This window comes from Thalia democratica, chromosome 3 (genome assembly GCF_965202585.1).
Source record: "Thalia democratica chromosome 3, ktThaDemo2.hap1.1, whole genome shotgun sequence".
Lineage (NCBI taxonomy): Eukaryota > Metazoa > Chordata > Thaliacea > Salpida > Salpidae > Thalia > Thalia democratica.
In genome coordinates this window covers 57,064,756-57,136,844 of record NC_139167.1, presented here as the reverse complement: position 1 = coordinate 57,136,844, position 72,089 = coordinate 57,064,756, and the positions used below count along the sequence as shown (strand labels likewise).

The 72,089-nt window shown below is 26.8% G+C and overlaps 2 protein-coding genes across 2 annotated transcripts; both read left to right on the top strand.

The window, feature by feature from the left end:
* Positions 1-35,823: 35,823 nt before the first annotated feature.
* Positions 35,824-46,921, top strand: LOC145831712 (sphingosine kinase 1-like). The gene is made up of 12 exons (XM_082939027.1): positions 35,824-35,867; positions 35,937-36,097; positions 36,265-36,379; positions 37,001-37,107; positions 37,504-37,662; positions 38,545-38,639; positions 39,353-39,471; positions 42,214-42,408; positions 42,982-43,105; positions 43,683-43,744; positions 45,980-46,184; positions 46,564-46,921. Exons 1-12 carry the CDS (start codon positions 35,857-35,859, stop codon positions 46,777-46,779), a joined length of 1,569 nt encoding a protein of 522 aa, XP_082795153.1. The 5' UTR covers positions 35,824-35,856; the 3' UTR covers positions 46,780-46,921.
* Positions 46,922-62,353: 15,432 nt separating this feature from the next.
* On the top strand, positions 62,354-71,250 carry LOC145831413 (uncharacterized). Its single transcript, XM_082938668.1, has 6 exons — positions 62,354-64,182; positions 64,418-64,623; positions 66,442-66,652; positions 69,223-69,349; positions 70,127-70,247; positions 70,898-71,250. The coding sequence occupies exons 1-6, from the start codon at positions 62,359-62,361 to the stop codon at positions 70,968-70,970; spliced, it is 2,562 nt and encodes an 853-aa protein (XP_082794794.1). The 5' UTR covers positions 62,354-62,358; the 3' UTR covers positions 70,971-71,250.
* The last annotated feature ends 839 nt before the right edge of the window (positions 71,251-72,089 follow it).

Below are 72,089 nucleotides of genomic sequence, written 5' to 3'. Positions count from 1 at the left end.
CAAAAAAGTTACGAATCTACAAAAATTTAAACATATAAAATGACACGTGCTAACGTCCTAGCGGGAACACAGATACCTCTAATATTATTGAATTTAATCTAAAACTCTGCAGTTATGTTAATACATTAAAAATGGAATGTTGAAGTACGAGTGATAAGTGTATACAATGCAATTTATTTTGCTCCACACCCCTATGACTCTTTATGTGTTGCCACTTGTGTAAACCCAGAAAACATTTATTAAAAATAAGTATAAAAAAATCACAATTTAACTCAAAAATATTCATATTCATTAAATCAAACATTTAACGTAGTCAATAGTATCAACAAGTTATGCAAATTTTTGTAACATCAAATTGTATGATTTTGGTTTTTAAAGCTAAAGCTTCCATTAGGACAGTGGTTCCCAACCTTTTTGATGCCCCGCACCCCTAAAGTCTCTTGATTTGATTTCGCACCCCTAACACTATATGCTATAATTATTTATTAGTAATTTGACTATAAAATCATTTATTTCTTCAATCAATAATTTTTATTTTAATATTTATCATAGTGTACTAAATTAACAAAAATATAATACATAACAAACTATATTCGAACAAGTTTTATCTTTTTTTTATAAGGTAGAAAACATCTCTAGAACTCACTCTTCCCTCTGCAACGATAAACGTTTTCTGAACTCAAGCAAGTGAGTTTGGAGCTCATCACTTGTAATTGTACCTGCTTATTTTTAAACTAACCTAAAAATTAAATTACTTTTCAATTAAACGAAAAAAAACAAATCTATCTTTCTAAAAAAGATTTTTTTTTTCAATTAACATTAACAAAAAACTAAACCAATCTTATATATCTAATAAAAAAATTATAAATGACATGTCGTTATACTCACATGGTATTTAACAAATTATTAAAATTCTATTCATGCAATATTATTTTGAAAAGATTAAGAACTTAATTTTAAATCTACTCTAAAGTTAATGACTTTTTTGTTTCTGTTTATTGCACAAAACTTTCTGAAAACGTGGTATTGTGTTGCTGATGGCAATTCGTATGTCTGCCTGTGCATTCAAGCGGTTTCTTGGTTTAGTTTTTATTGGCAAAAGATTACTAAATCCAGACTCACACAAGTAAGTCGTCGCGAATGGAATAAGAGTACTAAGTGCTTTTTCACCAAGTTTTGGAAACATATTCATTGAACAACACCAATATTGTTCAAGAGTTTTGCTTTTAAACTGCATTTTAAGAAAACGGTTCATGCATAATTCAATAAGTTCATCTTTTAACGATTCATCATTAGACATGTGATTCAAATTAAAAGAATATGGATTTATTATCTTTTCTTCAGAAATTTCCAGTTCTCCTTTTTTAAAATATCCGTCAAATGACTTGGATAGTATTTCCAAATGGTTCATAATTTCTGCACGCACACTTGGTACTAAACACTCATCTTCATCATTCACTTCTTCGAGTAATGGAAGTTTGATAAATTGCCTCTTTGAACTCGTCGACACCAGAGATTTAACTTTTTTTAAATAAAATTAATTTATTCAGAAAATTAGCGCTAACTTCTTTTTATAACAAAATGTACTTTTTAATTTTATAAACTTTATCAGAGAGTGAAAATCTCCTTATTTATCGTACAAAAATTAAAAGCCATCTCGCACCCCCTGGAATACTGCCTCGCACCCCCAAGGGGTGCGAGCACCCCTGGTTGGGAACCCCTGCATTAGGATCAATTTTGCATGCAGATTTTTGTCAAATTAGAAGCTTTAACGCGCTAAATGTTACAATTTGGATGTATTTAATTCGTTTAATCTTTACGACACTAAAAACGCTAGAGAATACATACATGTCGAAATTAACTCTCAGGAGTGCATAACTAAGTTAAAATGAATACTTAAAGCTAAGAAAGCAGAGTCTTTTTAAGCTAAGATAAAAGCAAGTTTTTTCGCATATAAGTATACGTTTCTGTAGATTTACAGAAACGTACCAAGCCACGTGCCTGGTACATTGTATGTTTATTACATTCTGTTTATGAGAAATGAAAATCATTTCACTTAAATTTAGAGTTTTCATATATATTACTTATTAAGAAGGGAAAAAAATTTCACTCTTTATTTTTTCAAAAACAAAACCTTAAGTCTTTGAACAATGTCTCTAATGTTTAATAGTCACAGGTGCAATGGTCAACTTTAAAATAGTATATAACTATATTTTTATACTTGTGTAGTTTCAGTAGTACATAAGCCTTTATAGACAACTGTTATTGAACACTTTACTAGGTAAACTAAAAGTCAAACTAATAATAAATTACTCAAACTAACTTTGAAACTTTTTTATTTGTTGCCTTTATACTAGGGTTTACCTGTAGCTCAAATCATCCCTACACAAAACTGTTCGGCGCTATATTAGTTGCAAAACTACTCCTAGATGCTAAGAGTTACTATGGTAGTTCAGCAATGAAGCGTATAAACTTTGGCTTGTTTTAAGTTAGTAATTTTACGCTCGATTAAACAAAGCAGTGCTTTTTAACATGTTAGCCTAGATCTTCATTCCGGTATAGTACTAAAATGTACCAAAAGCTACAATACACAATTTTCTGCTCTTTTCTTAAAAAGATTAAAATTTTATTTCCTATCGAAGTCGCACTAACACTATAACCAAACTTCATATCATAAGGACTTTTTTAGGGAACTTCGCCATAAACTCCGCAAACGTTTCCATTTCAAACCACGTAAAGCTTGTCCTTGGTAAGCCTACCAACTACTACCTTAGTTTATTTTATTTTAATGAGGCTAGTTTATTTTAACAAACAATTTTTGTACACCTAAAAATATTGAATTTTTACCATTTTGTAGACTTGCGTATATGAGAGACAAAAAGAATAAAATCTAAAGTTGTATTATGCTAACTTGTTGGTCATAGACACAATCCATAAAATTTCTATTTGCTTACTATAGCAGTAGAGGCTTATATGAATTTTTTGAAAACGTTTATTTCTTTTGGTATCTTTTATAGACTTTTTTAATTAAAAGCTAATAAAAGTAGTAACTAAATTCATTAATGGTAAAGAGTAGGTAAAATAGTATCATGATATGTCAGTACACCAATATTAAGGGTGCATTTCTACGGCCAAACCATATCCGCATATCAGCTTTGTGTTTACTCATAAAGTAAGAAAAATATTAATTATAAATCCGTTTTATTTTGTGGAAATGTTTCCATAAATCAAAGAGTATTGTTGAATTGATTGTATTAAAAATATTTTTATGAAAAACACTTTCAATATATATATAAAGATAATTTTGTTTTGTTAAACTTTAAACTTAATATCTTACTAAAACACAAAACATATTAGTGTACAAACTTAAATGCAAAATATATTTATGAGATGTTTTCATGGATAATATGTTTTTTTTTTTGCAGGAGTTTTTGCGAAATAAAATTGAACAAGAGTTGGAACTTATTCGTTCATTGGTAGCACAGCGAAAAAAAGTTGTGGAAAGTAAAAAAAGACGGAGTTATTTTCTGGAAAAACACAGAATAAGAAAATTCAGGCACTTCACAGCCAACGAGTCGAACGTTGGTGGAAAATGCGCGATATGCTTGAGTGGTTTTGAAGTTGGTAACCAACTGGTTGAGCTGAACTGTGATGGAAAACATTTGCTTTGCAAAGTTTGCACTGATAAATGGTTTTCCGAACACAACAAATGTCCCAAATGCTAGCACTTGTTTTCAAATCTCTACAATGATCCTTTATTTTTCTAGTTAAAGATAACTTGCACATAATGTTCTGAACAAGACGTTAAACTTTTGAACGCTTGTTTTTTTGTCGTTCAATAAACAATTAAAAAGAATATTCATATGTCGTTTATCATGTTATAAGCTTTTTCTTGTAAGATCTTTGACACCAGTATGATTTATTCAGAGGTGTATGGTAATCAACAGTTTATTAATTATTCACAAAAAGTAAGTTCAAAAATTTTTATCATTAAAGTTTATAAATAATTAATTTTAAGTTTGCTAGAGAGCAAACTGCTGCCTATCTAATACATCCGTTGTTACACATCTTATTAGTACGTAACCATATTTTTAAGTAAATTACTGTGGCAGGCTTAAGTCTCTATCCTTTAAATTTAAACTGTGCAGGGTTTTTTTTTGCGAATCTGATCGGAACCTTGTAAAAGACGGTGACTTCTGATGAGGCTTATTAGCAGATTATTAATTTTCTTAACGTAAAGCTTGTTAGCAAACTAGCGGTATAGATTTCTTATTTCATAACACTTTATCACTTGCACTGAATTATAATTTTTCAATTTTTCTTACGAAAGTTTGATGGCTAAGCATTATTAAAATAAACGAAGCAAATAAAGGATAAAAAAAAGTGAATGTTTTTTGTTCCGGTCAAAAATATTGATATTTTAGTTTTCTTGATATATAATAATTTTATTTAAAACATTAAATACAATATTTTTAAAGTCGAATTTTTCTCCTAACATCAGTATAACCTAGGACACTAAAAGATCGTTTAATTAAACCATTTCCGACGAAATATTCATGAGAAATTTCTCAGTTTGGAGCCTACTCGTTAATATTAATATGTAAAATAAGATAAAATATAGAGTTTAAATATATTATTTACCTGATAGCATAATTGTAAATCTGTACAAAATTCAATAACCAAAGAGATTTAAGTAAATTATATCTGTTTTATAAACTTTTTTTTTTGACTTGTTAATTTGTATAAACATTTATACACTGCATTTTGATACTAACAAGCTATTTAATACATTTTTTATGCTTTTTTTCATTACATTTACAGTAAATAATTCTCGAAAAATCTGTAAAGTTTACGGCTAAAGCAATACGCTTGCTAGACAATAAATACGAGCGTTAAGTTTGCTCGATTAGCATTTTTTGCAATTTTTAAAAAATGTTCAAAATTTGTTTTCCTTCTTTTTAAATTAACTAGGATTTTTTTTATTCTAGAGAACGCTCCTTTGACTTTAATCAAAAAAAAATCCATTGGATTGTGATTTAAATTTTTAAAAGGGGCCCCTTAAAAAATAATGTTTTTTTTGGAATTTTTACTTTAACGGATGTTATAGCCAGAAAAAATATTTTGTTTTTAATTTTCTTACCTTGCTTTATTCTAAAAGGTAATTTTTTTCAAATTTTTAATATATTAGCTACATATATAATTACGCCCGATTGTAAACTTCAAAGACCTTTAATTTTCTAAGGGTCACTGAAGCAAAAAAAAAAAGTAGACTTGTTTTAATACACAAAATTATGAATATTTGAAATGGTCCACGGTTTTTTATTATTTAAACTGTTTTTATGTGAGACATGACCCATGAAATTATTACTAAAATTATCATTATTTGAACATGAAATCCCTGATATTTCTTTTATGAGGAATTTCATGTTCAAAAATGAAAATTTTAGTAAAAGACAGGAGTCGGCAGTCTTTTAAAATTCGTGGACCAGTTTTGTTTAGAAAAAGCTGCTAGCGAGCCGCAATATATAGAAAAAAATCTTCGCGGATCGCAGTTTTTCTAAAATATTTTTATTAATCAACACAAAAACACTATTCTAAACAAAAATTGTGTAAAACAAGCAACAAAAGAGCACTGGTAAAGAGTGATCAGTAAATTAAAAGCCTAAATGTAAGTTTTTACCAAAAAAAACTTTTCTTTTTATTATTCAAAAAAGCTATATTTTTAGCCGTTTAGTACCTCGCTGGCCGCAGTTTGCCGACCCATATTTTAAGATAATATTGTAACAAACAAACCGCAGAGCTGCTCTGACGAACAGAACATTTTTATTAGTAAAACATAGTGTTGTATTAAGATATATACACATATATATCATATATATGGAAAATGATATGGTTTGATAAACTAAACCACTTTCCACAGAGCCCAGTTCAAGGATAATTCAAATTTTTACAGTATTACAAACAGTTTTATTGCTTGTATGAAAAGTATGTACTGCTTTTTTATTATATCAAGTAATTGCAATAAACAATATATATGTACTATACTATATTGTTATAATGCTCGATTCTTTTAAAACACTACATAGAAAAAATACTGAGTTTTTAATAAATAAAATAAAAACTAGTTTAGTCCGAATAACCTACCATAAAATTAGCTAAATGTTTACAGTTATAATTTTTGCAGCAAATATATAAAAAGTTTAAATCTTATCTTTACTTAATCTTACTTATACATAGATTAAATGTTTCAATTATATGCATTAAGCATGAAATTATAAAAATCGACGTTGTTGAAACTTAGAATTAATTAATAGAAATTTCTAAAATCTGTCATTAAAGCTTGTACAAGTATGATTGATTATTAAGTTTCTAAATTCTAAGCAAAAGCTTGTTAAAATAAAGCTAAATTCCTATATTAACCTTATGCTCGTAAAATAGCTTGTTTAAATTTGTTTAACCTTGTGAACTCGTACTTTCTTTTGTGTTTAAACAATATTCAAAGAGCTTAATCGTAAGGGTGAAAGTATTAAAAAGCCTTTTCATATCAAATATTTACTTGTTTTTGTAAATCATTCTGACAACAATTAAATTTTGCGACAATTGAAAATATGTTTAAAGCTTTTAATTGTATGAGTTAGGAAACATTTATTTGCATAATACAGTATATATATAAATTTTCTAAAATTACTACACAATGATTGCTTAACAAAAACGTGTAAACAAAACAAGTTTTTCAAAAAAAAAGTATTTAAGTTTAGTAACCGTTAAAATCAATGTTCAAAAATCATGTCTTGTTTTATTTAATGAATTTTTCAATTAACATTTTAATTATAAAGCTTGAAATTTCTAGCGATATATTTTAGATCTTTAAAGCAGTACGTTTTCAGATTTTTCTCTTATCGTTGTAAAAATATGCTAATAAAAATGTTATTTATAGTTCCAGTTAGCATAAAAAGTGTTAAATAAAATAAATGTTTTACTAATAATTATTTCTTATAAGATAAAAAAAAGCATACTGTTAAAAAAATTAAGCTCGTACAAATTAAAAGAACTAATCTAATAAAAGTCTTTGTTTAAAAAAGACTAACTACATCAAAAAATTTTTTAGTTTTTTTGAAGTCTAACTATAATTAAAAATTTTTATAACTGCCTATATTTACATTTTTAGATGTTATTTTGTTGTTAAGTTTAAAAATGATTTTTGTTTTCTTCATTGTTTGTAGTCTAGCAACTCAAAGCGATTCGGTATATTGGCTTCAGAATTTCGAGCCCATTGAAAGTAGGTTTTAGTACTTTTTTGTTTATTTTCAGTTTAGCAATTACAGAAAGAAAACAAACAGTTCGTACTAGAGTAGAGATTTAAAATTGAATAAATGAAATTTTATTTATAAACATTCAATTTTTTTATTGTTTACAAAAAAACTAGCTCTAAATTGATCCTATTTTATAACTGCTTTAAAACTAATGTAGCTTATAAATATATAAATATTTCGAGTTCGCGACCATTCAAGTTAGGACAATTCAAATTCCAAAACTTCAAATTAAAAAAAATGTTTGAATAGTAGCAACTAAAAAAGTAATGCACATATGTAAACAACAAAAACATTTAATTGTGATTTAATTAATAATAATTTATTTAATAATATTTTTTTTTTAAGTTTAAAGAATTTTTTAACACATGGCTTAAAAAAGTTTTAAAACAGTATTTTTAAGTAGTTTTTAAGTATCTCCAAAAATATCTGTAACTTTGAAAAAAAGAAACAAAACTTTTAATAACACTTACATACATTTTTATTATTTTTTCAAAATTATACTACTTTTTAAGATGTGGTCTCTTAGATATTTTATTAAGTACTTGAGTTATCAAAATTTGAATAGTCCGACTTTGAATTGTCGTATACCCTACTACTTCATAATTATTTAAAAAACAGTTGTACTATTTTTAAGAATTGGAAAACTACGAACCGACGGGAAGCTGCAGAGCAGGCGAGCACGAATGCAGGAACTCATACGGTCGTAAAATTTGCGTGAACGAAAAAATAAAAAATGTCGCTTGTGCTCAGTATTCGAAACTGCTGTGCGAAGATGGCCAGTTCTTCAGCAACAACACGTTTCTACTTTGTTTATATAAGTCAAGTTATAAATAACTGTCTTTGACATAACATTTTTTTAAGCTGCGATCTTACGCTGCCCACAAAGCAACTAAAAAGTTCCACGGAATTTCTTATTGCTCAGCGAAACTTTGTACAGCTGTTTTAAACTACGAAGGCATCACTTAACCCCCAGCGATCGGCAGCCTTTAATATGTCGCGAGTCGATTTTCCTTACTAAGTTGCTCGCGAACTGGAGCTAATTAGATCAACTTTAGAACTCAAAAAAAATACTATTTAAGTTAAAAATTTGATAAAATCTTCAAACTGTTATTTACGGGGGGAATGCCTAGAGATTGTGGACACATTAGTGGCCATGCTAAATTGTGGGGAAGGTTTTCTATTTGGTAGCTTTGCTACATCTAGACTAGAAGGGGGTTTATAGTTAGGATCCATGTTAGTTATAATTGAGACTAAGATAATTTAATTTGATAAATAGATTCAATGCAAGGTAAAGAATTTAATAAGCTTTAAATTCATTAAACAAATACAAATCTACAAAGTTGGCAAACTAGTCAATAATAAAAAATTGTTTAAATAAGTATCAGTTCTAACAAGATTGTAAAAGTTAGCAAATAAGTCAAGCATAAAAAACCTCGCAATGTAATAGTATAAGCCCCTTAGAGTTATAGTACAAATGTTTTATATAAGTATATATAGAGTTTGTGTTCAAACAAGTAACAAATCCAAATCAAATAAGCTGTAAGTGGACTAATACCAACACTCAAATTTAAATATAGGATTTGTGTCCAAACAAGTAACAAATCCAAATCAAATAAGCTGTAAGTGGACTGATACAAACTTTCAAATCCAAATATAAAACTCTGACTTAACAACACAGAAGTGGCTGCAAAACCAGTAATAATTTTTTTTATTGCATTAGCAATCCAGTTTTTATGCATAGTAATAAGTGATTTGCCAATTATCAATGTGCTGATTATGATTGGCTGTACAATTTCATTTTGATGTATCGAAACAAAACATTTAGTAATAGTAATTTCAAACTAATAAGCTGAGAATCTAATTGTAAGCTTCAACAACAAATAAAATATTTATTAGTTTTTAAAAAAGTATGTATTTTAGCTGAAAGTACATCGCAGGCCGTAGTTTACCCACCCTGCCTTAATACAATAACGTAATTTTACTTGTAAAGTTTATCATACATTTAGTGGTATTTTATCAAAATAAATTATTATGGTTTTTTATTTAACCGCTAAAGTAATAACTTCTATTTTGTAAAAAAAAACAAAAAAAAAACAGTTTTGTTTTACCACAACAAAAACTTCCTGTATAGAAAATTAAAAAAAGTATCTAATAGTTTTCATTTTTGTTTAACAAAATTTAAAGTCTAGTGGTTTAAGTAGTTTAAAGTAGATAAACAGGATGAGCCATTTGCTCTCGGGAAAATTCAAAAAACATTAATTAGCAAAAAGTAAAATAACACAAACGACTTTTGTTTTTAAATATTGCATAAATAAAACTAAGTATAGATTAAAACTATTTGTCTTATGAGTAATATATTTCCTTTTTGATAAGGCGTATGACTCTTTCTCCAAAATTATCTGCCAAGTAGCATTTTAACTCATTCTCTTAAAAGAGAAATATTTAAAACATTAACACATAGACAAAAATCAACACTTGTCTTTAATATAAACAACACCAAATTACAACCAATTCACTAGGTTAAAATAGGGCGAGGCAAGAACAGCAAAAATAATAACTTTAACAAAAACTAAAGCTAGTTTAAAACGTCATATATCTTATTGTTTTAGATAATACCTGACAAAAAGGTTTATAACACTTTATTTCAGATGCTACAAATGCGTAATATTATTTCAGTCTAAAGCTACGTATAACTCAAATTTGAAAAATGATGAGAATGATATAATAAAAGTATTTTCCACTTCTTCTACTTATACTGCAACAACTTGTAACGATGCTATAGTAAGTTTATTAACAACTTGATAATTTTTAACAAATTGCTACACTTTTTGTTTCTTAAAATAGTATAGTAACAAAGAATATAAAATTAAATAGTTTAAAAAGATTGTACACCAAAGGATACTTAACCTAAATGCAAAAATTTTGTAAAATTAGCACCAAAAGTTTTATTAAATTCAGTTAAAACTATTTAGGAAAAATTACAGCCATCGAGAAAAACATGTGACCTTGAGTATGAGTTCCAATGTAAGATCGCTTATTACGACTGCATACCAAGAAGTTTTGTTAACGACGGAAAAAAAGATTGCGTTGACGGGACAGACGAAAATGTGGTGGATTTTGAGTGCTTCGAATATGAACTTGGCTGCTTTTACAACACGACAACAGGCAGCAAGAAAACGGTCAACAGAAGATGCGTTTCAGCCGAAATGTTTAGAGATGGAAAAAGTGATTGCAACTCTAATTGGGATGAGGAAATCATCATAAAAGACTGCAACCACAAAAACTTGTTTTTATGTTTGGACCAAAGCAGGTGTATACCAAGGAATCTACTCTGTGACGGTTATAACAATTGTATTGACCGATCTGACGAAATAGAGGGTTGCAACTTCGTTCCTGATTTTTTTCGAAGTTATGAACATAAGTTATTGTTTTTACAAAATTGGTCTTACTTGTTGCAAAGTTATACTAACACTAGTTTTTTAAGAAAGACCAGTGTAAATTATAAAACGAAGACAAAAAGAATAGCCCAAGAATTAATTTTTGGTCTGAAATGTAACTCGTACGAAAGATTCAATATACTTCAATATCAAACAGTACCTCAGCCTAGTAGCTTGTCAGAAAAGGTTCACTGCAAAAATCAAGAAGACAAGTGTTATAACGAGCTCGGAGAGCTAAATTGCTTTAGATGTTTTGACGGCACAATAATTCTCAAAAGCCAGGTTTGCGATGGCACAATTGACTGTCAGGATTTGTCTGACGAATGTACTTGCGAAAGCTCCCAGGTAAAACCTTTGTGTGATATATTTTACAACAAAAATACTTCCAAAACCAACACGTTCGATTTTAGTGTTATTTGCAATTTTCAGGAAGATTTTCTTGAAGGTGTTGACGAAAAGTATTGTGAATCAAAACTTTTGTTTATTTACCAGAACAGTTTTTTTGCAAACAGTGCACGTAAGTGTGCAACGGGTGGAACAGCATTTAGCCGTAGAATGTATGTGCCGCCAGGTCATAGTAAAATACATTTAATTCTTGCAAAATATTTTCCAAAACACTTTCCAAAGTTTCAACCCAAAATGCTAAGTGGCTTATCAGGCGGTATCGGAACCTGCAATTGGGATTTCGAGTGTCCTTATAGGGAGGATGAATGCTCACAGGAATGTTTTAAACAGAATGACCCGCTAAATAGACAGCCAGACTTGTATCAGTTTGTAAGTTGTTTTAGTTTTCTTTTTGAAAATTCAAGTGTGTTTTTTATCAATGGAGAATACTTCCTACGTTTCAACAACTCAGTAATGCAGCCTGTTGACTCTTCTACAGACGAACCTAGTCAAACAGTTAATGAAAACAATGATGGTAAAATTTTTGTTAACATTCAACTAAAAAACATAAGCTTCGTTTTTGATGGTAAAAATGTATATGAAACATGTGCAGACAACCTTTTAGATTGTCCTTGGTATTTTCGATGTGAAAATAATAAGTATGATCTAATAAACATTGGCAAAGTATGTGATTTCAGTTTTGATTGTACTGATCAGTCAGATGAAAGGTACTGTTCAGAAAAAACTCATTTTAACTGCTCTTCAGGATACCCTGTTTCAATTGATAGAAAGAAAGTGAATGACAACATTTTAGATTGTTCTGACCGTTCAGACGAATGTAAAGAGAGTTCTATTAGTTCAGTGAAAGAAATGATAAAGAACTCGTATCTAAGAAAGTTCGTTTGGGTTACCTTCATGGGAATAATAATTTTTAATACAGTAGTGATCATAAAAAATATCAAAAAAATAAAAAATCATGATAAGAAGCATTCGAACGAGTATTATAACTTGGTTTTTATTCTAAACCTGTCTTTTTCAGACATAATTTTTGGATTTGTGTTATCAGTTATAGCTTTTAAGTCAACAAAGTTTTCAGGAGATTATTGTTTCCAAGATTTTAACTGGCGTACAAGTTCTATATGTGATGTTATTGGCGTTTTAACGTTGTTTTCATCACAAACTTCACTAAACATATTAGTCTTGATAACGGGATTTCGACTTTATAGTTTTTATCACCCATTTAAATTGCTACAAATAAAAAGTCACAAAATATATACTCTTTTATTGATGTGCTGGTTGTTTTCATTAGCTATATCAATTATACCTGTCGCTTTAAAAAATGAATTTACACAAACCATGGTTATATCAAAAAATATATTTTTGAACAACCGAAATAACGATAGAATAATAAGTCCTGATAAGGCATACAAGCTTGCTATGAACATTCAAAATGTTTGGTCTGCTTCCAAGCCAAATAGCATACCGGAAGACAAAAGCATTTACAAAGTTAGAGATTTAAAAGACTGGTTTTTTAACTCAGAAGATATTAGAACCACTTACCCGGACACCAGTATCGACGTCAGGTCAAGCTTTGGCTTTTACAGCTCCTCCGCAGTGTGCCTGCCAGATTTCTACTCCAAGTCTACTGTTGCTTCGAGGTTTTCGTTCGCTTTGATCTGCTTTAATCTAGTTCTCATTACGTTTATATCGGCCGGGTACTTTTGTATACTTTACAAAGTTAAGTCCTCAAAGTTGAGCAAAAGATCTGAAAAACAATGTAAAAAGGAAAAAAGGATGCTGTTCAGAATATTTCTGATAGTTGCAACCGATATACTTTGCTGGTTACCAGTTATTACATTTACTTTTTTGGTGTTTTTTGGGTATCCTTTACCTGATATTGTACACTCTTTGACTTCAATTGTTCTTTTACCCATAAATAGTTTGTTAAATCCGATTTTATATTCTAGACTCGATGCTACTGTGATAAAAACGGTAAAAAGTTCTGTCTTTATTTTTTTAAAATATATGAGAAAAAACTGTAAAAGCAAAAGTAAAAATTAGATCTAGCGCATTTATGTATTTTTAAGTTTTCTATATGCTTGTTATTGTAAAAACTTTTTTCTTAAATGTCAATGTTAGAGCCCTCATTATACGCATAACTTTACTTTGTTTTTCATAGCTTTACAACTATCTTTTAGTAAGCTTTTTATTAAATATACCTTTTTTATGAACCTTTGTAAAATATATATACCTTTGTTGTTTTATTTGCAATGTTTTTGATATTTGGAATAAACTACTTTTGCTAGTTATAAACCACTAAAATATTACCTGTTTTTCACTTTCTTTAAAGATAAACTAGTATATGTATCACTTATTTTAACACAACAAGCATCAATAAAGTTTTGTTTTTGGTTCAAAATTTATCTAAAAAACTTGTACATATAATTAAATGTAACAATTTAATAAATATTTCTACTATTAGAAAATTTTTAGTAAATAAAAAGCTAAAACTGTCGTTAAACTAACGAAAAAAAGATATCTATCTGGTTTTAAATAAAACAACGAAAATAAACATATTATTTTAGTTTATAACTAAAACCCTGTAAGTTTTGTATCAAAACAATTTGCAAAAAAAATGTTATAAATGTCCTTTAAACAAATTTTGTTTTGATTTATAGTACAAAACATTAGTTTTAACGATTTTATAAATTTACCTATAAGTACGTTTTAAAGCTTATAAGTTTTATAATTTTTATGACCTTTTACTTTGCTAAACTATACTTAGAGAAAAAAGTCAAGTAATAAAAAAAATACTAACTACCTAATTTACACTGTTAAGCTAAATCAAAATATTTATATCTAAGTTACTAAGCTACCGGTTTTTAGATTTTTATCAAACTAAAAGAGCACATTTTTCTTTTTCTAGTATTGATTTTTAATTGATAAAACTCAAATAAACCGCTGTTTATGATATACAGGAGAAAGCATAAATATTTAGTATAATCATTATAAAATATTTCTTTTTTACTTTTAAAGTAGTTAAACATTAGAAAATTTAATTCAGTTTTTAATACTTAGTTTTGAGTTAACTGCGCTACTTTTTATTTTCCACAAATTTTTAAAGTAGAGACACAAGAGCACTGTTTATTTATTATTAAACAGTATATTTTTTTATTAAAAGTTGTGGCTCTTAAAGTGATTAAATTTTTTTTACAATTTTTGTGGTTTATTTTGCCCGATTTGTTTAAAATTCCATTAAGTTAAATTAAAAAGCTAGGGTGATGCTTTCATAGATACTTTTGTTAGTTTAAAAGCTATAGTAATCAACTTAACACTCGTTTTATTAACATTACATATAAAAATATAATTCTAAAATATATATAGCATACTAACGTATCTAAAAGTATCAGCAATATTTTTGTTTGTTAGGAAGTTACATAATTTGAAGTATGTAATAACATTATTAAAACATTAGGTTATTACAAAGCCAGTGGTGGTAAAGATGGCATATAACTTAAATTTTTGAAAAATAAATTGTAGCTCCAGTAAGTAGTAAACTAATCAATCAAGCATTTTATGAAGGTAAGAATCAAAATTGCATTTATTTAGCACAAGTTATATTTTTCCAGACAGTAACTATAGATAATAATATGAATGTAAGTTTTACTGATATTTAACCATTTAAGTATCTATGTTTGTTTTATTTAAAACATTATATGTTTATAAAGTTAAATAAACTCCTAACTTCTGTAAAACCTGAAAGATTTAAAAACCCTTATATTAAACATACATTTTACTCAACAGTTTAAAAAATTGTAAAGCTGGAAAATTTAATAATTAGACTTTGTTTAAACTTAAGCCTTGCAGTATTTTCAATCTTTCTCATAAGTTGGCCTTTTTTATTCTTTTTCTAAACAGTATAACCTCAATAACGTGTTTAACTTTGGCACAAACTAATTTACTGTTTAAAAACAAATATTTAACAATCTCTAAATAAACAAAATAAATACTCACAAAACTAATTAATCAAACAATATACAAGTTAACTTAAGAAGCAATCAGTATAAAACTAATCAAATTAATCATATAAACTAAAAAAAACTAACAGTTCCTTACATAAAAAAGGTTTCAGAAAAATTTAGCAGAAATATAACAAAATCGTTGGAAACAATTGGTAATGATATAAAAGCAGCCTTCAGAACAGCTGAAGTTGGAAACTATTTCTCATTGAAAGATCAGATCGATATATTTTACAGGATTTGCATCGTTTACAAGTTTCAATGTCCAGGTGACCTGGTTACCCAATATATTGGAGAAACAGAGCGAAAACTGTTAGTCAGAGTTAAAGTAGACAAGAGGCCTTCAAATAGTACGGTATTTTCACATATTGAACAATGTACATTTTATTAAAATTCAGTATGTTTTTAATTGTTTTGCTGTAATTGAATTTTGTAAAAATTGAAGTATTTTATTAGCAGTAGAAGCAATTATGATTAAGGAAATTAAACTAAAACTTAATCATCAACTAGAATTACACTTAACGTTTTTAAATAGTTTAATTTTTTTCTATCTATCTTTTTTAATTTTTTTGATTAGTTCGATTAATTTGATAAGTTTTATATTGATTTTTCTTAAGTTTACTCGTATTTTATGTGATTAATTATTTTAGTGAGCATTTATTATGTTTTGAAAAGGAAATTAGTTAAATTTTGAAATCGCTGCTCAATAAAATTGTTTAATGGAAAAAAGTTTAGTTATTATCAATAAAAACTAAATTAGGTAAACATCTTTCTTTACATTCTGTGCATATAAACTATTTTCACTTGCATAAAAAGATTATCTATATAGATTCTAGAAATTGAAAATGATATTATTGCTGCTGACAATGTATTTTCAGATTCGCAGTTCCCATTTTTTATGTTAATACGAGAAACTCTTTTTTAAAACTTAATTCAGTTCTAAGTTTTTTATGAAAACAGATAAGTTTTAAACTAATCGGTAATTATTTATAAATTTTAAGTTAGTCAAATAGGAATGGTTTTTTCTACGGAATACTATTCAAAGTTTTATAACTTTGAATTTGTAACCTTATTTAGTCTTTAAAAATAAACAAGTTTAAAAGAACGGGTTTCAAACTGTTTTTATTGTGAGAAATTATTTAAAAAGACTCGAATTCTAAAGCTTATAAGTTAGACTTTAATATAGTTTTACTTAATATTTTTTCACCTTTAGGAAGTGCGACAGCAACAATCATTCAATAGGTATTACTATTAGAAATGCTCTGTTAAAAAGCAGTGAAAATAATTTTTAGCTTTGCTTATTAGCTTATTTTAAGCTAAGTTGCATATTTTGTTCACAATTATATTTGAAACCAACTCATACTTTTGTAGGACATTAAAAGACTGGCGGTAATTTATTCTATCTTAAATATTTCACTTATGACTTAATATTTTAAAAATTAAACGTATAGATAAAATGTATAACTTTAGTTTTATTTTTAATTCATTAGTATGTCTATATATTTAGAATGCTAAATGTTTCACAGATTCAAAATTTATTCAGTTAACACAACTTTGTAACAATAAAAAAAAGTAATAGTTATATGTAAAACAATCGTAAAATGTATAACTTCAACGTAGCTAGATTGGTTTCTACGACAAACTTAAAATAAATGTTTTTTTAAGCAAGCTAGCTCTACCAAATTAGATAAAATCACTTTATATATAAAAAGTACAGCGTTATAATCTATTACGTTACGCACACTTGAAAAGTACTTATTTTAAAACTTGTAATTTGTATTTTTAGAGCTAATTGTGTTAAATTTCTTACAACTGCAAACTAGCATATTACAACAAAAGAAACAAATGTTTGTTTTATTTTTTTAAACAGACAAACTTCTTGTTTGAGCATTCCATGAAAAAGTGACAATTTTATCTCCAAGTCAACTTTCACTTATACTGACATTGATGAGACCGACTCCGCTGTCTGCAGAAACGTTTGACACGTTCAACACCGATGGTTCTGACGTCACAAAACTCCGGTTTGCTACGTCACCGCACGCATTGACTTCACTTGACGTCGAATTAATTGTGACGTCACAACTGTTACTTTGTTCATCAGCAGGCTTGCCATCGGAACAACATTGGAGCAACACTTTTTGTTTGTTTTTTGACCTCCTAATAAACGTTTTATTGTGTGACGTCACGTTAGGCTTGCCATCGCAGTTAAATTTTTGTTTATTTTTTTCGCTTCTTTTATATTGTGCCTTAACGAGCCAGTCGTCCAAGTTTATGATAATTGGTTGGGACAGAAGTGAGGCGAGACCTTCTATAGTTGGTTTTCTTTTCTTCTTCTGCAAGGAAGGAGGGCTCTTGGTTTCACTGCAGCTCGATTTTAGTTTTTTGAGAATGATCCGGTCGTAATGCTTCCAGTTCATTTAATTTTTATTCTACTAAAAAAATTAGTGTTAAGATTATTTTTATTGACATTGAAACAAAACAAATATTTCGACAATATTCAATGTTTTAAAAGAGTATAAATTGCATTATATGTTGAAAAACTAAATACTTAAAAAACCATCTAACAGTGTATCTTAATTTTGTAAGTACCTAATACTTATAAGCTTTAATGTAATAATTTATAAAAAGTATAAATAAATAAGACTATTAAAGCATTTTGCTTTTTTTCAAATTTAGTTAAGTGTAGTTTCACTTATATTTATATAATATACGCTAATAACATTTTGGTAAAGTCATTTTAAAAATAATGTATAAACTAACTACTTCAAAGTTATATCCTTATAAAAAGTCTATCTTTTATTACGAAATAGCTATTTTATGTTTAGAGATTTCGGTTTAGAATAACTATAATTAAAAACTAAATACCATGACCAAGTATCAACTTAATCTTACGATTATAAATAAATTAGTTTAAAAAACCAGTTACTTTCTAAAACAATTTTAGAAATACAAGGTTTCTATTAATTTCTACAACAAATATTAACCTAGTGAGTACACAATTTTTGTAATAACTGTTTTGCACAGGTTCTGATACGCATTGAAACTACTAATCTATAGCTTTAGTTAGAGGTTCAGATGAGAAAAAAAAAAAATAATGGTTTAACTATCTGCGAGTATATGTTTTTCATTTAATGAATTTACAGTAAAAATCCTTTAATTTGCTTGTTTGTTAATAAGCTTTTCTATATTTTTTAAATGGCATTGTGCGTACCACATGTTTTGTTACTCTAAACCTGAAACAGCAATTCTTAACCACCTTTGGGGTTAATTTCCTTGTTTTAGGGGGTAAATTTTCTTTATTGCAAGTTATGTAAATTAATGTTTATTTGTTTTTTTTTCAATTTATAAGTTAGTATTTAGTTTTTATTCTTTTTAAATTAAAAAACTTTTTAAGCTTTACGATTTTTTATATTAAATAATCTTAAAAAAATAATAATATTTTCTTTAAAATTAAACACTATTTTGTCTATCAGTGTTAAATCTGGTAATAGCCTTTAAAAAAGGGGTAAATTTGGTAATAAATTTCGAAAAAGGGTGAAATAAGAAAAAAGGTTAGGAACCACTGCTCTAAAATAACTAGTTTTTCTTGCTTTTGTAGCGCTTTTGTTTGTGAAAGTATTTTAAGCTATAATCATATATAAAAAAAAATTTGCTAAAATTTAAAGAAAAGCTTGTTCATATACTATTAATTTTAGAAATAAAAAATAATAAAAAATAATAAAATACAGTAGTTTCTTTTAAAATAAAATGTATCCTTAACTAATAACATATCTAACAAGCTACTTTAAGCCTAAAATTAAACATAAAATGTAAAATAAGTTAATTAGCTCTTCAAAAAAATTCAATTGTATTCAATTGTTATTGTTTTTAATTATATTATTTACTGTAAACGAAATTCAACTATTCAATCATAACAAAATAACACCAGTATTTATGTTTACTAAGTTTCACGCGTATATTGTTTGCTTACTAAACAAAGTACAAATAAATTATATTGAGAAGTGTAATATTTCACGAAACTTTTAACATTTCACAACTGCAAATTTTATGCAACATTAAACTTTCTTAAGAACACAAAACAAAAGAAATAAAAATAATTATGAAATTGAAACAAAAGCAAGGTAGCATGATATCTCAATGAAACTAGATAGCTTCAGAGCATAAATTATTTATGGAAAAGCACTTTTCTATTGAAAACTATATAATGTTTATTTAACAGTAAAAGTTTCCTTAAAACATACCGAAACTTTATAAAAATTATCAAATAACTTATTCTAAAATTAAAGTAAGCTAATATAAAACTCTTTTTTTTTCTTTTTTATTTAGTTCTCGATAACAGAAAATAAGTTTATGTATCGATTACAATTGCACACTCTGTGAAAAACTGTTTTACCCTATAAGAAATATTAAAAACCTTTAAAAAACTAAACTATATCTGTTCAAACTAAACATTTGCAGCCACTAAAATACGCTCAAAATTTGAAATTAATTGCAAATAATAAAAAAACTTTCAATAATAACAAAAACAAATCAAGTTTCATAAATGTAAAATATTTTTTACAAGACAATAATTAAATAACCTAAATTATAAAAGTGCCAACAAGTTATTTTAAATTTTAATTAGTTACAGTTGGTTTGATAACTCAAGTGCTTATTATTAGCTGTTTTTACTAATCAAATTAGTAATTTAATTATGTTATAAGATTGAACAACTTAATCGACTTAAATTGTAGACTATTTAAAAAATGTTAGTTTTTGTATTTTTGTAAGTATTTTACAGCTTTTAAAATCAGAATTTTTTTTTTTTTCAATTATACAGCTTCAACATTAAGGATAAATTTCAAAAACAATTTTACAAAAAAAAACACCAAACACAGTGATTTTATTTGCTTTAATTTGAAAAGCTTAAATATAATATCCAAAACTTAAGTTTCTATATGTTTAAAGAAACTATGTATTTAGCGTTATAACTTTTTTGATACTATCACACAAATCACATAATTTAAATAAAAACTGTTGCATATAACTTATAAAAAACTTTATTTGTACAGTTTTTACTTTTACTTATTAAAAATTACACTAGTTTATAAGCTTATGTTTTTTAATCTTAATGATAAATGGAAACTTTGTTGACTTTTTATTATTTATTTCTCTTAATTCTTCAAAATACTTATTAGTTGACATCAAATTAGCGTTTCATATATAATCACCTTTTTACTTTTTATTGTTATATAGCTACATTAAAAACGCTAGATTACAGTCATTTAGAAAAGCTTCCTCAACAGACTTTAATTGATGAAACCATGGTTGAAACTAGAAAATTGAAAAACATTGAAAATACGCATGGAGTGTTAAATGTGTAATTTTTTTAATATTTTTTAATAAGGCTTTTGATTTAAAAAAAAATAGTTTTTTCTTTTAATATTTATGATTATATGTTTTAAACTTCATTAAAATCGACAATATTTTTTACGAAAGAGCTACATAGTTTAAAATCGAAGCTCATTCAATGCAAGATTGTATATTTTGACCTTACATATTTTAATAGATTTTCAAAACAAACATAAATATTTCATACTTATTTTTTCACAGGATAAAAATATTTAAAAAAGGAACTCACATTCATGTTTATGTATAAATACAAAGGTTTAAGTGTGGAATACTTTATTACTAAAAAAGTGGAATTTCATAAAAGAATACATTGAAACACAGTGAGAAATGGAAAGTTAATCCATTTTAGTAAAATTTAAACACTCAATTCTTTTTTAATATTATGAACTGCTTATATAATAGAAATTAAAGTTGTTGTTATGGTAATACTGAATTATTAAGTAATGATTATATAAATAAAACTTAAAAAGTTAAAATAAATAAAAAGTCTTGTTTTTTAGATGAAAAAGCTTTAATAATTTATTAAAAAGTACCAATTTTTTCAATAAAAATATTTTCATCCGGCATTAATTATTTATTATTTTTGAAAATCTCTGTCGTTTATTTTTTGGTTTGGAGACTCTGACTGGTCCTTTTATCTTAAGATAAAGTTCCATTAATCGCTGCCAACCTAACTGACTTAAGAAGAAGGCGTCATGAAACTGTCACTGCATGTAGATGATATGAAAATTTCACTTTCACTGTTTTGAAACAGACATTGTAAGCTCTGTCCAAGATCAAGTTCCAACGCAAACGTTTCTGCATTTATATTCTTTCATTTATTTTATATTTCTATTTATAATCAGAATAGTTAGTACGTCGTCTTCTGATTTTATTTTAAAACTCCGAAGTAAACTGAAAATTTTCTTCTTGCGGCACGAAATTAGAGAACCGGTTATCGCTAAAAAGTTATCGCAACAAACAAACTGGAAACAACCGAAACGCTTGAAAAAGGTGAATTTGACGTCACAGTAGAGTACTTAGTACGTCATCGTACTTTACTTGACGTAAAGCTTTTCGTTGTGCATCTGTGACGACGTTCGTCGTCGATGACGTCATTGGAAAGTTTTCGTCGAGAATTAAACAAGTGTACAAGTTTTCATGTTTTTTTTCAAATATGTTATGTTAAATATATCATCTAACTTGTTGAGAACTAGGTTGCTGAGACATGATTTAAGTTCTAGTTTGGTTTCTTTCAAAATTTGGATTGTGGATTTGAGCTTTTTGGTTTAGTTTTTTTTTTTTTTGAAATGACGGCGTAACGCTGTCAGTTCACTTTAAGAAAAGCAAATTTGCTGTTAAAATAAATTCAAACAAACAGATTTTTCACTAGTTATTAATTGATGCTTTTTCAAAAATTAAGTTGTTCGAATATTAATTTTAAAACTGAATCCTGATTAACTAACTTATTACCATATTAATACTTAGCTTAAACTAAGTTAGTAAGCAACAAAGATAAATAAATATATTTATGTAAAAAATTATGAACTTTATATTAAAAATCGTTTAGTTTAGCATGAGTACAAAAGTAAACTATGCATAATGCTATATACTAAGCTGTAAAACTAATAAGAACTTTATATTATTAACTAAAGTAACATACTTTTATGTTTGCAAATATTGAATAAAATTCGAAAATATTGTTTGTATAATAAAGTAATCTTTAAATAATGTATCAAACAATCATGTAATCAATATTTTTGCTTTCAATATAAAACACTTAATGCACTTTATTCTAAAATTTAATATGTGTTGTTAAAATAAATGTGGTTTTTATATAGTATTTCTTTAATAACTTAACTTAGGTGTTTAGATTTTAATACAATTACTTTAAGGGAGACCGAAGCATTTGATCTAATTTTTAATACAAGACAAAAAATGAAAAATATTATTCTGCATTAAACACTTAAAGTTTCTAAGATTTTTCAAAGTGTTGTATTAGTTTCTTCTTTCTTTAATGATGACCGAAAGGTTCTTTGTGCACCAGGTCCTAGAACCAAATGTTTTGAGCGTCTGTTTTTTGTTGTTCAATAAATTGTAATAAAGCTTTTAGTAAAGTAAGATCAAGAAATCTTTAATTGTAAATTCACTTTTATTCGGCTTTAATTTAGAACTTATTTTATTATCATACTTTAGTGCTTAGAATATAGTTTTACTGGGTAACTATTTGACAAAGATTTCTAAAAAATATATTTCTTGGCAAGAATAACTAATAACAATGGAACAAGTGTTTAGCTTATTCTGGTATAATTTTTGAAATCGCTTATGTTTATTTATGCATAAATTCTAAATACATTTGATATTTAGCTGGTTAGAATCTGACAGCCTTGTTGGATAATTAGCTGTGGACGAACTTACTTAATAAATTAAATGACCAAGGTCATTTTGAAATGTTCAAAAATGATCTGTGTGATTATTTCACTAAAATACCAGTAGAATAAAAAGTTATAAACAACTTACAAAAATAAAATTGTTTTTATTAGTAGTAAATAAGGACAATTCTTACTGTTACTTAACTCTGAGACTTTTCGTTGTTTGTTTACGATTAGATGACAAAAACGATTTTTTTATTAACTATTTTTATCTGTAAGATTGTTTGTAAACGTAAAAAATAGAAAACTTTGAAATTTATGATAAAAATTTATTTCTCATCTAGTATTCTACTCTTGAGCAGGTTTGTTCATTAAAAATACAAACCATTTTTTTACTTGTCTTACTATAAAGGGACAGTTTTTAAAAAATCATTATAATTTTTGTTATAGCTGAGACTTTTAGAGTCTTAATATGCAAAAAACACTAAAATAAAAAGTAGTTATACGGGGATAAGATTAGAAAAATATCCTAACTATTTCTTTTTGTTTAACTCACCATGATTTCAATTTCATTTTGCAAATGCTGTTTAAAATCATATAAGATAAAACTATTAAATTTTAAATGGTTTTGATAAATGCAATTTTTTGGCAGATTTTTGAAGCTGAAAATGTAGACTCTATAAGTAAGAGCAACTTGTTTTAACTTTAGTTTTAGCTTTTGGTATTTCCCAAAGCTGCATTTTTCCTTTACTGTAACAATACAGCTATCTAGAAATAGGAATAAATTTTATAAACCTTATTAATTAATGAGCATAAAGTTAATTTTATAGGCAAATTTATTATTTTTTCTAAAAACATAAAACTTTAATGTCGATTATTTTCCTTATCTTAAATACTGTCTAAAAAATTTTTTTTTTTTTTTAGAGAACGCACCTTTGTCTTTAATTTAATAGAAATATATTTGGTTTGGGGCTGGAATTATTTCATGGGGTCCCTCCAAAAATAAAGGTTTTTTTTTTTTTTTTTTCATTATTATTGTTTTAAAACCAAAAAATTTTTTTTTCCTTATTTTGCATGTTTTTTAAACTCTTAAATGTTTATTTTATAAATAATGTTAATATCTTTTACGATTTGGCCCCAAATCAAAATGATGTATATTACACTATCATTTGCCTTGGCCATTTCCTAGATAAAAAAATGATAAAAGGAAAAAACAAATTAATAAGAATGTGAATTACAACAAATTTAATTGAATTACTTTAGTGTAATTAAATTTGTTGTAATTCACATTCTTATTAATTTGTTTTTTCCTTTTATCAATTTTTTATCTAAGAAATGGCCAAGGCAAATGATAGTGTAATATACATCATTTTGATTTGGGGCCAAATCGTAAAAGATATTAACATTATTTATAAAATAAACATTTAAGAGTTTAAAAAACATGCAAAATAAGGAAAAATAAAAAAAAAATTAAAAAAAATATTTATTTTTGGTTCTTAAACAATATTAATGAAAAATAACAAAAAAAACCTTTATTTTTTGAGAGACCCCATGAAATAATTCCAACCCCAAACCAAATATATTTCTATTAAATTAAAGACAAAGGTGCGTTCTCTAAAATAAAAAAAAAATTTTAGATAGCTTCTAAGAAAAGGAAATTAATTGACATTAAAGTTTTATGTTTTTTGAAAAATTAATAAATATGCCTATAAAATTAACTTTATGCTCATTACTAATTATTAGAAGTTTCACAATTACTATTTTAAGTTTTATTAGGGGAAAAGAGATCTTCAATCAACTTATTGGTCAAAAAAACTAGTATTAGCATTTGTATTTGTTCTTATAAGGTGACAAGTTAATAATAAAAAGAATTAATTAGAGTTCTGTTTTTTAAATAAAAATAAAATGTCAGTTTCTTTCTTTATATACATCAAAAAAACTTTTTTAAATGGCAAGAAAGAAAGTTTAAACATGTGTAACTCTGCCTGCCTTTCAATAACAAAAAAAACTTTACAATACTCTAAATAAGATCATAAAACTCTCAGTATTATTGTTTTTTAGTTATTTGTCTGTACTATTAATAATAGAATAAGTTATGTATATAAAAGTATACATATGCGTATTATATAATTTTTAAAGCAATTTTTTTTCAAACGTTTAAGTACTTTATATTTATTTTCTAAATCTTAAAATTTACTAATGAGTTGTTCAGAGTCCAAAGTTGTAGTTAAAAAGTATTTGTAACAATTCAATGATTTTTAATAATAAAAAAAACACTTAAAAAAAACTGCTCAAACAACTGATTTGCGTAGGATAATCAAATGATTGAATTTTTATTTTGGTGAAATCAAATTTAAATGAACGCTTATAGAGAGTTAATCACTAGAGAAAACATAGAGAAAACATATTTAAGTTTGCTTTGATTTGGAATTAATATAATTTTGTAAAAAGAATAAATACTTTAAATAATGTTAAATTAAAGATTAATTTGTTGAAGTTTTTAAAAAGAATGAAAGAAAACAGCTTAGACATAAAGCTTAAAAGAAAAATCGAACTTTGTGTACAGACAACAGAAATATCAAAATAAAACAAAAGTTTAGATAAAAATATAGGACGATATAATTACTTTTAAACTCAAGTAATTTTTGTAATGTATAAAGTTCAATATTATTGTTTTATTTATTGATTTTGTTTTTAGTTTCACATGAATTAGATATTTATTAAACTAATAATGAGAAAAATTATCTAAAAATATTTAGACTTAATCATGAACCTGTTTTTTAAGTGTTTTTTTTTTTTTTTTAAATCAATGAATCATTATAAATACTTTTTAGCTACAACTTTAGACTCTAAAGAACCCATAAGTAAATTTTTAGATTTGAAAAATAAATATAAAGTACTTAAACGTTTGAAAGAAAATTGCAAAAGACAAAATTCATTCAATTAGCCTACGCAAATCAGTTGTTTGAGTTGTTTTTTTTTAATTGTTTTTTTTTATTAATAAAAATCATTGAATCGTTACAAATAATTTTTAGCTACAACTTTGGACTCTGAAGAACCCATAAGTAAATTTTTAGATCTTAAAAATAAATATAAAGTACTTGAACGCTTGAAAGAAAATTGCAAAAAGACAAAGTTCTTTCAATTAGCCTACGCAAATCAGTTGTTTGAGTAGTTTTTTTTTAAGTGTTTTTTTTACTATTAAAAATCATTGAATCGTTACAAATACTTTTTAGCTACAACTTTGGACTCTGAAGAACTCATAAGTAAATTTTAAGATTTAAAAAATAAGTATAAAGTACTTAAACGTTTGAAAGAAAATTCCTTTAAAAATTATGTAATACGCATATGTATACTTTTATATACACTGATAACTTCTTGTTAATGTCAGTACTGGTCTTTAATTGCAATTTAAGAATTTATGATTTATAAGGCACACACCATTATACCATAGAATAAACACAAGATATGATTGATAAAGAAAATACAGACAATTTTTTTGTTTAGAAGTAAGAGTTTTACAAGGTTAGACTAGTTTGCTCAAAATAATAAATATCATAGAGTGTGATACAATCAGGGTGGCCATTGCACCTAAAAAACTTAATCAAAACTTTTAATTGTTGTAGCCTAGAATTTGATCAGCGTTGGCACAAGGTCAGAAAATCAGGAAAAGTCAGGAAAAACTAAAAAAAAATGACTGAAGTCAGGAAAAAATGGGAATTTTTTTAAAAAGTCAGAAAATTTGACAAAGTTAATCAAAAAAATAAAATTTTCTCAGTTTAAATTTACAAAACACTTTATTTTCAAAAGCCTTCAAATGGATAATATTATTATTATTATTATTAAGTTTATTGTCCAACGAAGGACATAGGCATTAAAACCTAAGCCACTTAAACTGAAAGACACTAACATAAAAAGAAAAAACAAATTACAGTGATTAAATAAACATAAACATAAAACTTATATAAGGCACAAACTGAATAAATTAAAACTTTCACAACCAAATATTCAAGGATTCCAAGGTCACCAATCTCCAATTATACGTTCCAAAGCAACAAATCCCTGTAACAAGCATTTCTGTCAAATCTTCAGAGCTTGTCTTCATCTTGCAGAACATTGATCTGAGCTATTATTTGCCACTCGTTAAGACGGCAAATTCAGTCAAAAATCACTTCAAAAATGTGGCAGCAACAGTTCACAAATCTAGCTTAGGAATCAACTGAGTATCCAATATTTTTAAAATCTAAAGCCCAAAGCACATTAACAATAGCCCTTCCAAAAAATTCAAAGTTGAAAAGTACCTAAAATCTATAAGGGGAAGGTGTAGCTTACAGATTAAACTACAAATAAACTACATACCATACACCAAATCAATGGCTAAAGAGATGAACAAAACTAATCACTTATAAATTTTACTGGTAAATATTTTATTTAAATCAAATCTTTTTAAGTTTAATCGAAAATGTTTAAGATTTTTGCATGATACTAGTTCATTTGGAAGTTTGTTCCACATTTTTACGGAACGATAGAAAAAAGATTTGTGCCAACCAACATAGTTGAAATGGTATTTGCATGTATATTTTCTATTATTAACTCTGAGTGAGTAATTATATTCACAAGGTTTAAAGAAAGTTTGAGAATCAATAGTAGTTTCATTGTTAATCAGTTTAAAAAAAGTAATTAGATCAAATTCAAGTCTTCTGTACTCTAAAGTTTTTATATTAAGCTTTGTTAGTCTGTCTATGTAAGACGTATATGAAATGTTGCACCGATTAAAGATTAGTCTCGTAAATTTTCTTTGGATAGATTCTAGTTGGTTGATGTCTTTTATAGAATATGGAGACCATAAAGGTGTGTTGTATTCCATCTTAGGACGGATGTAAACTAGGTACAGTTTTTTAAGAATAACCAAATCCGTAGATATAAAGCTTTTTAGAACTTGAAAAGATAAAATTGATGCAGTACGGTAAATATAGTTAATATGATGGTTCCATTTTAAATTATCTGAAATAAAAATTCCAAGGTCTTTAAATACCTCAGTTTTAGGTAAGATTGCATTGTTTATTTTAAAATCAAACGTTGGAATAGCTGTACTTTTGCGAATATTCAAAACATGACATTTGCTTGGATTTAGGTTTAATCTCCTTTCTTTTAACCAATGGTAGATTTTATCTAAAGATTTTTGTAAAACTAAGCTAGATTGGCTAAATATTTTTGTGTCGTCTGCAAAAAGCTTAATGTTGCTATTAGAAACAACCTCTAAGGCTATATCATTTATATAAATTATAAATAACAGTGGACCTATAACCCCTCCTTGCGGAACTCCACTAAAAATTGGTAAGGATTCTGAGAACGTGTTACCGATAACTACTCTTTGTGTTCTTTCCTGAAGAAATTCTTTGAACCATTCAACTAGATTTCTATTAATTTTGTATTGAGATAAAGTTTTAATTAACTTAAAATGAGAGACAGAGTCAAACGCTTTCTGAATGTCTGTATATATTACATTGATAGATTTATTGGTAAAAAAAGATACTAACCATGAATGAAGGCAATCCAATAATTGAATACATGAAGTTCGTTTAGGAAGAAAACCAAATTGTTTCGGAGAAATAAGATTATTTAAGAAAAGATGATTAAGTATTTTTAATGAAATTATATGTTCAAAAGATCTGCAAAAGATACTGGTTAGTGAAATTGGTCTATAGTTTAGTGGATTATTTTTGTTTCCTTTTTTGAATATTGGTATAATATAAGATATTTTCCATTGCCTTGGTATAAAAGATGTAGCTAAAGAGCAATTAAAAATTAACGAGATTGGAAAAATGAGAGAGCTAATAGTTCGTTTTAAAAAATACAAAGGTATATTTTCTGCTGTTCTGAGTATTTTATCTTTTAAATGATTTACAGATTCAATTATTTCATTATCATTAATAAAAAAGTCCTGCATTTCAGGACAACTCTTATCAATAAGTATAAAATGTTCATCTTCATTATCTTTACTAAATACTTTTTGGAATGAATTGTTAAAATAAGAGGCTTTATCAAAGTCAGAAATTAATGGTAAGTTATTTTCATCAAGTAAAAGATAATATTAATAAAATATTCTCCAAATTCAGACAAAAATTGCATAATTTTTCGAGAAATTTAGAAAATTATTTAAATTCTAATGCCTTCATCTGGTATATATTAAAAAAATATCCATTATAAAACTGCAAAATTTTCTATTAATATATTGAACAACTACCCTACTTGACCAAGCAGTTTTTGTAAGCTTTTTAGTATTGATGATCTGTAGCAAGGACACTACCATTGTGAAATGGTGATATATACACTAGGGGTAGGGAGTACACCACATTTTTTTGGTCATGTTGTAAAATTTATATTTTTCTTTTTGATTTAGATGTGTTTTAGCATCATTAAGAAGAATTTGATATTAAAAAAAAAATTGCCAAAAAAAAAAATTCCGAACCCAAAAATTGATTTTGACCCCAAAAATTACTTATTTTCATTATTTTTGACTTAAATAGTAATAAAGTCACTTATACATGTCCTATACTTATAGTTTTTATCTTAAATTAAAGTTTACAGTTATAGGCAAACATTTAAATACATTTCAACTGTTTTTGTTACATTATGATGTCATAATCACACAAAATATGTAAATGTTTTCGATAAAATAGTACTTTTTAAAAATTTAATAAGCATAGCTCTATTTAAAATTTTTTATTCCAAAAGTAACAGTTACTTTAACATTTTAAACAAACTTCTTACTTACCTTTAAAGATTTAAATGATGTGGTACTGTTATGTATATTAGCGTGATGTTTGATGTCATAATTCATTTAGTCATAAGTGTTTAAAATACTCTTAGATAATTATTCAATTAGTATAACAACAAAATAAATAACCAAACATTAAAAAATTATAATGTATTATAGGCAAGATAATTTTTTATGGCATCATTAAGTTAATGATTGCAAATAATGATTATATTATTATAAAGAAATAAAGAATATTGCAAAATAAACGAACAATGAACTGTACCATTTAGTTATAATACTTGACTTTACTGGAAAATGACTGATACTTAAAAAAATAATTTAAAAAAACTGTCACATGATGATAAAATCTTATGGAATATTTAAAAAAAAAAGTTAGGTAGACATAATGCTGTTGAAGACACAAAAACTATCATTTAACTTTCTTTAAAAGACATCTGTTTTACTAAAAGTTCTATATGATTATGGTTTCTCAGTGAAAAAGTAATTGATCTTTCATTTGAAACATTCCATTCACCATCAATTTCACAGTCTAGTATAGATTCTGAATGCAAATTAAGCAAATCAGGTTTAGTTGGGCGTTTCCATTTTAAATTGCTTCCATCTTGAACTCTCATAAGGTGGTCCATCTTATAAGTTCCATCACCATTTCTACCTTCACATGTTGCAATGTACCATGTGTCTAACAACCCTTCTTTAATTAACGTGGCATAAAAATGCCCTACCTCAATGTCTGCATTTTTCTCCTTTTGCATATTGAAGGAAGAAGCCCCTACAACTAGTGCTGCATCAGCATTAGTTGGTAATGAACACAGAGATTGAGAGCACTCCTCATCTTCTGCAATAAGAGCACATAAATTTAGGAGTCTTTCTTCATGGGTATTACCATTTACTTTAAAAAGTTCTGTATTGCACAACACTTCAGACTTGTGTGACTCTCTAAAGTAAATTAACTCATTACGAACAATCACTTCATTTTGATCAGGATGAGAGTTTAAGATAGTATGCAACTCTTCAACGCTCACCACAGGCCCACCCCAGCTTTTACACAGTTTGAGACGCTTCTGCACATACTGATCCCTTTTCTTCCCCTTTTCAATTTTTTCTTTTATTTGCTTGAGCTTTAATTTTTTTGTTCAGCTACCCACTTTAGCTCCATCTCATTCAAAAATTTTACAACTTTATTAAACTTTTTTTCATTTTTAGTTTCAAAAGCATCAGAAATAAGTAGTGTACAATCATTTCTTATTCCTTTTGCTGTAAAGCGTTTGTTCCTAAATTTTGCCACTGCTGCACGCTTTCCAAATCCAGCAAGATGTCTTTCACATTCTAAGTTATTGATCGGGAGTCCTGCCAGTTCTTCATTAGTTAACAAATGGAGCTCAGTCGCACGTGATGGATTTGACAAATGAAAGTTTCCAAATCCATATTCTCTGCCTGTTTGGCGATCAAAAACTTGGGCGGCATGGAGACACATCTTGTTAAGAATTTTTAAACACAGATCAGAAGTTGGCTTTAACACCTTATTGTGTCGATAATGTACCACATAGGCATCCAGAGTGTTCATTTTTCCACTGCTAAGATCTTTATACAGCTCAGGAAATACTTGTAGAAGGTTTTCTTGAGAGCTAACCTCAACAAAGTGTAAAAAAGGAAGTGTTACCTTGTGAGTAAAGTAAGAAAGTGCCTCAAGTTTGGTAACAATAAATTCTGAGTCAAGCAGTAGTTTGAGCAAGTAATCAAATTTTTTTGAGTAAACTATAAAACACTTGAAGATCTTGTAGATATCTAATACTTTTCAAACCACTTAAACAATAAACTAAAAATTAAATAAATTTCTATCTAGTGTGTAATAAAACTATAAAAAATTTAATAACTATTAAACTTTTAAAATAATTAAATTAAAGCAGATAACATATAATTTAACTTTAACTTTTTATCTAAAACTCAAAATTAATATATTGATGATTTGTTGCACTAGCCAGTTTTACTGCACTGATAAGATAAAACTGATAAAAAGTTGCATCATTGATTTTAAACTTCATTTCTCATAACTGCAACAAGGTCTAAATATTCTCTTGAGTTCAACAATGAATGATGCAAGCATTAGTTCTTTACACTAATGTAAAATCACAACAGCAGAATAAATTAGCTCTTTTTAATAAAATGTATCCTTAAAGTCAAAATTTACATATTTTGTGTGATTATGACGTCATAATGTTACAAAAACAGTTAAAATGTCTTTAAATGTTTGCCTATAACTGTAAACTTTAATTTAAGATAAAAATTATAAGTATAGGACATGTATAAAGTAATTTTATTACTATTTAAGTCAAAAATCATGAAAATAAGTGATTTTTGGGGTCAAAATCAATTTTTGGGTTCGGAATTTTTTTTTTGGGATTTTTTTTTTTTTTAATATCAAATTCTTCTTAAAAATGCTAAAACACATCTAAATCAAAAAGAAAAAAAAGTCTAGCAAACATCACCCAAGTACTCCCTACCCCTATATACACAAAAGTTTATCTAGAATATTTTTAGAATCAAAGTGATTTTTTTTTAAGTAAATAATTGAGGCAGCAAAATTGGAAGTAAAAATAAATGAGTGCAAAAAGAAAAGGAATGAAGCCCACAAATTGTGGCTAGATTTAGAGAAAAGATTCTCTTCGACAAGTGTAGGGGTAGCATATGAGGTTTTAAGGCAAATGATGCAAATGGTTTTAAGGGCAAAAAAATGAAGTGGGATGCAGACCAGATGAATGAAACCATATTTTTATTAGATAAAGAGGTTGAAGTGCTAATAAAGAAATGGAGAAAATACATTTTAGTAGATAACAAACAGTGTTTGATTAAGTTCTTTATTCTTGTAAGGTTTAAATTGTAAAAGTTTGTTATTGTTTAATATTTTAGTTGTGAAAGCTCGTTAATTTAAGGTCTTAATTGTAAAAGTTCCTTATATGTTGTTTTGTTTATTTAGATACATTTGTCTTAGGAAATGTTAAAAAATTGTGTCTTTTTTCAGACAAGCTGTATTTGTAAGGTAATAATACAAGTATTTTGCCCTAACTTTGCAAATATATCAATCATAAATAGTTGATTCAAGTGATGTAATGGAAGTTTGATGATTGAATTCAGCAAAAACAAACTGTTGTTTTTACCTGTATTAAAATCAGATTGAAAGCTTTATATAGTTTCAAGTGTTAGATTTTGTATTTTAGAATAAATTTAAATTAAGAGTTTTATTTGGAAAAGTCAGGAAAATTTTAGTAAAAAGTCAGGAAAAGTCAAGATATTTTTCTCAGCTTGATCTGTGGCAACCCTGTTTGATAGGTTTTGAAGAATTAAAATCGATTTTTTTATATTGTATATGTGTTGACCATTTAGTTTTGATCTTGCAACATTCAATTCAGAAAGTTTTGGAAGTGATCTTCAGGACCCCCTATTCGTCAGGCCACCAATAGTTTCTTAACAGTTTTATATGTAAAGTAAAGAGTAATGAAAATTTGATTAAATGGAAGTTTTTATATTGTTAAAGTTTTAATAATTTGTAAAACTTTTTAAAAGTATAATTACAGTATCTATTCAGTAATTTTAACCATTTTTTCTTGAATTTACTTTTCTACTAAAAGGAACAAGAAACTTCAAATTTTAAAAATCTAAAAGAAAGTCAGATAACCTTGAAATAATTTAAAAATTAAATCAACAGCCACCTTGTATAGTATATTAAGGCTTTAAGGGTCAAGGAGTTGAAAAAAATGTTTACTCTTAAATAAAGTAAGCTTATAAGTATGAACTGTTTATAAAATATAAGCATTAAAGTAACTTTTGAGATATAGTCATTTATGAAAAAAGTTTCTAGTATAAGTGTTTTATTTTTTTGTTGTGTTTATCTTATTAGTTTAAAAAGTAAGCTATTTATCTTGTAAGTAAAAATATTTCTATTTTTAGCTAGGGATCATAGATTTTAAGCAAACATTCTACATATAGTTAAACAACTAATATGATTTGATAGACTAATAGTTTAAGGCAATAGGGATATACCACTTTTTTTTACAATTTGATCTTGTTTTGTAGAAATGTAACCAAGATATAAGTTTTTTTTAGAATCAGAGAGTACAAAAGATTTATTATGGGAGAAATAAAGTAAAATTGATCAAATAAAATCACTATTTTTTTCTTTAATTTTTTGTGAACATTACCTACTGCATAAAACTTTTGTTTTAAGAAACTTATTTAAAATTTTACTTTGTGTTTATTTGGCTCCTCTTATTAAAGCTATCACTGTAACTATACTTTTATGAATTCTGCTACAAACTGGTTTATACTTGGAAGTTCACTTGTTTATTTTAAAGTAATGTATAACATAGTTTTGGTGTGTTTTTTTTTATACAGAAGGTTATTTAATGGTAAGCTCTTTTTAATTATTCTATTCGGAACCATGCTGGATCATATCAAAAACAAGGCTTGATCTGGATCCAATCTATTGAAAAGAGTAGTAGGCTTTTTTTAAGGAAATTAAATTTGGTTAATTAAGAACAATCAAACTAAATTAGATTATATTTTATATATAAAGATCAGGTTGAATCCCTTTCTGTTTTTTGGATTTGGTAGATTGCTAATAAATTTTTAAAAATTGATTGTAGTGTCTATCCAATAAAGTTTTCCATTTTACTTAAAAACCTCTTTAAACATTCTGATAGGTGTTAGTTTTAAAAAATCTTCTAGCTAGTCGATGGCTAATGTTCACCTAAATTGCCCGTACCAATTTTTTGGTAACATGACAGTAGAACATTGTCATTGTTTCAACTTAGTGTTTTTAATCCCACTTAACTTTAGTGGATATTGTTTGAGTGAATACAGTTTTTGAAAGAGTATACTTCTTCTTTATTAAACTAATAGATTTTTTTTATTCACTTTCATGACATAAATTTAACAAAATAAATTATGTTCATACATATACAATGAAAGTTAATAATAATAGATTGTTGTGTTTGATAACAATAATATCAAAGGGGTGGATTCCATATAAAATTATTAAATATAAACTCAACAATTAAAAAAAACATTTAATAAACCAAACATTAAGACTTTGAAAAAGTGTTTTTGCTGAGTGTTTGAATAGGGTTATTTAATTATAATTCATTTAGTAATTAGCAATAGTATTGCTGACTAGTTTTTGATCACTCAGGGTAGTTTTTTTTTTTATCTTTAAAGATTGGAAATCCTGTAAACAAACTAGTTTAAAATAGATATTACATTTTGTAAAGATATTTGATTAAGTTAATCTTTTTTAAACAAAAACAGCACAACAATATTTAGATTTGTTGTGATATTTTTAATGTTGTTATACACTTAAATAATCTTATAATGTAGTTTTTAAAGCTTCAAAGCTTATGTTTATTGTTTTATTAAACTAGTCTATAGTTCAGTCTACACACTTTATTTTTATTTATCAAATAATTTAAGGTATAGTATTTTTCATTTAATTTTACTTATATTTATTCAAAGAGGTAAAAATTGAATTAAACTGGTATGAAAGCAAATATTTAAAACTATGTTTGTATATTAAACAATACTACTTAAAGTTTAATGGATCTTTTTTTTTTACTACCATGATATGTATGAAAGCTGGTATGTTTTTTCAATGCTTTTTGAATTAACTTTGCTTTTAGATGAAAATAGGTCACAATTTAAATAGAAAGCTGTAGATTCAAACTTGTTAAATGTAAATAATAAAAACTTAAAAAAAATTACCAGCTTTGAAATTAACCTAAGTCAATTAAGTCTAAAAGTACATTTTTAATAAAAAAATTTATTGTTAGTCTAATTGCTAAAATTATCCATACAATTTTGGGTTGTTTTATTACTAAATACTAAAGTATTCATGGTAAAGTAATTAAATTTTGCTAATCTTTAATTGTATGTAATTAGTACTTTAGTTATACAAATATCTATTTTGCTACTAAAAACTATTAAGGTATAGGTAGTTATTTAAAAAGTTTGTATAAATTATTTTTTTAAGTGTTTTAAAAACTATCTGCATAGTTAAAATATTTTACACAAACATGTGTGACAGTAAAAGTATTAAAGTACTTTTTTGTATAGTTTTTTGATTAGACATTTGAATTGTTACAAATTACAGCTTTATTAAAACTAAAAGCAATACTTTTCCGTTTTAGAATGGTTGGAAAGTAAGTTTATTGCACTTGTCTTTTTTTTATATTGGAACTACAGCATCAACTTGTTAATTAAATTTACAGAGACGTTGCTTTTTGTTCAATAAGCATTGATGAATTTATCCTCAAAGGAACTTTCTCACTCTACCCTAATGGTACAATTGTTTCAATTGAATTGACAAATGAAAAGTTTACAATAAAAAATGGTTCGACTTCTAAAAGCATACTGATGAAAGATGTCATAGGTAAGTTCAATTATAAGTAGCTTGAGAATTCAGGTTAATTTTTTTGTGCACTTTATAATTAGTATTATAAACTATTTTTATAATTATTAGTATAACAGGTTAAAATAGATATATATAATATCATTTTGTGTGTCTTGATAACCTGTTAGTAAGTACTACATTTACAGGATGTCGAATCACTGATGGAAATGTAACTACAAAAAATCAACGTTATATAACTTTATTTTCATACCCTGTTAAAAATAGTTTTTTCTCTAAAAATATCAGACACCGTCAAAGTAGGTTTGTTTTGTTTTGTAAATTGTTTTGAACTTTGTTATTGTATTACTTATTTAAAGTTTTTGCTATTCTATACATAGTCATACAAAGTTTTAATATACTTTTACATAATATTTTTGTTCAAGTTAGTTTTATTAGTTTTTGTTACATATAAAGTGTTATGATTTCCTTTTTGAACTAAAGTCATTATGACTACTTATTTTCAAATCAATTATGATTTTGTTAACAATGATCAAGTATTTTTAAATGAAACAAGTTATTTATCAAATATTGTGTAAATTTTTCAGTTTTTTAGTTTTAATAAAACTCTATTCTTTAAATATTTACTTTGTCATACTACAAGACTGTTTACACACATTTTTACAGAAAGAGCTGTTATTTTTTTCTAATTTTATTTCAATAGATTTCAATAGACTGCCTGTTTAAAGCAGAGCATTGAGTGAAGCTTATTAACAGTTATTTTTTTTAAGTTAAAAATTAACAAAATGAAAAAAAATTTAACTTAAAGTTTCAAAAAATATAAAAAAAGTTTTATGAACCACCACAAGCACAAAATTTACTACATTTCTGAAATTCAAAAATTATAACTTCATGCCACTAGCATCTACTGTATTTTTGTTTCAGATCATTTGGAATACATACGACTTCCAGTAATGCTGACCAAGTAGCCAAGTTGTGGAGCAACACAATCAACTTCATCATAAGAGGAAACGAAATATCCAAAGACGATGGTTAATTAAAGTTTAATTTTCAAAATAAGTATCAACTACTTCTTTAGGCTATTTTCTTAACTTTTTAAAACCTACTGATTTATCTTTATAAAAATTTTTGAATTTTAAATAAAGAAGTCTTTCACGAAGTTAAAATTTGTTTTAATGTTTTAAGCAGCGTAGTTGAGAAAATTAAACTGTTTTGTTTTCTTTTTGCTACGCTTTTAACTATGAGAATACAAGTTTATCTTAAAAAAAGTTTTTCAGCTAACAGTTCTTTTAAGCGAGTAAGATTTATTTTCAGTGTCTTCACAGCTCTAAACATTTTTCAACCTCTTAAAAGCTACACGTTTATTTTACTAAGAAAGTTTCTAAATAAAAATCGACTTCTAACAATAATTTATTTGTCTTCACTAGTGTCATCACTGGAGACGAAGGAGCCCACTGTTTCCAAGAGGAACTTTCTTGTGTACGTGAACCCGTTCAGCGGGAGTGGGAAGGCGTGGAAGATGTACAGGAAGCATCTGGTCAAGTTGCTGGCTGAAGCCGACATTGGCCACACCTGCATCAAGACAGGTACATCACTAGTTTCAATTATTATTCTATACTTTATAAACATCATGAAAATTTACTTTTAGAATGTTTGGTCCTTTTATTAATGTATAAACAAAATTTATAGTTAGTGTTTATAGCCACACATAAATTAAGACAGGTTACTTTTGTTGTGTGAAAAAATGCTATATTTAATGTCATAGATAATTCAAGATGCTATTTGTTTTTTTTTTTTTTATGTATAAAAAAGTCTAAAACGTGCTTTAAAACTGATAGCATATTAATTTTTTTTAATGAATTTTTAATCTAAGTTTTATAAATTTTGTATATGTGTAATTTCAAATATATTCAAGTATCATAAATAAAAATTACTTTTAATAATAATTTTTTGCATTTGAACAGTAGCCTATTAGTTTTCAAAGTTATAATTGTTTTTTATATGTTTTTATTGATATCATCAATAGTCTATAAGAAAAAAACTAGATACAATTCAGAAATGTATAAAAGCTATTTAAGGACTTTATCAGAAGCAGTGTTTTTTAGCTTTCAAAACAAACTTCAATAATTTATCATCATTGATTTTTAAAGCTAGCTAATTGCGAACACTTTTTGATTGGTTAGTTGATTTTTGATAGGATAATGTATTTTTTGAAGTATAACTTTTGTCTTTAGTCTTAAATGGCTCAGTTAAGTAACTAATAATAATTACAAAGTACGAAATAAGTAATGAAATAGTTATATTTTAATGATAATAATTGAATATAAAAAAATAACTACTCATTCTTTTTTATTGTGCAATTTAAACAGTTGTGTTCATAATTTGCAAACTAAATATCGTCAGAAACATTCCTTTAATACAAGGCGAAAATAGTATAAAACAACTTCTAACATCAAAAAAACTTGCAGAGTATCAAAACCATGCTCACAAGGATGTTATGGAAAGAGACTTGAGCAATTATGACGCAATTATTATCGTATCTGGTGATGGTCTAATTCATGAGGTATTAAATTTAAATTTAGATGTGAAAATTAGCTTTTATGAATATAGTCAATACTCCAGTTTTAATACAATCATATCAAGTTGCAATCAAAACAGTATTTAATTTATTAGTCATAATTATAATTATAAACACTATAAAACTTTTACGTGCTTGAAAAGTCATTTAAATACAAAGATTTTGTAATTAATTTAAATATTTACCGTTTTTTTTAACACCCACCTTTTTAAGTGTTTTATGTTTCATTTTATATATTTCAATAACTTTTACTCCTGGCTGTAAATTGCTGTAGCATTAAAATAAATTATAATTTAGATTAATTTTGACTGTAAATTTTAAAGTTAACTTTACTATTTACAAAAAAAAAAAAAATTGAAAAAGTTAGTCTATATTATTTGATAAACAATTTAGCACTTGATATTTATAAAAACTTTCAATTTACTTGGCTTTTAACTTTTTGAATTTTAAGTGTTTTTTGTTTATAGTCACAAGTTACTTAACCCATCGAAAAGTTTATTTTAAGTTTTAAAATAGTTTGGTTATTTATTTTTCAAATCTTTTTTTTTGGTAAACTATTCAAACAAAATATAAAAGTATCTTTCCACAAAAAACCTGCAAAAATAAGCACAGCTTGAAAAAACAAATAATATATTTTTAAATTTTTAGCTGTGACTTTGTTTTTTTTCAACAGTTTTTTGTACTATGACGTCACACAGGTAGTGAACGGGATCATGAAGAGGGGCGACAGGGAATCCGCCATCAGGATACCGATAGGGGTGTTGCCAGGGGGATCGGGAAATGCGCTGGCAGCCTCCATTGTTCACCAAGCGACCGGGTTGGTTACCATGGTTACCATTTTTTTATACCAAGGTAAATTATAAATGTAAATAAACTTATAAGAGATTACACCCTGTCAATTTCTTTTCTTTTTTCGGTTTTTATAAATACGCCATATTTTTTTAGAATTGTTTAAAATAAGTGAATTTATTACACTAATATAAAACTTATAAAAAACTAAAAAATAGCTAATTTTTTTCCTCTGTTGCCTAAAAAATTACCTTTCGAATTAAGTTTTTAAGCTTGAAATCTTTATTTTTAAATAATTGAGAAAAATAGTTTCAAAAATTAAAAAAGATAAAAGCTTAGTATCAATTACATGAGTCATTTTTGTTGTTATATGAAACTGTTAATATAGTTTTTACTATTAATATAATTTACGTATTTCTAAGAAAACAATTCTTTTGTTAAAATTATTGAACTAAAATTTTATAGAAAAGTATAACATAAGTTAAAATACTTGAAAATATTTTAGTCAACTGTGTCAATTAGTATTTTGCTTAACATAAAAACATTATGTTTTTTATTTTGACTAAGATACTTTTGTGTTTTCAAAACAAACAGTTGAAATTTTAATACATAAAGGCTCATCATTGTTTTGTATTACTTATTATACTTCCGGTATAATAGTATTTTTTAATATTCTTTTGAAAATATGTTTCTCCTACAAAAGTACTTTGAATTAGTACAGAATAAATTGTAACTTTATATTTATATACTAAAATCTAATACAGCTAAAGCTAATTACTGCTTCAAACTTTGTACAATTAATAATTTTGTTATATATTTTTTATAATTTAGGAAAATAAATTTAATCGTTTTCAACTTTAAAAAGCTATCGTTGTTGTTTTAGCTTAAAAAAGTATAAATTTGTTTTTCAAAGTGTTCAAGCTAAAACAGGCTTGTTTTTATAAAATGCTTTACTTCAGAACTATAATAAGTAAATATGTTTTAAACTTTTTTTTTAGCAATACAAAAGTACATATGTAATCTATGAAGACTTTTAATCAATCGATGTTTATGTTTAACAACAAATAAAATGTTTTTGTTTGTTTTGTTTTCATTCATCTGCAAATGCAATTATTTGTTTTTCGACAAAAAGTTGAATTTTATTTTGTTGATCAAATTGCATTTTTAATTTGTAGTTTACTTTTAATGCTTATATCAGACAAATTATATAAAAAAACTTTCTTTTTTTTAAACGAGTAGACATTATACATTCAATTAACATAAGTCAAAATAATAAATTTTGCTATCAATTTAAAACCAGTTTATTGCTCAATATAAAATCAATACTTTTAGTACATAATTTACTTGAACTTACTTGTTTTTTGATCAAGTTTTATCAGTAACTATAAATTTAGCTTATATTATGACAAAAAATTTAATAAATTCAAAGTACGACATTTTTACAGCAAAAATTGCAGTGTTATGTAAATTAGTTGTTTAAACTATAAAACAAAATTTTTACGCAAAAGTATTTTAATCAGTTTATTTATTTATTTTTGCTTAATATTTATTTCCTTTTCCCACCATAAACTAAACCGTAAAATATTTTAATTTGGGAAAGAATTTTGACAGTATTTATCTTTATTTATATCTGACAGGGCTTTTATTAGCATTGTTATACTCCCTTGAGCTACCACTAGTAAAAATTAATTTTTGCTCCAAAAGCTTAAGTAAAACAGATTTTATCAATTGGTTATAATTTAACTTTTAGGCTAGAATCTGTTTTTTGTTTACAGTTTAAGCCCTTTCTAACTTTATTTAACATTTTTTACAGTTTAAAATATTTTTTTTTATCGTTAATAAACTTTATCAATTTTACAAACGCTAACAACTTTCTTACAAAAATAATAAATTCAATGTAAATACTTTTATTTAAGTTAATTCTCCTACATGCTATAATTTTGTATTTTATAAAAGTTAGTGAACAAATTTGCTGTATAATTTGCTTAAAATTAAATAGAAATACTTCATTGTACTGTTTTTAATCTCATACACAAATAAACATACTTAAAATTTTTAATAATTATAAATAGTTTTAAGGTGCTTTCCAAACGCTGTTTATTAAATCACTAACATGGAATTTTTAGACTAACATATGTTAACACTTAAAGTGAGAAAATTAAAATTCAATGAAATTGATTTAGTTTTTAACATCAAGGATAATTTGTCTTACATTTAATTTTGATGAAATTGATCAAAGTTTTTTTGTATTCATTTTTAATTTGCATATAACTTCAAACTAATTTATTTAAAACCGCGTAAATTTTATGTATTTAATTGCTAAAAAGATTGTCTTTAAAAAAAATGTGATAAACTATTTCTATTATGTTGTATTTTTGTATTTAGTGAAAAATTCTAAATTGCCAAACTTACGTGGCTCACACAAATGTGTTAGACAACCTGTGTTGTGATTACTTTTAACAGAAAAATAATGAGAAGTTCTTATTTAAAAAGCTTAAAACAAATAATTAAACAATCTGAAGACCTGTAAGAAACTTAAAACATCTTTGTATATATTAAATTCTTTCAAGATATTTAAAGCAGACTCAGTTTCGGTCAAAGACCTCTTCAGTACTTATTTTAAAAATCTAGAAAAAATTTAATAAGTATAATTTCTCCTCTAAAAGTTGAGATCTTTTCATTTGTTTTCGAAAAATCAAAACATATGACATTTTTGTATATTTAATATTTTCATATAGTTGAGTGAAAATAAAGTTGTCGAAATCAACAGCAAAATAAAAACGAGCAACCACGAGCTGATGATGGACTGCCTCCACCTGATTGGACGGTTCAAATCGCGTGACCTGTCATTGGTCAGAATCACACAGGAACCGGATGTCAGCCAATCACAGAGCTGCTTGTACTCCTTCTTGAACGTCGGGTGGGGCTTCCTAGCTGACGTTGACATTGAGAGCGAAAGATACAGGTTTTTATAAGTTTTTATTTTTTAGTTAATTATTTTCTAATTACGGTTTTTATTTTTTATGTGCATAGGTTTTCTTTTCATACTTTTATAAGTTTAAATTTTTGTTTGTTCTATGTTATTAAATAGTTTTGATACTCTAATTTGTAATTAGTACTGTTATATTTATATATTTTTAGTTTATTTGTTCTTATTTAACTCTTTTAAAGTCCTTAGCCTGTTTTGTATACTTTATACATTTTTTTTATATAAGTTTAGTCATTCAAATATTTATTAATCATGTTTTAGTTAAAGTTTACTTATAATTGAACTTCACTTTGCACTGCTGAAAATATTTGTCTTAAAATTTTTAGTATTGTAATCAGTTTTAAATGTCGGCTAAGACTAAAAAAAACATGAAACTGTTTTGTACTTTTTAAGCTTGACAATGAATTTCATTAGAATAATAACAAAGTCTTGTTAATCTCGATTAAATCATTCATTTTATTTTAAATAACAAAACGTATTTTAGCATGTTGTTTAGCAAGAGTTTTCGAGCATAAAAAATATTCTTACTTAATTATTTTATAACCTCAGGTTTTTCGGAGGGTTTAGGTTCACAATAGGGTCGATAGTGCGGACAATCAACATGAGAAAATACAGGGGAAACATAAAATACATACCTTGCAAAAATTCAGCCTACAAGCCTCTCAATCAACACGTAAGTTATAAGTTGGTGATATCACATAAAAAAAATTAATAGAGAAATTATAAAAAATAACCATTTTATCGACACAATTTTTTCTTTACATTTTAGTAGCATTTACATTTTTATATAATTAACTTTTTTAATTTTTTTTTTCGAACAGAAATACTTGTTTTGTTCAAGTACTAAAGTAATCTATAATATTTTTGTTTTAGTTTTTAGTTACTTTTTTTTGCAAGTAGGTTTTCTTCAGTAACACAACTTTAATTATATGCTGACTTATAAATCTAGCAGGAGTTTATAAGCTTGTCCATTAGTTTTCATAAGTTTTATTCAAATCATTTGAAAAAAACTTCATTCTTTGTGGTTAGTTTTAATGACTCATTACAAAAACCAAACCAGCAGTTAATTATAAACTGCATTATTGAATGAAATTTTACAGTGAACTTTTTCAAAATAGACAGTTTTGTTATAAAGATTTAAAAAAATAACGTATAAAGTTTTAGAAAGTCAGATTATATGCATAAAATAAGCATGACCATTTGACTTGCAAATTTTTAATAAAAATAAAATGAATATTTTTATTGTACAGAATCTCACTCACATCACAAGAACGAATGAAAATGATGAACTAACTGCTTTTTCCTCTGCACAGTTAGTTTTATTATTTATTTAAAAATAATTGATAAACTTAATTTTTAAATTTTTATCTGAAAGTTGTGTATAGTTTTCTATGTTTTAAAAGTAGTTAAAGATTTATATATGCACTTCTTTAAGAGAAATTTATACAGAAGTAAGAAATTATGTACGTTTTAAGTATTTATAACAAAATTTAGATAAAAATCTTACTTCGTACTATATATAAATAGTACTTTTGTTAAAAAGTTTTAAATATTAAAGTTTAGTGTAGTTTAAAAACAAAAACATTTGATAAAGTTGAATAAAATAACTCTACCGGTAGTATTTTGTGAAATGAAAAAGTTTTGGAACTAATAATATAATTTAAGTGCTACATTTTTATGAAACAACTGTGTAGCACCTTTCTTATACTTTTCACAAGAGCTTAGCTTATTCTTATATATAAGTGACTATTTAGACAAGAGTTACAAAAGTAGGTTAAGGGAAGAAACCACAATGTTTACTTAAATCAGGATAAATAAAACTGTGTTTTTTTTTTTGTGAAAAGTTAAAGTAATAACAAAACTGTTGTACATATTTGTTTTTTCTTTTGTTTTTACCTTATTTGATTTCCAAGTAGCGATTTTGCTCTACTAAGTTAACAGTATTTTGAATTACAATTGTTTTTAAAAGTTATGCACACAACGTTTTTAAGTGTATAACAATAAAAAACTTCCAATTTTGTTTAATTGTATTTGTTGGTAAAATTGTCATCAAAAACGAGGAATAATAAAAAACAAAAACAAGAAGTATTGTATGAAACACTCGACCAACCAATTTGTTAAAATGTTTTTGCTCGCTAGTTAAAGGAATTGTAAACAATTTGGTCGTTTTACCTTGTTTTGCCTTTGTTAAATCGATAGGGTAAAATCTTTATTTTAATAAGTATAAACACAGAACTTTTCTAATAAATTTCTGTAATATTATACTGTTTAAAATATTTTTGTTTGCAAGTTGATGATTAATGTTAATAAATATATCATATTTGAGAGCTTTTAATTTTTGATAAGTATCATAAATTATTCTCTGTATAAGTCTGTAAAAGTTGAATAATAGAATAAAATTATTACCTTCAGTTCTTTTAATGAATATATTTTTTTTGTAAGCTTTGTTTTAGTTGTTAAACAAATATTAAACTTCATATTGCTGTTGCGATAAGTTTTAAAATATTTATACTTTTATATAAATAAATTTGTGCTATTTTTTACTTATAAACTTCATTGATTTGGGTAAAATTTTTCTATTTTTTCAAGTTTCTATCAATATCTTAAAGTTATTAAAGCTCTTTTTTTAGTAATAACAAAATCAAGCTAATTTTAGGAATAAAAACTATGGTAACACTGTGTTTTTAAGTAAAGTAAGATTTAAAAAGCTTAACAACTCTTTAACGAAATTTTTTAAAAAAATCAGTTATTCTTCTTAATTCATTTATACAAAGCAGAAAAATTATGAAGTTTAAGTATCGCAAGCAGAAAAATTATGATATCTAAAGAAATTCAAATTATCTTTCTTTGAACATACAAAAGATATCGATCAGCCGGAATCAGCTACGCGCGTAATGATCAAACAACTAGAACGCAAAGCCAGGCATGTAGTTGTAATTTCATGCAGCAGGAACGTACTCTTCGTAGTTGACATAATTCGAGTTTCTTAGATCTTTTTTTTTTACTCTATGGGCTTTTGCGCTTAGATCGACGTGGCTCTAGTATTTAACATTTAAGCGTAAAACAGCATAAGTTTAGTACCGCTAGACTTAATTTAGCTTCACTCATAACTTGCTTTAAAGACAAATTTACAGTTTGACCCCAATACTTATGCCAAGTTTTATTCTGCTACTTCAGTAAATATGAACCAATCCTATCACAGTAAATACTAATCAATTACATCACAGTCATTATAAACTAATCACATCACGGTAAATATAAACCAATCACATTACAGTAAATACAAACCAATCTCATCACAGTAAATACAAATCAACTACGTCACAGTAAACACGAACCAATTACGTCACAGTAAATACAAATCAACTACGTCACAGTAAACACGAACCAATTACGTCACAGTAAATACAAATCAACTACGTCACAGTAAACACGAACCAATTACGTCACAGTAAATACAAATCAACTACGTCACACTAAACACGAACCAATTACGTCACTGTAAATACAAACCAATCACATCACAGTAAGTACAAACCAATCACAGGCGGCCTAGGACGGACAGCAGGGCGGAACTGGTGAAGCATGAAGCGCGTGACCAAACGCTCGACGGTGATTGGCTGGAAGTGGAGGAGGACGTGGTGTTCGTGACGATGATATACTTGTCCCACATGGCGGGCGACATGCTCACCATGCCGCCGAGCAAGTTGGAGGAAAGCGTCGTTTACCTCTACTGCCTCAGATACGGAATCGTTTGTTTATTTGTTTTATGTACACATTTGATAAGTTTTCTGCTTTGTAAACTGAGCCCGCTAAATAGGATGTCATGAAAATGCGTTTCGAAAAGCGAAATTTGAAACAGTCGAACAATTGTTTTACTTTTCGGGTTACCAGCTTTTTAGGATTTAAACTAGTTTTTGATATAAGTTTTATATTTAAATGTTGTACTATTTGATATTCAAAAAATTTTTTATAAAGTAGAAAGACAACTAGTTTTCCATAGGAAGTCTTACAGCTAAAAACTTGTTTAAACTATTTCGCATGTACACTTAAAATATCAAATACGACTTGTTTTCATTCCATCAACACTTGTTCTTAAACACTTTTACCAACATTTTTCATTTTCTCCAGTCCAAGGCCAAGTTCCTGCGGTGCCTGCTGGCGTTCGAGGACGGCTCGCACGTGGAGGTGGGCGGCCAGTTCGTCACCGTCATCCCGTGCACCAGGGTCAGGCTCGCCCCCATCACCAGGCACGGCGAGGGGTGCATGACGGTGGACGGGGAGCTGGTGAGGCACGAACCCGTCGCCGTGGAAACGACGCAATTCAGAGCCAGGGTCATCGGTTGATGATAATCAGTGGTTTTGAATTCGGATTTTTTTAATTAAGTTTTAATTTTTACTTATTTTATAAGTGCTCGAGCACAGTAGTTTTGAATGAGTTTTCAACTAAATTTAATTTCTAATATTTTTTCTTTTGAAACTTTTTTTTAATATTTATAATTTATGTAACTTAATAGTTTTTATGCTTTTTTGCAGAGTAATTCTAATATATCTAGGAGTTAGAATTTTTTAATTTTTTAGTTTAGTATTAAATTTTTTTTTGATTGCAAAGCAGTTTTTAACTAGATTTACTTTCTTTACTGTATTTTATCTTTTTTCACTATTCAATTTTGTTACTAAGTAGTTTTTATGCTTCCGAGGTGACTATTTTACAGCTGTAATTTTTTTTTAATTATTTAATTAATTTTAATTTAAAATACTACTGTTATTTAATTATTTGAAGCACCTCAAAAAGCTTACATGGTTTTAATATTATTTTGAAAATCTGTAGAAAACAAATTAAATTAATACATATATATCACCATAATCTTAATTAGGCCAAATGTTGAAGTTGTTCAAAGTGTAAGTGCTTTTCTAACTTTAATCATTTCCAATTCAAAAGTCATTCATCATGTATTTTCTTTTTATATGCAATTTTCAAAGTGAGTTTTTCCTCATATAATTTTTCTTATTTTTTTAATACGAGATAACTTATCTCTTTAATTTCTTAGTTTATAAAACTTTTTTACCCATTTTACATACCAAAAGGTACAATTTTTTGATGTTTTCTATGTAGTAAATTAGTCATGTTTTACATAATTTAATTGTATATTTAACTAAAAATTATGTTTTCTAGTTAATTGATACCATAATTTTTAATTTTTTTTTCTCATAGCTTAATAGTTACTTGTAAACTTTTGATTAAAATTTGACAACGCTGAGAAGTTTCATTTTATCAAAGAATTTTTTTTTTTAATTCTTTTTATTCTTAAACGTTTTAGCTTACCCTTTGTTAACAAATTTATATAACAATTAAGTTTATTGCTAGATTAAAATAAAACTATTAACGTGATATTAAATATTAAAATAATTAGTTTAATTTATACTATTAGACTATATTTCTAAAAAATGACCCACTTTAATTAAAATTTTCAACCTTAGGTGTGTATTGCTATTGATAGCTTAAATTGTTAATGTATCGTTTTAATTAGTTATTATGGGCAAATAAAAAAATAAATTTAGCTCTATGTTTGGTTTAAAGTTAAAAACAAGTGTGAAAAATAGACGACTTACTTTTATGTATTTGGGGCTGTTAGTGAGGTTGTTTTAAAGTAAAATCTTGTTTATAACTGATTAAATACTCGTATAAAAGTTTTAATAAATAGTATTAATTTATTCATTAGATAGTTTTATTAAGGTTTATGTAAGTTTACAGTTTTATTTAACCTATTTTCTTATAGTTTTTGTGGTTAATATAAAGCTTATTTCTTTTAATTTACTTATATCACAATTAAATTGTTTTTATAATTTAGTAGTTTTAATGCATTTTGATTTATTTAGTTCCTTTTTTAAAACTTTTCCTTTGTTATTAAATGTTGTAAAACAAAGGCTTGATAACAAGATTTAACCTAGCTTTTAACTACAGTTTTACTTTGAGCAACTAAATTCTTACCCATAAATGCAAACTTAACAGGAAGAGCGAACTCATGTTTTAGGCATGTTTTAGATATACAACTTTTATAAAACAAAAAGTAAAATATTTTTAGAATTTATATCCTCACATATCAAAACTATTTTAATAACAATATATACGATTTGTTTTACAAAGAATTAGTTTTTTTTTTCTTTTTGTAATGATTGTTTTAGACTTACAACATTTATTAAGTAAGGCTATAGGCAATTAACTTTGTGAAAAATACTAGTTTAAAAAGTATACAAGTTAGTTTCTGAGTAAGATAAGTTAGAGTAGGGTTACCACAATTCTAGAAGGAGTTCTGAACACTAAATAAATACTTAAGTTAAAATATTTTGCTTAAGTATACTTTGGTTATTTGCTAATAACCATTATTACAAAAAGATTAAAAGTAACATGAAAATGGTTATCATAAGTTTAGTTTTTATGTGCAGCAGTTTTATCTTGACAGTGCTAGAAACTTGCAAAAAAAAATCATTGAAGTAGAACTATATATTGTTTATTGAACGGCAAAAAAATACGCTCAAAAGGTTTGGTCCAAGGATCTGGTGTACAAAAAACCTTTCGGTTATCGATTCATACACCAGAACAGTTTAACGTCATGCCCAGAACTAATTTATTTTCAACAAAACGTCACATACAATCAAAGAATTTAGTACAAATAAAACTAACAAGGCGTTACAATACAAAAATGTTTCTCTTCTGACATGACTGAGTATTTACACCTAGCAGAGATGCTCTTTAGTTTCTTAGTTTTGTTAGCAGACTTTGACAAAAACTGACAGCTATCATCTTTAGATAAACTTCCATTAATGCCATCATCACTTAGACTGCTAATTCAATTTCAGAAGAAGACAACTCTGACGTCATACAACTGAGAACGCCACGCAGAAACTTTATACGAAAGGAGTGATTAGTTTTCTGTCGTCATATTGAAATTTGTCGTCATTTTCATTCACATAAACAAAGCAGGCGTACAATAATCGTTTTTTTTGCGTAAAATGTTGTGACGGCACAATAATACCATCCAAGTTAATGAGAATTGGACTTGACAGTAGTAATACCTTGAATTTCTGGTTTCAGTTCCTATATTAAGAGGCTCGTGTATTTTTGTTTCTTAGTTTGAATTTTAAGCGTAAAACAGAACCAACCGATTTCCAGTTTATTAACTTACAATAATTAAGCTTCAATTACACGTAAATTTTTAAATTACCTAAAAGTATAAGTTAAAATTTAAACCACATTTTATGTGTGTTAACTGACTTTTATAGAAAGCTAAAATATCGTCGATTTACAGTTGTAATTACATATATGGTTTGTATTAACGAGTCTTTCATATTGTAATTTTTTAACTATTAATTAAATATGAATAAGTGTTTATTTCAGCACTCTGAAAATAAAATAAATAGATATAATTTTTAAACTTTAAATTTTTCTCATTTTGAAAAAAAAAACTACCTAGCTTTATTCTAATAATTATTTATATAATTGGTTTCAGATTATTTCAACTTGACTAAAACAGATTATATAGCAATTTAATCACATTAAAATGACTACATATGTAAACGTAATTTGGTACAATTTAGTATATAATTATATTATATACCACCAACTCGAAAACTAGATCAGCTACAATCTTGTAAATATTATCGCTTAAGTTGCTTTTTATAAACTTTTAATTGATTACAAACGTAAGTAAAATGCCTTTTTTAATAAATATTTGTTTGTTCAAGTAAGACTACAAACCACTAAAAATACTAAATAAAATAATTCAAAACAAAAGCGTTAAAACAACCTTAGTTTTATTTATTTAAAAATTAAATAGTTATTACACACTAATAGTTTTTATTCTTTTGAGAAAAAGAAACATACCGATAATAAATTGTTACAATTATACAAAAAACTTCTTATTACATTGTTAAAGTACTAAATAAATTGTCAAAATAAATGTCTAAGTAGTCAAATTCCTAGTTTTAAGAAACGTTTTTATAGTGTATTCGATAAAAATGTTTGTTATTGGAACTTAAAACTACAAGCTGTGAAGTATTTGACAGCTGTTCAAGAAAGTTTACCAAAATAGAGTCCGGTTAGAAAAGGCATGAAATGAAAAATTGGTATTTCGACGCTTTTTGTGTTGACAATAGCCTTGTTGTTTTTCACAACTCCTACATACAGAAATCATATTATTTACATGTACAACTTCCTTGAAGAAAAATGGTCGAATGTTAAATGTGATTTCACCGAGAACTTGCTTGCTTCAAGCTATCTAAAGTAACATTTTTAATTGTACTCAACTGACGAGCTAACTTTTAGTTGATGTCAGGTACGATTACTAAAAATTCTTGTATAAGTTTATGGACAGTCTTTAGTGCCGTTTTGAGATTTAATTCATTTTTGTTTTTTTGTTAAAACATGTTTGCGTTAACAAGTTGTATGACACATATATTACTATAGTATCATTTTATAAAATTCTAAGTACTTTAAAAAAAATTTAAATTTGTTTAAGTTTAAAATTGATTTAGCTGACCTGATAGCGATGTGTTGGATCCTTTTTTAAACTGATATACGGATCTAATTTTCAAACTAGAATTCGTATGTGTTTGTAGTAAATTTTTATTATTAATTTACTTAATGAATTCAACTCTCATTCGCTTATTACAGAAGTTTGGCATTCGAAAGTTGCAAAATAAAAATAAAAAGTCTTCTTGTGTCACAATTGATTTTTTATTATTTTATTTAACAATAACATGACCAATTTATAATAACATAAATATCAATAACATTATAACGTTCACAATGTAACTTATTGTTGTGTGTTTTATGAAATTTTCAAGTTTTTTTATAAGTATTAAGTAAACAAGAAAAAATTAATTGCGATAACGTTTTACTAGTAGAGGTTGAAATTGTTTAAACAAAAAATGTTTCAAACAAAGTGTTTAACAAAAAAAATATTTTAGTACTTTTTCTAAACTTCCAACTTACAGAACAAAAAAGTAAAATTAATTTGTTTATTTTTATTTGGTATGTTTTAAAATATATTTAAGCAATTTAAAAAAGAAATAAATAGTTTGCTGTTAAAAAGTTTAGAAGTATATTTTTTATCTTCTTTGCTAATTATTAGATAAATTAGTTTACCTGCTATTTTCTTATACTCACAAAATATATATAAACTAAATTACAATGTTAACTTTTCAAAAATAAGTAAAACATGACGTTCAAAATAATTGAAAAGCGAGCTATGACTAATGCTTTTTTAAACAAAAGCTCATTTAAAAAATACAGCTATTGTTAAAGTACTTTGTGAAAAGTTTGAAGAATGTTTCGTTAATAAAAAAACAAAAACGAGTGTTTAAAAGCATTTATTTGGTTATTTAAAATATTTTGTATTACTTGTGAATTTTATTGTTGTTTTAAAAGTACAGAGAAAATTATTTTTTCCAAAAAAAATAAAAACTAATTAATTTAGGAATCTACCAATTTTTTTATCTTTAAAATAAACGTAACATATTTTTTTTAGTCAGAATAAAATATCATTTTATAAAATTTTAAGGATAAAATTGTTGAAATCTTTACTTTTTAAAGCTGGTAGATATTTTACAACTAAAATTAAATATTTTGTAAATATTCTTGGCTTGGTTTGTAATGGAAAATTCTTTGAAAAAAGAAGTAATTGTTACACATAAAGAACTAAGAAAAGTAGTGCTTGGATTATTTCCACATCTTTTGAATTCTAAACACTTTGATAAAAACAGCATTTTCAGCAAAACCTTGACTTCTTTTATGGAAAAGGGTTTTTCTCAAGAAAGCCTTGATAAAGACAAAGAAGCATTTAGTAAACTGGTTGCTGATTTTCTTACACAATTAAATGACAACGTCGACAACCTTGAGGAGCCGGCTTGGTTTGAGTTGGGCAAAATAACAGACTGCAAAATAGTTCAAAGCATGAAGGAAGAGCTCAAAAACGAAAGCGTGAGCTTCAGTGCTCGGAGAATATCGAGCAGTGACAAGTACAAGTTCATTTCAAACGTTTTCACAAGCATAAGTCATTTTCATATCAGGTTATCTCACGATGAAGAGACTTTCAGGTGGTTTTGCGCAATGCTCGCTACATTGACAAGTATTATGTTGTTTTCAATGAGTAGTTTTTATATAGATGCAATAAAAATACGTGCGATCTGTTTGAAAACTAATACTAAACGGCTTTATATTTTTATTACCAGTTATATAAAGTTTTTTAGATAAGTTTCTAAACAGCCAATCAGATTAAACAAAAACTACAATTTTACAGGTATGACTTGATTGAGCTCTGAGCAGTTTCAAGACTGCAAGTCGATAAGCTCGCAGTAAGCATCGACTGTTTGGAACTTGTCCTAATTGACATGATTGGGTTTGTTCTGCCGAAAATCACCAGCACGCTGTACATTCAGTTCGAAGATTACCGCGATAAAAAGTCTGTCGTAAAGTTTTGTCGAGCTTTAGAAGAGAAGCTGTTAAGTTTTGATCGTACAAAACTGCAGACTGACGAGATGGTTTATATTTATGTAGTTCATCAACGAAAAAATGAATTTGATAGTTTGTCAAAAACCATTTTCGAGGCAAGGATTACGCGAGAAAATATCCCGTATGTGAAAAATAGAACAGCTTCCATTTTCGAGAGAGCAGTGAAATCATGCAGCTTTTTATAAATATTTAGTTCAATACCAATTTACGATGTAAATGACTTAAAAAAAACAGTTTTTTGAAGTTAATACAGTGTTAAAAATAACCATCATTATGTAGCTTGTTGTCAAACTAAACAGTTTACATAAGTAAGTAAAATATTTTCAGCGTTAGTTTTAAAGTAGTGCATCATAAAATCACCAGCATTGACGTAGTTGTTTTTTTTTGTATAAAAAGTTAAACTTATAAACGGTAGTGGTTTTCTGCATTTTTTTATAGTAAATAAACAAAAACGTTATATTATTTTTATGCTTTAATACTTTTATGTACTTCATGAAATTTGATTTAGTTTTAATTTTATAAGAGGAAACTCATGTATGCAAAAAAATGAAGGTTTGTTGAGATGAAATTTGTTTATCAATATTATTGAAAGGATTTTACTAATAATCAAAAATTTTTTTTTTTTTTAAAGTGCTTTCAATAACTACTTTAGTAAAAATTAATTTCACTTGTATATAGTACATTTTTCTAAATTTGTAAGTTATTTACCACAACAGTAAAGTTGACGTATGTATGTTTTGATTAAAATGACAGCTTTTAACACTATTTAAGAAAACTAATTGTTTGGCTGCTTAAAATAATTTACATAAGATTTCATTTTTTGTTTTTGTTTAATAACCAGAAAAGTAGTTAAATTATTAAAAAATTAAACTAAAATTTCAAGACGTTACTTATGATTGAGGCAAAATTATATATTTAATAAAATCTAACAAATTACACTCAGTTTTGTTTAAAAAATCGGAAGTTTTACCTAAACACAAACTCTGTAAACTAAAAAAAATTAAATAAAAAATATTCTAAGCCTACTAAACTTTTTGTGCTAAATATAATAATTTCTATACACGCTATGCACAAATGCACACTGTGAAGACCACTTCTACAAGTGACTTTAGAAAATTATTATATGAACCTTGAAATTTGCAAGTCTGATAAACTAACCCTAGGCATAGTAGACAGTAGGTAAAACGAACGTTTACGTGTCTACACTTGCAACAAGTTCTTTAAAAAGTATCAAGCACTAATTTGTCAACTTTTGTCAACTTTTTTTTTAAACTTTTATGGACTTTCAAGTATTCAGACTTATTATTATGATTAATATTCAAAAATTTTAATGAGAAAGAGGCCAAATCATTACTCGAGTATTAAACTAAATAAAAATAAATAAACGTCCGTTTAGTATTTAGAATTCTTAATTTTTTGAATTTTGGTAACTTTACCCTTAACTTGGTAAATTTATTAGGAATGTTTTAAATTACTTTATGAAATATTTCACGTATCAACTTTGTTTTATTGTATTAGATTTTGTGCATTTTGTACACAGTAATCGTCAAAGATTATTACTACCCGGTTTTAATTTAGTTTACTTTCTACTGGTTTTAAAAAGATATATAGATCTTGTTATATGTTATGATTTTTATAATTTTGTATTCCAATTTATAATTTTTATGACAAAATAATGTTTCATAGTTATATTGAAAATTATTACATGTATAAGTTTTCTTTATAAACTCTTTTTTTCATATGTAAATACTAGGTATTTTTTATTAAAACTTTTATAAGACTTTTATAAACTTAAAAAAAAATTAAGCTCAAACCAACGCAGGCTAGTTTGAACATTTAAAGTTTCAAAGTCATGAAAATTTGTTTACACCTGTATAAAAAATTGCAGCCATTTGTAAAACGTAATTTTTATTGTTACACTTCAGTGTTTTAACTTTTCAAAAACACACTAACTACTTTTTCGGGTGCAGAAAAGGGTTTAGTTGAAAGAAAGCTTCTTTGGCGTCCCTCCTCGTCTTAATTATATCAAAGAGATTCTCATTCACTTGCACATTAATATCTCCGGGAAGCTTTCCGATCACGAACTTCTCCATGATCTCGAATTCCAAGTCGTACAGCGCGTTTTGGCACGAGCGGGCGCTTTTCGCGTTCGCGCGTCTGTCCGCATCCGTCAACTCTCCGCCGATGGAAGACGCCAGCTTTCCTATCTCTTTCGCCTCCTTTCGCATTTGTGCGAGCACTTCCAGTTGGAATTTGAAAGATATAACATCCTTGTTACCTTTTATAAAGTTCAGCTTTTTCAAGCCTTCCTCGGCCTTTTTTTTTATGCCTGCGTCGTCCAACCCAACCAAGTTTTTCAAAAGCTCCTCCATCTGCTTGAAATATTCCTGAAACTTTTCGTCGTCACACTTCTCCCTCCCTGACACATCACCGTACTTTCTCACGGCGCGGAACTTCCTCAAGATTTCATCTCCGTTTTCATCTCCGTTTTTGCCCTTAAAACAGCTTCTTTTCTTCCAGTTTGCGAAGAAGTGCTCGGCCAAGGAGAAGTACTCCTCGTCGCACTTTTCCTCGTTCCTCTTGCACCCCGCTCCCGCCAAGTTGAACTTGCCCCTTTCTTCGTCCCGCCACTGAAACGGCGCGGTCTTTCGGAATATCTGCTTCGCCAGCTCCGCCCTGTCAGCGCGAAGGAACTCTTCTGCGAAAAAGTCGATGCACTTTCTTATGTTCGGGTAAGTTTTATCGTCTTTTACTGTGTACGCTGTTCCTTCTTGGTACTTTTCGACTTGCTTGCGATCGTCTTCCCTGATATCGATGTCTAGTTTGAGAAATTTTTCGTGGAACTTCTCGATTCCTCTGTCGAAGAGCTTCCTCATCAGGTCGAGACAAACGTTCACTCCGGCGTTAACCTTCATCCAGTTCTGGGAATGTTCGTTGTCCAAATACAATATTTCGGCCGGGTTGACTTTGTGAAAATTCGATAAGATTTGCTTGTGAACTTGTCGCATGCTTGCTTCTATCGCCAGTTCTTTTTTAAAATCTTTGTCATCTTCATTCAGCTCGTTTTCTTCCTTTTTGTTTTGAACATCGGGAGTTTCGTTGTTTTGTTGATTCGTTTCTAACTTGTTATTATCTTTTTTTACTTCTCCGTCTTTGCTATAAACTACACCTGTATTATTAATTTCTTCTTTTTCGTTTTTAATAACGTTAGCTTTATTAATTGGTTGTTTCGTTTCTGACTTTTTTCTATTATTTTTTGACACATCTTTTGTTTTACTTTCTTCATTTTTATTTATAACAACGCTAATCTTGTTCTTTTTTGGTTTTGTTTCTGGCTTATTATTGTTTTTGTCCATATTTGTTACAAATCACGCTCTTATACAAAGACTATCGAATACTTAAAAATGTAACATATATCTGTAACTTGCTTTTTTTTAAATAATGCACTTTTATTCGTTCGTTAAGTTACTGAAGTTAGCATACGTCATAAAGCATTATAATAAAAGATTTATTTCTAACTTTAAAACTGTAACATTACTATAAAGCACTTAAATAATAACAATTAAAATGGGATGAAGATCCTCTTTTGATTTTAAAGACCGGACAGGATTGAGTTTTAGATAAACAAAAACATAATGTTTGCTTTAATTTTCATTTTATATGTTCAAAACATCATTATACATTTATAATGAAAAAATTGTTAGTATAAACAGCTATCTTACAAACTTCTTTAATTTGCCAGCAGTTTAAAGTTTTGTTGTTAAAAATAGTAGCTGAACTTTTAAGAATTACCTAATGTAAACCAGTTTTGAGCTGAGGCAAAAAATAAAGATTAATTACCAGCAATTATCAGTCTTAAAAGTAGGAACAAACCTTATTTACAGTAAAAAACAAATTTATTACTGAGAAAAATCTGTAGTTACAATAGTCTGATGTTATGCGCATCTTATCGAGGGATAGTTAAAACGACGGATTGCCTTGAAAATTTTTAATTTACAGATTTAGGTCGTCATTAGTTAGTGTACGAATTTTCATCTCCATACATGCAGTAACTTCGTCACACGAACTTCATTCTGCTTAAAACACCAATTTCGGTGTGACGTCATAATTACTCAACGGATCGCCTTAAAAAAAATTAATGTATAGATTTAGGTCGTCATTAGTAAGTGTACGAATTTTCATCTCCATACTACGTGTGACTTCGTCACACGAACTTTATGGTCAACTATCCTTTGATAAGAGATCCATGTCTGATGTTTCGCAAAACCTCAAAACTTTTGCTTCATTTATAAAACTAAGAGGATAAAACTAGTTCAAAACATATAATTTAAGAGTATTCAGTAGAAATTAAAAAAAAATTAAAGAAGTTGTAATTAGAGATAACAGTACCTTACTCAATTAGAGACGCTCTGTAAACTAGAAAATAAGACTATTTGTTGTTTTATTTTAGCTATAGTGTGTACGATTGCAATCGATACTGATTTTCAACTTGGTAAATCTCCTAGATTAAGATTATTAACTAAATAAGATAAAGTTTTAACCATTGTACAAAAAATATCGGTGTCAAGCTTTAATTAAAAACAAAGTTTAATTAAAACAAATATGTACAGACGAAATACTTGAACAAAGTCAGCGTATAACTGCTGCAGCTTATTATACAGTGAAAATAAGTCGATAGAAAACATATGTCACGAAACTTTTTTTTAATAAAAAATATTTTTTCACTAATTGAACAGGACAATGTAATTGTAAGTTCCTTTATTCACAAATATAAATTAGAATAAATTGCAATAAGCAATAGTTAAAAAACTCAAGCGAAAAAGTTTGTTATGTTTTATTTACAAAGCATAACAGTTTTTTGTTTTTACGAGTAACAACAACTGATTTTGTTGTCAAAAAGGTTAAATTGAGTAAAACATGTTTTGAGAACTTTTGTCACTTCAATTAAGAATGACTTGCTACAAAATAAACTTTAAGCACCGTCAAAACTTATAGAGAAGCATAAAAAACAAGACTTTTATAACCCTTTGAAATTTTTTTTATCCAAAAGTTTGGTTGTAATTAAATATAGAAAAGTATTATCAGCATCAAAGCATGATACTAGAGCCCAATGTTATCAAAAACAGAAATATGTTCTCTGTAAACGTATTGAATGTGTTAATATTCTTCATTCTTCCGAATAGCAAATATTATCATATAGTTTTCAACATCTGGCAAAAGTCCAATTTGATTTTAAAAGATAAATTCACGAACAACAAATGTCTTCTTTTAGTTAAATAAAATAAAAACTTAGAACAGCTAAACTAAAACCGCAATAAATAGTACATACAAGTTTTAATTTTAAGCATTTAGTCAAAAACTAGTTTTTAAAAAGGTTTTTTCTTTAAACAACAAAAGTATTAAAAAGTTTTATACAGCAGACCAATATATGTTTCTTTTTTACAAAAGCTTACGTCTATTTTTAAATGTAAACTTTTTTAATGCATTTTTACTTTCAAATAAATCTCGTTGCGTTGTATACTTTTGTTTCAGTAAGTAGCAAAATTTTCTTGTAAAAAAGTTTTTGTTGTTAAAACACAGCCTTTATTACTATTGAATAACATATTTTTGCTTGAAAAACTACTGTAGAAGACTGGAAGCATTCTTTTTAAACAAGGTAATAGAAATTGTTAATCAAATAGTCTTTAGAATGTTTGCTTTGTGCCAAATCTTTGCAACTTAATTCAAGCACCTAAATCAAATTATATTATTATGAAAATTTAACATGTTATGAAAAACGTAATAATTGATATTACTATAGTATAGTTTATTGAACGACGAATAAAGCATCTAAATATTTGGTCATAGGACCTGGTGCACTTATCGAGATGCACACCACGGATACCTTTTCATGTCTTGTCCAGGACAAAATTATTATCATTACGAAATGATACTCAACACAACTTAAAACAGCGATTACAAACCTAATGAATTTGAGTTCTAAAGCAAAAACAAAGTTGTACTCAACATTAGTTTTGTTTTTTAAATTTATGAAAGTTTTTATACCCACAAATTTATTAAAATTACATTTCAATATCAAAATGTAACTTTGATTTACAAATTAAAAACTTTTTTGTATTTTTATTCTAATTTAAGAAATACTTGAAGTTTTTAATTACAATTATTTTCACAACTTTAATCCGTCAATTTTAAAATTTATCCTTAACTCTTACCTTTTATTAATATCAAACCACTTTTTTTTGTAAATAATTCTATGAAAGCTAATGAATATGTTTAATTTTAATTAAATATAATTTATTATTTTTTGGTAAATATTAAACCTATCAAAATCTTTTTTGAAAGCTTGATAATAGCTTTAATATGATCAAGGTAATTTATTAAGTTATAGTTTTTTGTTAGTGTTTTTGAGGTTATTTAACTATGTAAGAAAACTTTGTGCTTAAACTATTAAATAATAAAAATGTCTTATAACTATAACATTTACATTAACTGATACTCAAAAAGCTATTAAAATTATAGAATTTTGTACGTTTTAAAGTTAAAATAGGACTTTTTATGATTATATTACTAATGTTGTTATTGTATTTTATTGTTAACGTAGGACTCAGACATCAAAAACTTAGTCACTTAAACAGAAAACACATGGACAGAAAAATTAACACAAACATTTAACAACACATAGACCATTAACTTTATAATTTAATATCTTATATAAGGACATTGTTAGTTTATTTGAACTTTTTTTTTTGTTGAGTCGATCCATTTTTCATTTTATTCTACTTTTATTTCCTGTTTAGTTATAGTTGATTTGTCGTTTAGATTAGTTAATGGCAAGGTAGTATATTAATTATTGTTTTTAATAGTACGAAATTTTCATTAAAATTCATTAAAAAATTTTAACTATTTGACCAAATTAACTACACCTGAAAATATCATAAACATAGACATTCACTTAGTATAAAAACATATACTTAAGCTTTTATTTAGTTTTACAATGAAAATGACCAACAAAACTCATTAAGAGTGAGTTTTAAAATAAAAAGTCCAATTTAGTAAAAAATTTCAAAACAAGCTTAAAAACGTAAATTTTCAAAACAAAACGGATTTGCTTTTGTTTGAAAATACCTGGATTAATTTTTAAGTACTTAGCCAAACAATGCACTAGTAAAAGATAAGTGTTTGTATGTGACATTTAAACTTATAAAGTGTTTTGAAACCATTACCAAAAATTAACTATTATACAGCTTTTTGTTTTACAACTAAGTTTGTTGTGGTATGAGTTAAGAAATGTGATGTATGTTTATATAATAAAGGAAAATAAGTTTATGCAATTAATTTGCTTAATATGTGTTACTTGAACATTTTTTTTTGTAAATAAAAAAAACAATTCATAAAGATGCTCTATGTATTTTAAAAAGCACACTATTAACTCTCTGAGTTGAATTGCAAGATAAAAACCCAGTAGTTGACACATATGCAAAAAAAGTTTTAAAGCACATTTTTATGTTAATAGTTAATGTATAACATTATAATACTTTTTCTTTCAAAGAAAGTTCTGGTTGAAAATCAGAAACTTGTTTTTGGCAAAGTTAGTACACCTATAATTATAAAAAGTGATATGTGAACTGATAAAGACCTTTATAAATCTACTTTTAGGTTTGAAGTAGATCTATAAAGTAACTATGATGAAGCACCAAAAAATTAAAAAAAGAAAAAACTCCACAGACTTAACATTTTATAAATAGATTAATTAAAAACAAAATAAATTGATTAACGTCTTCAATAGTACATATACAGTTTTTTATAATTATCTTTCCATTAACTTTGCCAAAGAAAGGTTCTTAGCTAATAATGAGTTTGTGAGATCTTATTTATAGTATTTTATAGTATGGATCTACATAAAATTAGGAGAAAAAAATAGTCTATAATAATAATATATAGAAGCTTTCCATATGTGTCTTAATTTGCAAAAAAATAGACTGAACTCTAACTTTTCTAGTCATCAATGACATAAGGGAGTCCAACAGTTTTTTAACAAAAGCTAACCTTGCCACTTTTATTATATAAATGTATACCCATTTTGATACAACAAAAAAGTTATTCAATTTTTACAATAAAAAACAAGTGTTGTAAACAGTTTTAAAGTATAATTATAAGAAGTAAAAAATATATTTTATGATCATTTTCTAATGACTTTGAAACGTTTTCTATATATATTTTTTTTCTTCACTTTTAAATAAATATACTTCTAGCATTTAAAATTTTCTTTGCAGTATTACCAGCATCTCTAAGAAAGCAGATTTATGAAAATAATTAAAACTTAAACTTGAAATGAAAATTTTTATAAAAAGTTTAGTTAGATATTACAAACTCTGTTTCCCACATGTTGTTTATTATTTATCAAGTATTAGACTAAAAAAGTTTGAAAATAATTTCTTAAAAACTGTTGGAGGAGATAGATTGGTTGTGTTTTATTTACCCTTTAAGTTTGTGCCTTCTTTAGTTTAAAATATTGGGATCTCAAACTTTGATCGCTTATATCTAAAAAATACTTTGAACCAAAAAAAGTATAGTTTAGTTATTAAATAAAAAAAATACTACCTTATTTAAAAGTAAGTTAACCCTCCATGCCCTAAAACTTCTATTTGAAGTGATATTACCTAGCAAGATATACTTCAAATATTTTAGCTTTTCAACTAAACAGTAGAATAAAGTTTTCTATTCTCAATTACAAATATATTTAAAACACTTATAAACTTTTTTGACTAAACTATTATTTTTAAGGGTGTTTTTAATTTTATGTTTTATAAAGCTTTGGCTTGTAAATTGAATAGGTTTTAATATATTTAGACATGAATTAAAAGTGAGGTTTATCAACATGTAAGGTTTTTCTAAATTGATTAGTAATTTTTTTTTATGATGTTGCCTTCTTATAGATATGGTAAACTTAAGATTATAATAATGCAATGCACCAAACATTTAACTTTTTTTAATATTTTTTATGGCTTAATAGCTGAGAACTTTATATTTATAAATTACATAAGTAGATTTTAAGTCAGTTTAAAATTTTACATAACCTTATAATACCTTAGTTTTGAGTTATTTAGGAAAAAGAAAACAAAAAAACTTTTAAGTGATTGAAAGAAAATTCAAATTAAATAATTTTTAACTCCAAGTAGCCACCTTAAAAACATATAGAAGCCTAATAAACTTAAAAGCTGGTCTAAATTTATCATAATTTAATTTAAAATAATAAGTTATTGCATACTTATATTAGCATTTAACTTTAAACTTAAGTGAATTAATATTCAAAACTATTTTTTTAAACTAACATAATTCATATAACTGTATCATTTATTTTTTTTAACAACTTAAGAAAATAATTGAATGTTTTTATGCAGCATATTTATAAAATGAGCTTTGAAGAAAGCAATTTGTTTCAACCCAGCAATGGAATCTGCATGTCGCAGAGCCTGATGAAAAAGCTGCAGGAGATGAAAGCGCTCAAGCAGAAACAAAAGGAAGAACTGCTGAACAAGCAGAACCAGCTGCTCAAGACAAACAGGTTTTTGAACCCATCCGTCTTCCTAGACAGGTACGAACATTCAAAAAAAATTCACCTGAGCAAGATTGAAGAGCAGCAGAGCTCGAGCAATGACAGCGGCCTTGAAGTGATAAACGAGCAAATGAGTGACAGCAGTTCAAACTGCACGGTGGTCAATGAGCTTTACTTAGCAGATGAGATTGAAGTCGCATCTTCCTCCAGTGAAGAAATTGAGAACAGCTTTGAAAAAAGCTCATCCGTAGACTTGAACCTTGACAATGTTCCAGTGAAAGGCATAGCTGTTGAAAAACCATTTGAACAACTCATTGAAGAGCAACTTTCTAAAGAAGAAGCTGACAAAAAGCTACAGAAAAACTTACTTAAACCCAAGAGGCCTTTTCTGCGCAAAGGTCAGGGCACTGCCAGGTTTAATGGTCCTCCTCCTAAACCTATAAGACCTAAAAAAGTCCAGAAACAAACTGAAAATGTTCCAAAACAAATAAATCTACCATCACAAAGTGTACTGGCAAGTAAAATTAATAACTTAGACATTGTTGATACTAACACTTTGCCAGCTGTGAAAAAAGTTCAAAAACCTGTAAGAAAAACTGCTATGTTAAAAAGAAGGATGCCAATCAAGGATTTAAAGCTTATACCAACTCCTGTGCTACATGAAGTTTCAAAGCCTTTGTTTGTAAGTGAAAAAGTATCTGTACCAGAACATGAAAACAAGTTTGTAAACGATTTTAATGACCAAGAAGTTTGGTCTGATGCAAACGATGACACAGTGTTAACTTTGGAAACAACTGCTTTTGAAAACCTGTTAAAAGTTCCTGCTGACCCTGATCAGTCGTCCAATGAAACTTTTGAGCAAATGGAAAAGTACTGCAACCGCCATTTTGCTGAGGATGACAACAACAAAACCCTCACTGAGTGTACAAACAATTTTAACATGGGACAGACATCAGATGATCATAAAGAACCAATTCAACCAAAAAATGAATCAAACAACTTGATGCAAAAACTGTTTCCAGCTCTTAAACCACCTGGAAATGAAAACCAACCTCCAAGCGACAATAATCACAGTTTTCCTCCTCAAAAATCCAAGCAGAAAGTTTTCCAACCTCACTTATACACTGATCCAGACCCGTCTAAGACCCAAGAAAGTGCTTTGCTCAAAAGCAAAATTGAAGAGCTGCAAGCTGAAATAACAAAGTTTCAAAGGGAAAACAAAGCCCTTCAGAAGACCAAGAATGATCACGAGTTGCAAGTCAAAAACCTCAAAAACGAAGTGGTTGAGTTTCAGAGCTTGAAAGAAGAGGAGCTCAAGAACATTGACCAGTACCGCAAAACGGAGAGGGCAAAGCTGAAGAAAGACAGGCGTCTGTTTGAAGATTATGTGGCCAACACTAAGTGCAAGCTGCCAACTAAAGAACATAAGGACCAGATACTTGAGCTAGAGCAGGAAATTGAACAAGTAAAAGCTGAAGCAAAAGTAAAGGAGCAAAGACTTGTTGCCATTAATCAAAGGCTGAGAAGTCAAGTTGAAAACCTTACTACTGAAAATGAAACATTGAAAGCTAAAGTTGAAAGTCTTGATGAAAAGGTCTTGTCAATGGAAAAGACTGAAGAAAAGAGAAAATTGAAAGAAAGCAACAGAATGTGGAAGGAAATCAACAAAATAGTTGATGAGGTATAAAAAAGAAATCTTTTACATTTTAGAATCATAAAAATTAACTAAAATGTTTTTTTTTATGAAACACCATGCTCTTTTTAATTGTTTTGCTTTTAAAACTTAATTTGAAATATAGTTTAGAAAAACTAAAGTTTAGTTTTGTAGACTTAACATTTTTCTTAATTTTTTTTTTATACACTATAAAGCTAAAATTGCAAAGTTTTTACTTGACTTTCAACATAACAACTTGCAGGCGTCTTTCAACACAACAAAAAGAAGCGAACCTGAAGAAGTGAAAATCGTGGAGTGCAACCTGCCGGTCACCAGGCATGTTTCATCTCAGAAAAACTCAAGTATTTCCAACGTTTCAAGAAGTTCCACGAGAAGCTCATCTTCTGTAAGTAGGAGCAGCCATGAAAATTCCACCCTTGTCAAATCTCATGACAAAATTTCCGAAAGGTAGTTGATGTATTGTTTGTTTATCAACATTAAATGAATTAATTTACTTAATTTTTAATAAAGTTTTGTTCCTTGAGATGTTTTTACAATTTAGTAGTGATTGTTTTATCTATGCTTACTTAAGTTTGTTAATTTTTTTTTAATTAAGAATTTGTTTTTGTATATATTTTCAGTATTTTATAGTAGTTTAATAAAGTTCAAAACAAAATTACTTAATCAGTTTTAATTTTGACCAACATATGTTTTTTAATAAAAATTTTTAGTTATTTTTACTAAATGAATACTATTTAAGAAATCAAGTTAAATTTAAATTTATTAAAAAAATTAACAAAATTAGTGTGTGTTATTTAATGGTAAAATATTAAAATTCTGACTTAATGATTATAAATATCCTTTGAAATATAAGTTGATTTAATACTATTCAAAAAAGTTATCCTAATTTCTTGTTTATTAAACTTTTAGTGGAGTTAGTAATGATATGAAAAGATAATAACTCTTGTTATAGTTTTCTTGTTTTATATGCATAGTTTAGTTTTTTTGTTATAGAAATATAATGTATTATTGTTATAGAAATATAATGTATTAATTATCTTATACTTTTTAATACCGCTTCACTCTGAAATAAAAAATTCAGGATTGCTATTAAACCTGAAATCAAAGAACATTTTACTTTTTCGGATAAATCTGAATTTTTAAACAAAAATTATTGATAAACCTGTTTTTTTTTTAATTCAAAGAATTTATGTCTTGATTATTATTTCTATATTTATAGTTGTTAAATAAGTTAAAATTTTATTTTAACAATGAAATTAAGTACTTCAGTGAACTAGCGAATAAACCGCTATCTGTAAGCATAAATAATCTTGTTTTTGTTGGAAATATTTTTTTACAAAATGCTTTTATGTTGTTTTAACTTGAAATTTTTAAAGAAGCTAAATAATAAATAATTTAAATTGATGTTAACTACTTAAAAAGTAGATAGTACATAAAAGTTACTGAAAAAATCAATTTAATACTATTTACCAATATCAAACCAAAGTTATTGTTAGTAAATATAAAGTTGCAGATGTAATACATTTAAAATATATCATACTAACTCTTTAGTAATTTTTATTAAGTTAACAACTTTATTTCTTTATAACTTATTTATTATTTTGGGATATAAAACAGTAATGCTTTATTTTACAATTGCAGATGTAGAAATAAATTGAATTTATGTTGTTAAAAAGTTATTTTTTTAGAGTTGTAAAAACAAGCATAAAGTACTTTAGAATAAGTAAAAAAATAAATTAGGGACTAGAATCCAGTAAATATTTGTTAAAAAACATAAAAAAACTTTAAAGGTTTTAAGGCTATTTATGTTATAGTAGTGCTAAGGCTTTAAAACAATTTAAAAGGAAAGACTTGAAAGAACTTGATTCTAAAAGTGTATACAAGTTTCCATGGAACAAAATACGTTTGAAGTAGAATACCTTTTAGTCTAGCGTCCTATTTTTTACTAAAAAAGGACAAAAAAACTTGTATTTGAAAACACCTGGAATAAAATTATAGACCTTGAAAGAAATATCCAAGAAGCTAGTGGCCACCCTTTAATTTAAAATGCTAACTGACTTAAACAGCAAGTTATACTCATAGTTATAAAAAACGTACACTTGTGAAAAAAAGTCAAAAAAATCCATATTAAACAGTGAATAGATTTTTGTTTACCATTAGCTTGAAACGTTCGAGTGGTTGCGTTGCGATTTCAACTCGAAATATATCAACTGTGTTCATAAACAGGTGCTTGGTTAGCTTTCAATATTAAACGCAAAATCACAGGACGCTGGAAGACGGCAGCACCGAAGTCGTTTACTCCAACAACACTAGGAAGGTCACGCGCGAGGGCGGAACTGAGATCACGTTCGCCAACGGGGACGTTAAGACGATGAACGTTACCGACGGCAGCGAAACGTACTTCTACTTCGCGTCCAAAACGAAAAAGACGAAGCTGAAGGACGGCGTTCAGATCATAGAGTTCGGCAACAATCAGGTGGGAACTTTTGTTTAAAATTTAATTTATTTTGAGTCAGTCAGAAGTGTTTTTATGTGTTAAGTGTTTTTTGAGTAAAGTAAAATATTAAAGTTATTCTTTATTGTCCTGTCCATAAGATACTTTTGTCAAGATGAAAAGTATCTTCGTTCAAAATTTAATAAGTCAGTATTTTTTGGCTTTTTTCTATTATACAGGGTTGCCACACGGTCAGGAAAAACTAAAAAAAAAATAACAAAAGTCAGAAAAAATGGGGGTTTTTGAAAAAAAGTCAGGAATAGTCTAGAAATTTGACAAAAAAAAGGTCAGATTTTGTCAGATTAATTTACAAAATTCCTTATTTTCCAAAGCCTTCAAATAGTAAAAAGTTAATTAAAAATCACACTAAAATTGCAAAATTTTCTTAAAAATTTACAAAATTATTTAATTTCCAATACCTTCATCTGGTATAAATTACAAGGTTGCCACACGGTCAGGAAAAAATGGGGGTTTTTCAAAAAAAATCAGGAATAGTCAGGAAATTTGACAAAGTTAAAAAAATTCAGATTTTATCAGATTAATTTACAAAATTCCTTATTTTCCAAAGCCTTCAAATAGTAAAAAATTAATTAAAAATCTTTTAAAATCAGATTGAAATTGCAAAATTTTCCTAGAAGTTTGCAAAATTATTTAATTCCAATGCCTTCATCTGGTATAAACTAATAAAATATCCTTTGTTAAATTGCAAAATTTTTCTGTTAACATATTAAACAACTACCCAACTTGAACAAGCAGTTTTTTTATGCTCTTTAGTATTGATGATCTGTGGCAAGGACACTTTCATAGTGAAACTGTGATATATACACAAAAAAGTTTTTGCGTTTCTTTAGTTACGTGATATCTATTATGCAGCCTTGTTAACATTGTATCAGAGTACCCAGCCTGTTGTTGCCTTTATGCGTGAGGACATTTCGTGCTTGGTAATTAAAGTGCTAACCATCATTTTGAAAGACGTAATTATTATGAATCTCAGCTTAACCAGTTATTCAAGGTTGAATTAAATGATCAAAGCTTCCCTAAAACCTGCTCTTGATCTTGGTTGTGCTGCAACCAATTTGCTTGCAAATTTGAGAAAAAAAGGCCTAGTTGAGGAACAAAAGGTCTTAAATTTCAACAAAGAATATAGATTACATAGCTGTTGAAAATCTCCGAAGCAGAATAGCTATTGGAAGTACATTTGTAAAAAATATGTCATGCCTAAATCCGCATAGCCTTGAAAATTAGGATTCACAATTGTTGTTAAGCGTTTTGCCAACATTGTGCACTCCTTAGCATAGTAAAAAATGTGCTCCAACTCTGAAGGTGATTCTAGCATTGAACAATTTAGAACTTTGGTAAATTTTCCAACCAATGCATTAAAGTTCAAGAGCTTCAAGCAAAAGGAAAATTGTTTGGACCAGTTCTATTTTGAAACATTAAAATTTACTGTCAAATCTTCTATCAGAAAGTTGTTGCAACCATTATTTGTGTTGCACATTGACCAGGCTGAGGTCGAACTAGGGTTAAGTATTAACAAATCTCTGCTTGAAAACAGTATGAAATGAGCAACTGTTACATCCAGAAGAAGAGTTAAAGATTATATGTATGCATACAAACTATAACAGCTGATAGAGCTTTTTATTACAAATACATCAATCATACACAGATTCTTAAAGTGATGTAATGAAAGTTAGATGATTGAATTCATCAAAAAAACTGTTGTTTTAACCTGTATAAAAATAAGATTGGAAGATTTATATAGTTTCAAGTGTTTGATTATGTATTTTAGAATAAGTTTAACTTAAGATTTTAGATTTAGAAAAGTCAGGAAAATTTTAGTTAAAAGTCAGGAAATTTTTCTTAGCTTGAGCTGTGGCAACCCTGATTCTATTTCTATTTTTTCTTTGTAAAATTAGTTTAAGGTTTAAAGAACTTGTATTTTAGTTCTTGTATATTTTGAACTTTTTTTTAATAATTTTATATGTTTGATTTTGTTTAGATGAAGTTCATTTCAGCAACAGTATTTTTTAATTGTTAAACAATATGCATTAGTAGTACTTATCTTAAAGTTAAAAAAAAAAGTTTTCTGTTTAAGGTTTAAAATAACAAAAATTTAATGCTTAACAAGGTTTTTAATTCTTCATGTTTTTGCTTCATAATCAAAACTCACTGTTATTCATTTTTACTAAAAATTTATTTTGAATTGTTTTATTTTATACAAACAACTATTTTGTAATGCTTTTTACCATAATAAAAAGTAGTTTTTTTTTTTGTTATTTATAACCACAACTAGTAGTTGTAACTCGTTTTATGGATTTTTAGTGTCATAAATGTTTTATTTAAAAAAAAATATCTAGCATTGTATTTTAAACTTCAAAATATATCAATTATAATTGCAATTTCAATGAAACTTTTCTGTGACACAAATTATACTGATTTGTTTTTTATCAAATGCTGTTGTTTGTGTTTTTACTCGATTAAAACTATAGCACTTCATCATTTTTTACTCACTAAGAAGTTGTTCACTTCTGATAAAAATTTCAAATTGTTAGGTGGAGAGGCACTTCTTGGACGGATCGAAGCACATCAAATTCGCAGACGGATCTTCAAAACTGATGAGATTAGACGGGTACGAAGAAACCACGTTGCCAGATGGTACTAAAATGAAAGTTCACAACGGTTTGTCACTCTTGTTTGAGTATGTTTGAAACGGCTTAATAAAAACTTCAGTAAAAAGAAGTATAGTAAAAATTTACGTAGATCATTCTTTACTTTCAGATAAATTAATTTCAAATAGTTTATGCCCGCTGGAACTAAAGTGAAAGTTTTATTTAAATCACTACAGAACTGATACTTATTTGCGGCTTTATTAATGTTTTGTTTTGAACCTTTAGTAAAAAGCACTTGTATCAAAACAGTACATTGGTAACTCTTTATTTAAAGACTAACTTGCTTTCGAATATTTTAACAAGCACAAAATTGAAGTTTTTCACTTGTTTGTTTGATATCAAAAAATTTTAAGTAGCGTTTTAATGTTTACAGTTAAATTTATTAGTTTTCTGTTTTGAGTTTAATTATTTTCTATTATCTATTAAGATCGTTTAGATCCGTCTTCACCTGTACACAGTAATTACAGCAGTATACGTTGATAATTTTTGTATAGAAAACTTTTTAAGAAGTTAAAACAAATTTTGTATCACTCAATTTAGAAAACTAAATTTACAAGTCTTTTTTTATATAGTTAAAAATGATTTAAAGCATATTTTACATCAAAACTTGTTTTAAGCCATGCTCAAACTTTTATTGATAAAGATAAAATTTCCATTGATACTAAGCGTGAGTACCGTGCTTTTTATTAAACGATCAAATGTGCGCGGTTTCACTAATTTTTTAAAACCTTAAACTTCTATTACTTTTTACTTTTGCAACCAATCAAACAACACAAACAAATATCAGGTGAGAAAGTGATAGAGTTCGCGAACGGCCAGGTCGAAACGCACACTCCCGACTACAAGAAGCGCGTTTACCCGGACGGAACCACAAAGACTGTGTTCAGCGACGGAAGGCAGGAAACAAAGTTGGTGTTTCGATATTCTGAATTGAAAACAAAATTTATTTAAAATATATGTTTTAATGTTTATAATTGTTATTTTAAATGTGCTGCACAACACCGTTTAGTTATTAGTTGCTATGTTAATTGATCAGGTTGATATTTTGATTTAAGAAATACTAAAATAAAAATATCTTAGTATATGATATGAAACTTGTTTTAGACACTTTCTTACTTTATAGTAGTTTGATCTAATGACTAAAATAAGTTTTAACTAAAATAAACTTTATTTAGACAAGAAAATTGTTAATAAATGAGACAAAAGTTTTCAAAGTGTTAAAAGCGCTGTTTTGTAATGTAATAACATAAACAATTTATAAAATCATTTTTCTAAGTTTGAGCTATTTCTATATTTGCACTAAACGTGATTGTTTAGGTTTTAGCACAATCAGTCTATTTTTTTCTAACAAAGTAACTACTAATTTTTTTTTTCTAGTTAGTCAAAATAGTATTTAAACTTTCTTGTTTTGTTTTACTAACAGATTTATTTTGCTGTTTCAACCCTTATTATCTGTTGATCATGTTAATTTACGTTGAAAGTTTTTGTTTCTAAATCCAATAGATTCTTGCTATAATTTTATTTGACATGATTAACATATGATTATGACGTAACACAGGTACGCCAGCGGCAGGTTGCGCGTGAAAGATCCGAGCGGGAGAGTCGTAATCGACAAGATGACCAACGGTTGATAGAAAACTCAAGAAAAACTTGAAATAATTGCGAAAAAAAAACGGTGTTACAGTTGTTCGAACAAATGAAAACTTTGTTAAAGTGAAGGCTTAGAATTAGTGTTTTAGAGTTAGAAAAGGTTTTTTGTCTCTATTCGAAGATTAACTTTAAAAATATAGCTTTTTTGTCTACATTTGTATGTATTCTTTGTTGTTTTATTATAGGATTTTTTTGTTGTTGTTTTTATTTTGTACTATTTGTTTGTCTATTTCATTCAAATCTTTATTTAAACTGACAATCACTTACTCGTTAACAACAAATTTGTAATGTTTTAATAAGTTTTTTTCATATTATTTGTACTTCCATAAGACTTTAGTATAAAAGAGATCAAAAGATAAAAGATTAGTTTATTTCTAATTAAACACTGTTTTTACACACTTCATCATTTTTTTAAGTAAGTTTAAAATTTTTTGTTAAGTTTTTGTTTAGGGTTTATTTACTAAACTACTCTACTCTTTTTCATTAGCTAGAAAGTAGTTATAAACATTTTATTTGAAACTACTTTATGTTTAAATATATTTTTTCTACCTTAAATTCCATACAAATTTTTGTTTTTAGTTTTGACTAAAAATTTTAAAAACTTGCATTCTATCTTGAGATTAATTTATTTAGTAGCCAATTCATTTTAAATTTTGTTTGTTTTTGTTTGAATTTGTGCTGCTATTTGAAACTAAAATTGTATGAATATTTGTTTGTTTTAAAACTGAACTACTGTGATTTATTAGAACTTTCCTTTTTTTTAGTGTAAAATTTTTAACTATTGTTTTCCACTATTGAAAATTACTTTTAAGTTTAGTTGTACAATTACGTTTAGCTAAAGTTAAGCAAAATGAATTGAAAACTTTAATTTTGTTCTTATTTGAATACATTTTAAATGTATGTAAACACACTTGTTATTTATAATTAAATATAGTTATTTTTCTGTAAACACTTGTGTATAAATATATTTTAAGTTATAGAAATTTAGCGATGCATTTTATCATAAACGTTTTTATTTAGTTTGTATATGTAACATTAGAAATAAGCAAATTTAATATTAAATTGAAATTTTAGTTAGATATCGTATAAGTAAAATTAAA

Bases quoted from the DNA above. Each gene is read 5' to 3' on its own strand.
- LOC145831712 (XM_082939027.1), top strand. The intron at 36,098-36,264 runs GTAAGTTCAATT...CTACATTTACAG, and splicing joins ACTGATGAAAGATGTCATAG to GATGTCGAATCACTGATGGA. The intron at 46,185-46,563 runs GTTTGTTTATTT...CATTTTCTCCAG, and splicing joins ACTGCCTCAGATACGGAATC to TCCAAGGCCAAGTTCCTGCG.
- LOC145831413 (XM_082938668.1), top strand. From the start codon at position 62,359: ATGAGCTTTGAAGAAAGCAATTTGTTTCAACCCAGCAATGGAATCTGC. The intron at 64,624-66,441 runs GTAGTTGATGTA...GCAAAATCACAG, and splicing joins CATGACAAAATTTCCGAAAG to GACGCTGGAAGACGGCAGCA. The intron at 66,653-69,222 runs GTGGGAACTTTT...TCAAATTGTTAG, and splicing joins TAGAGTTCGGCAACAATCAG to GTGGAGAGGCACTTCTTGGA.